This window comes from Taudactylus pleione, unplaced genomic scaffold (assembly GCF_031769625.1).
Source record: "Taudactylus pleione unplaced genomic scaffold, aTauple2 ptg000018l, whole genome shotgun sequence".
In the NCBI taxonomy this organism is placed as follows: domain Eukaryota; kingdom Metazoa; phylum Chordata; class Amphibia; order Anura; family Myobatrachidae; genus Taudactylus; species Taudactylus pleione.
This window is the reverse complement of record NW_028284420.1, coordinates 3,433,008-3,498,934: the sequence shown is the minus strand read 5'-3', so window position 1 is coordinate 3,498,934 and position 65,927 is coordinate 3,433,008. Positions and strand designations below refer to the sequence as shown.

Below are 65,927 nucleotides of genomic sequence, written 5' to 3'. Positions count from 1 at the left end.
TCTTCACTTTTCACTTCTCCTAACACTGCTTAGTAAATAGACCCCCAAATCCTATAAATACCTATTCAGCTGCAGGCTGGTGTTTCATCTTATCTTATTCCGTTCTGAGCGGTCTAAAACTTTATAGTTTAACATCATAGTGACAATAACTCTTAAGTGAAAATATTACCAGAAAAGAAAATTATCCTCGGCACATAACAGAATTTGTCTAAAGATAGTGACAAAATAGCACTTTCTGACATCAGCCTGTATTTATACACAGAAGGTAATGTAACTACCAGGCTGCTCTTCCACTACCATGTATATGCTTTATTTATACAGTATAAAATGTGAAATATATTGAGATCTGCATGGGTATCTAAAAGTATACATGCTTTTTTAGTTTTGCCCATCATGGGATAATTTGCTAAGCTACGTTATCCAAAGCTGAAATGTCTTTGACAGTTTTGGTCGCTAGATTTTAAGGGTAAATAATACTAAATCCAAAATCAGGCATATTTGCTACTTCACTTATCGAGTCTTCTGAAATATAAATTAAAACTACTGTAGGTCTCACATATGTAGTACCCCGCTATGCAAGGGATTACTCCCGACACTGAATAATATCACACTAAAGTGTGTGCGCATTGCAGTTATAATGACAGACCATGAACTATAATTCCCAGCAGCCTCTGCAGCTGCTCAAGAAGTCAGGAGGACGTCAAATGAGTGGTGTCAGGTGGTGAGGGCAAGTGGCAGTTGGTAGAGAGAGAGGAAGCGTTAGAAGCAGTAAGAGACAGCAGCAGGATTAAACAGCAGGGAGGAGACAAGTGCCATGAGGGGAGCAGCAGAATCACTGTGTCTGACACAGAGAGCAGAGCAGTGAAGGTGAGAGAAAGAAGAGACTTTTCAAAGTTACCTGCATTGCAATTAGCATTTTTAAAGGGGCCTCTATTACACTATTCACCGGATGTGAATCAGCAGGAATCAGGCCTAATTCTTACCCACTGGCTAGGAGGTCTTGTTTGCATGAAGGACTGTTTACGCTACAGGGACAATGTTTGTCCACAGAATACAATGACCAGCCGCCAGTGCCAGATTAATGTCCACATGGGCCTGGAGCTGAAATTTGTGAAGGGCCTATTGTGTGCTGCTGCAGGGGGTTGTGACAAGTGCTGCGGGCCGGGGCGTATCTATAATGGGTGCAGGGTGTGGGGTGCACGGGCCCCCATATTACTTAAAACTTACCTCTCCGTGGTCCCGTGCCGGGTGTCAGCGCTGTACAAAAAGCCGGAAAAATTGCGCCCGTGGAGATTTTTCCGATATTTTGTGCATGCGCAGTAGACTCTGGGCACACTCTAGTGCCCAGAGTCTACTAATGCTCCGGTGGCTGGCCAGCCGTGTTAGTCGGCTGCTGAAAAGAGAGGAAGGGGCCCTGGATGAATAATGCACACGAGCCCCTTCCTCTCTAAAGACGCCCCTGGTTGCGGCTGTGTGACTAGTGATGCGGGGGAGGGGGTGGGGGTGGAACTCCAATGACCATTACACAGTACATGGGGCATCTCTGCCACACACTATGGCCCATGGAATTGGATAAATCAGAGAGCAAGCTGCTGGCAGATCTTTGACAACTATAATATATATCAGGAATAGTTGGCTGGCACTCTGTACATCTAAGGCCCGATTCAGAGAGCTACGCTAAGCTATGCTAATGGTTCCAAAGATCACCCAAGCATGAGAACGCCCAGCGCTGCATTCTCATATGCGTACGGCGTCGCTCACCTGCATAAACATCAGTAATATTGACGCACATCCAGCGGCCATCTTGCCCTTCCGGCATGTCTGACCAGCCGCAGACTCAGCAGCTCTCCTGACTTGCAGAGGGCTCTCATGCTACGTAGGAGGTCCCAGGGGCTAATGTATGCACGCCCATGTAACGGTGTTTATACAATCAGACACGCCCACAGTTTTCTGACCACCCCCCATTACTGCCTCCAAATGCTGACTGCCCGTCACTCACTGTGCAATGGATTCCACTGTGCGTCTGTAATCGCAGTGCAGTCTCTGTGCACGCTCAGTACGGCTTATATGCATGCGCAATGGCAAACAATCACTCGATCTGCGCCTGTAATTACCATTGCATTCGTCTCTGAAATAAGATCCCTAGTACACAAACACAGGAGATCAACAGTAGTCTTTAGTGATTCAGTACTCTTTATCAATGTTCTTTCATCCCAGCGCAGGAGGTAGCTACACACAAACACATACACAGTTACACACACACACAGTCACACACACACACACATTTTGCACACTGTCCCATACACGCACACATACACACACACACACACACACACACTTTTTGCACACTGTCACACACACACACATTTTGCACACACACATTTTGCACACCTGAACACAGGTACACACACAGAAGCATTAAAGTATTTTTTTTGTTTATTTTGGTCTGTTTCATTGTCACAGGCTACAGCTCATACCTCCCCCATCTCTTACCTCTCTTGTTGTTCTGCTCCCCTCTAACAGTACAGTAACACATTGTTTCCACCAGGTACCCCTGGACGAGAGCACCCAATGAGAGGCAGCTTAGCACTTCGCTCGGTCACCACTGTGGGACATATAAATCTCTGGGGGGGTGAATGAGCGGGGCATCAAACGACCGGAACTTTGCTCCCATCCACAGAGACACAATTGCGGATGGACCAGGAGGTGGGGCTTAGCGCAGCTGGGGAAGGAGCTTTGAGTGGCATTGGGTGGAGCTTTGGACAGACCCGTTGGTGGGGGTGTGGGGAGGGGGGGCAGAGTAACAGGGCTTTGGAACTCTGATTGGCCAGCCAGGAGGTGAATGGACGGGCCACAGAGCATTGGAGTCCTGTAGGTGGTTACAGGAGAAAAGTTTTTTCTCCCATCTGCGCTGGAGTGGATCCTAAATGGCCTATTTTCATATGGGGCCTGGAGCTGAAGCTCCACCCGCCCCATTATTAATCCAGCCCTGCCAGCCGCAGCATAATAAAGACAATATGTGCACCACCCCAAGTACGCTACTGAACTGATTACACGTGCAAATGTACTGTACATGTGTTTTGTTTTCTAACTAGATTCTTGAAGAGAACCATTTCTTATTTATGAGTGAGATATTAACTTATGTTTACACATACATAACCCTACTAAACCTTAGTGGGGTTGCTAATTTTCTCTAATTACAATTTTGTGCCTCCCCCTAAGCTTTTAATAAAAGGGCTGCTTAGGACAACCTTGTAACTTACTTTGATTAGTTTAGTAAACTGTAGTGTAATGCTATGCAAGTGTATTTGTAATACTCGTATATAACAATATGCATGCAATAGCTAACTAACTGATACTTTTCTCCACAGGTCTCCCGCGATGATGCTCTTTCAGTTCCTAAAAGTAAGTGCTGCACACCACTAGAGATAGGCTAACACTTTATATTTGTTAACTCATAAATACATAGAACAAATAAAGAAACTTGCATTACAGGAATGACACTATATATGTTCCATATGCAAATGGAATGTCCAATAGCAACATGAGTACAGTATATCACTTAATATCTATTGCTCAGAACTTAGGACCTCATTCAGAGTCGGTCGTTGCGGCCGCACGGTCGTACGCCACCGATGTTTGCTAAACTGTGCATGCGTAAGGTTCGCAATGCGCGTGCGCAAACTAGCTGCTACGATCAGAAATTTCTCTCTCCTTGAACACAGCCAGATCGGTAGTTTGAGTGACAGAATGAGGCTTTTGTGGGTGGTAACAGGGGAAGGTGCTTGAAAACGGGGGAGTGGAGATCCGAACGCAGGCGTGCCTAATTATGCGAACGGCGTTTTATGGGAGTGCATAATTAACAAAGTAGTGTCATGGCACACGTGACATGGGTGGTTTGTACACTGACCTGATCGTAGTGCTTAAGAGAGGGTATGGTCAACCTTAAGCTCTACGACCAGTTCCGATGGTCTCGATTAATCTTTATATGGCTGGAGATGACGTGTAATGCGTACGAGAAGGGGGCGCATTTTTTGTCTTACGGCCGCATCCTCCCCTTGGTCGGCCAGCTAACGATCCGATCTTAAGGACGCAACTTGCGAGTGCATCATTTGCATATCCGGCCCCTTTTCCCTTACGACCATGCGGCCGCAACGGCCGACTCTGAATGAGGTCCTTAGTCTCTGCTTTGAAGTCTATTAACCTAGCAGAATATGTGTCCTTAAATGTCCAGCACACTTGAGCACAGATCCAGTAGCACTTGGCAGAATACTACGGAAGATTATATACTGTTAAAGTTCATAGATATCTTCCCTACTGATGCTATTGTGTTTATATAAATATGTAATTACAATATTAATATACTTTACATGTAGGTCTTAGGAGATGAAGCCAGTGCTGCTTTACTATAGCCAATAAATGCTGTCTTATAGTAATACAATGTATTGGATCTGATTTCCAATATCCCTTGACCATGCTGTATTCAAGCAATTATGAGTTCAATTGCTGTTACTAAATGTATCCTTTCCTGGGTGCTCTTACTCCAGTTGGCTATATTCCTTAAAGAGGATATTAATGCCTCACTGAGGGCTATCTGTATTCCATATGTATTCCTCCCTTATGATTTCTCTCCTTCCCTAGATCTAATTGATGCTTACTGAAAAGTCTGATTATGAAATGATGTCTTCATACTAAAACAACCTTAATCCCTTTTCTTGCTGCACTTAGGAGTTGTAAGGTAGTATCCCCTTAATGGGAGCCTGATCCTGTGATAAATAATGTTATAATGTTGGGTAGAATATTGCAGTAAAGTCAGTGCTGCTTGCAGGGCAGTGTATTTCACTTTCACTACTCACTCATACTGTCCGGTGCTATATTTCTGCAGGTCGATTAGAGGTGGGCGGGAGGTTTAGCAGCCCGTGACTGCTTCTGCACCCCAGTTAAACCACTGTACAGGGTTGCCGATAACAGGCCACGATCCCTTCTTCCTCAGTGGCTGCCTGTCAAGCTCAAGAGCTGTCACTATCAGTGAAGCAAGCCATCATTAGGCTGCAAAATCAAAACAAACCCATCAGAGAGATAGCAAAAACATTAGGTGTGGCCAAATCAACTGTTTGGAGCATTCTTAAAAAGAAAGAACGCACCGGAGAGCTCAGCAACACCAAAAGACCCGGAAGACCACGGAAAACAACTGTGGTGACTGACAGAAGAATTATTTCCCTGGTAAAGAAAAACCCCTTCACAACAGTTGGTCAAATCAAGAACACTCTCCAGGAGGTAGGTGTATTTGTGTCAAAGTCAACAATCAAGAGAACACTTCACAAGAGTGAATATAGAGGGTTCACCACAAGATGTAAACCATTGGTGAGCCACAAAAACAGGAAGACCAGATTAGAGTTTGCCAAACAACATCTAAAAAAGCCATTAAAGTTCTGGAACAACATCCTATGGACAGATGAGACAAAGATCAACTTGTACCAGAGTGATGGGAAGAGAAGAGTATGGAGAAGGAAAGGAACTACTCATGATCCAAAACATACCACCTCATCAGTGAAGCATGGTGGTGGTAGTGTCATGGTGTGGGCATGTATGGCTGCCAATGGAACTGGTTCCCTTGTATTTATTGATGATGTGACTGCGGACAAAAGCAGCAGAATGAATTCTGAAGTGTTTCGGGCAATATTATATGCTCATATTCAGTCAAATGCTTCAGAACTCATTGGACGGTGCTTCACAGTGCAGATGGACAATGACCCGAAGCATACTGCAAAAGCAACCAAAGAGTTTCTTAAGGCTAAAAAGTGGAATGTTATGCAATGGCCAAGTCAATCCCCTGACCTGAATCCAATTGCACATGCATTTCACTTGATGAAGACAAAACTGAAGGGAAAATGCCACAAGAACAAGCAGGAACTGAAGACATTTGCAGTAGAGGCCTGGCAGAGCATCACCAGGGATGAAACCCAGCGTCTGGTGATGTCTATGCGTTCCAGACTTCAGGCTGTAATTGCCTGCAAAGGATTTGCAACAGAGTATTAAAAAGTGAAAGTTAGATTTAGGATTGTTTAGTTTGTCCCATTACTTTTGGCACACATAGAATCAACTCCAGACCTTTTACCTGCTTAATTGATAATGAAATAACGACGGAATAGCTCACACCTGTCCAAGAAATAGCTTTTGAGTTGATAGTCCCATTACTTTTGGTCCCTTAAAAAGTGGGAGGCACATATTGAAACTGTTGTAATTCCTACACCGTTCACCCGATTTGGATGTAATTACCCTCAAATTTAATCTGAAAGTCTGCAGTTAAAGCACATCTTGTTTGTTTAATTTCAAAGCCATTGTGGTGGTGAATAGATGCCAAAATATGAAAATTCTGTCAATGTCCCAATATTTATGCACCTGACTGTATATGTATCTCAGAAATAACCATAAATTAATAAAGTGTATGTACTTTAAACATGTAGCCAATAATAAATATGGCTACACTCTCCCCCTGGTGATCTAATGGTCATAGAGATCACCAATCTATAATGTGGCTAAAATATACAAGTTGGCCTATATATCATTTCTCTGTCATTACATCCAAAATAAGGCCAGGTAAATATAACATTGGGGTTTATCACTCTAGGGATATTCTTAGGATTCCCCAATTGATCATATGTAAACACAAGTGGGGGCCTTATCTGTCTTTTAGGCCTGCTGGCAATCTCTTCCCTGTCACTACAGGAAACATCCTCATCCAGGCCCTCCACATCATTTCTACCAGAAGTATCAGTAGTAGTAATACATCTCTCATCTTGGTGAACAGGATGATTAAAGCAATCTATACCAGTTACTTTGGTTTCTGGAAAGTTTAGGTTCTCACCCACACCATCTTTGTAGAAATGACCAGACTCCTCACTATCTTCCTCAATTCCATCACTATCCTCTTCTAGTACTGTATTGGTTAATTTGTTTACCCCTGATCTCTTTTTTGTAAGTATTGGATTATCACTGCAGGTTTTATTCCCCTTAACGACTTCATCCATGCGTACATCTCGTCCTATGAGGAGTATGTGCTGTTTGTGGTAGGTAAGTATGATATCAGATCCATCTTAAGGCTTTAGCCGGTAAACTGGTAATCCTGAGAATTTCTCCACAATCACATATGGATTCTCTCTCCATCGATTAGCTATTTTGAATTTTTTAGGTGATCCCAGACATTTTATGAGCACTCTATCTCCAGGAACTAATTCTTGATCTCTGACCTTCCTATCATAATAAGTTTTGTTTTTCTTTTCAAGCTTCCTGGCAGTATTAGCTAGGTCATAAGCTTTATTTAACTCATCTCTTAACTCTCGGACATATTGAGTGTAGGAAGTAGAAGTCCTTCCACCAGGAGAGATCCCCAAACAGATGTCTTTTGGCAACTTGGCCTCCGTCCCTAACATCAAAAAGTAAGGCGTCATTCCAGTAGCTTCATTATTGGTACAGTTATACGCATTCACCAATCTACTTATAAACTGCTTCCATCGATACTTATCCAAGAGGATTTAGAGTCCCCAACATGTTTAACAAAGTACGGTTAAATCGCTCCTGCTGAGGGTCTCCCTGAGGGGGGTACGGAGTAGTTCTAGATTTGGAAATGCCACAAACATAACACAGCTTCCTTATCAGATGGCTCTCAAAGTCCCTGCCTTGATCCGAATGTAATCTGTTAGGCAGCCCGTAGTGTAGAAAGAATTTATCCCAGAGGGTCCTTGCTACTGTGGAAGCTTTCTGATTAGGAGTTATGTATGCCTGTGCATATCTGGTAAAGTGGTCAGTAATGATTAATACATTACATTTTTTTCTCTCTTCCACTTCTAAGGTCAGGTAATCAATGCACACAAGATCCATTGGTCCATTACTTTGAATAGTGACCAAAGGGCCTGCTCAAGTAGGCAAGGATTTACAGACAACACAATTTCCACAGGTCTTACAGTATTCTTCAATCTCACTCCTCATCCCAGGCCAGTAAAACCTATCCGAGATTAGTCCTAAGGTTTTTTCAAATCCAAGGTGTCCATGATTATCATGCAATGCCTGTAGGACAACTGGGCATGGTTTCTTTGGTAATACTATCTGGGGATGTTTTCCCTCCTTTGTGGTTTTAGCATTTCTGCACAACAACCTATTTCTAAAAACTAAATTTTTCCATTGCCGCAGCAGTAATTGTATCTCCTCTGTCCATGGTTGGTAAAGTGGAAGGTGAGTATTCTGAGTCATCTGTGCTATGACACAGCTAATACTGGGATTGTGTTGTTGCTCTACAATTAATTCCTGATGCTTCATTCTTGGGATTCCTTCTAACTCTACCAGGCTGAGCCAGCAATAAGAAAGTGGTATAGCTCTTCCTGTTGCACCTAGACTACTTATTAGTTCTTGCCCTCCATTTTCTACTTTCATTATCCAACACATCCCCTTTATCTCCCCAGCGGGAACCTCTATCCACTCCTCCTCACTGACACTCATTTACTGATCAGGGATCCTGGATAGTGAGTCTGCATCTATTTTGTTTATGCCAGGCCTATATTTTAGTTTTAAATTGTACAAGGCCAGTGCAGATAACCACCTGTGTCCAGTTGCATCCAGTCGAGCGATGGTTTGGATATATGTCAGTGGATTGTTAACAGTATGCACTTCAAAAAATACTCAATGTAGATAGTCATGAAACTTTTCTATTACACACCACTTTAAAGTAAGAAACTCCAATTTATGGGTTGGATATCTTTTTTCACTCTTCGAAAGTCCCTGGCTCACAAATGAAATAGGCCTTAATTCTTCTTGTTGTGTCTGATAGAGTACCCCACCAATTCCTCCTAAAGAGGCATCAGTATGAAGGGTATATGGTAAGTTGGGGTCAGCATAGGCTAAGACAGGGGCGTGAGCGAGACAGTGTTTTAGTTTCAAAAATGCCTCTTCACATTCAGATGTCCAACGATCTTCAAAAGGTTCATTAGGTCGGTAATATAATTCAGAGTTAACCTTTCCTGTTCCCGACTCTGTCATCTTTTTGCTTTTTTCAGGAGGGTAGCCTTTTATCAAGTCAGTGAAAGGTTTTGCAATAGTTGAGTATAGTGGCACAAATCTGCAGTGAGATCCTATATGCACTTTTGTAGCACATTATAAATCATAAAGTGTAAAAGAAATAAAATAGGCTGGTGCCAAAGGGCATGTCATTTTACAGTGCAGGAAACAAGATGAAGTGTCTCCAAAATCCACCCCAGGTAGAAAAAGGAACAAATTGGTGGCTCTCCAGCGCTGATTAAGATAACCTCACATAAACCCCTGGAGTAATCCACTTCTTGTGCCAAGTGACACTTTCACAAACCAATGCTGAATGGAAGGTGACCGCTGAATGTCTTTTGATGGCCTAATTTCTTAGTCGCTAGTATCGGCTTTGCAAAGTAAGGACATGTCCATCCAATATATTCAATAAGTATTTGTTTTTTTTTTATTGATGAAATACAAATTGGGGCATCATAGGGTATGACCCTAAAACAATGAAACATACTGATAAATAGTGTTATGATGAGTACGTAATTGTTATTGTGTAGGGGAGCCTCCTGTGGCCCACTTCCTGTAGAGAAGTGGACGGTCTGGAAGAGTGATGACGCTATTTGAGCCAAATCCTGTCATTCTATCTCACTATATATAAACAATTGTTCTGCAAGCACCTGTAACGTTGTTTTTTGATTAAGGAAACCTCCATTCTAGGGGTATATTTAATAACTGTTGGTTTGGTGCTTTGTTCGATAGTCTTAAAATGGCAATAGGAATCAATGTTAGTTTATCATGAATGTTCTTTATTTATTATGAGTCCAAGCTGCCAAAGATCAGTGGTTTAGAAAAACTGGCAGTTGGTAAATATCCCTGTAAGTATCAGAACTGGAGCAATCTGCTGCCGTTACTGTAATTACAGAGGTACAGGACCCGACCCTTACATCTTTTATTGTGTAATTCTGCTGTGTCTGATGGAGAATTTTGAAACAAAGTGCTTTTTTCTAGAGATGAGCGGATTCGGTTCTCAGAGAACCGAGGCCACCTGAATTTAGCATAGCCGAGTTGAATCCAAGCAGACTCGGAGGTTCCCGCCTTACTCGGTTCTCGAAAACGAGGCAAAATCATAGAGACAGAAATCTCGCGGTTTGTGAGCTTTCGTCTCTATGATCAATGTAGTATATAAGGGACCACGCAACAGGTGCCATTTCCACTCCGGCTGTGCAAAGTGAACAGGGATGGTGGGTAATGTAGGGCTGGGAGAGTACTGGTGCTTTCTGTGTGTGCATGCGTGTTAGACAGGCTTAACCACAGTAGCGCACAAGAGCCAGCCAGCAACGCACATTGCACTTGCAACCTTGTGCTGCCCGACTCCAGTCGATCTTAAAAAAAAACACAATACAAGCGTCACTGTCTTATATATTTTTTTCTTCTGTGTGCGCATGGGTGTTAGGCTTAACCACAATAGCGCATAAGATCCAGCGACTGCTGTCGTGTTCAATTAAAAAAAATCATTACAAGTGCCACTGTCTTATATATTATTTTCTTCTGTGTGTGCGTGGGTGTTAGGCTTAACCACATTAGCGAACAAGATCCAGCAACTACAGTACAGTTGTGTTCAATAATAAAAAAAACAATACAAGTGTCACTGTCTTATATATTTTTTCCTTGTGTGCGTGCGTGGGTGTTAGGCTTAACCACATTAGCGCACAAGAAGATCCAGCGACTACAGTACAGTTGTGTTCAATAATAATAAAAAAAAACAATACAAGTGTCACTGTCTTATATATTTTTTTCTTCTGTGTGTGCGTGGGTGTTAGGCTTAACCACATTAGCGCACAAGATCCAACGACTACAGTCATGTTAAATAAAAAAAAAACAATTAAAGTGTCATATTTTTTTCTTGTTTGTGTGGGTGGGTTTTCGGCTTAACTGTAGTAGTGGACAAGATCCAGAAAGTAATGCAAGTTGCAACCTTGTGCTGACAGACTCCAATTGTTCTTAAAAAAAATACAATTAAAGTGTCATATTTTTTTCTTGTTTGTGTGGGTGGGTTTTCGGCTTAACCGTAGTAGTGGACAAGATCCAGGATGTAATGCAAGTTGCAACCTTGTGCTGACAGACTCCAGTCGTGATCAATCGTTACTCTGGGGCCAAGTTCTTCTGGAGCTGACAAAAAATATAAATCATTTGTCGTTTTTTCTAATATTTTTGTGTGTGCGCACAACTGAATGTGTGTTAATTTTGTAACAGCACCTTGGCTACACTATTGGTGATTGTGACACTGCTTCTAGACTGCAGAAAAAATATGGAGGGCTGTCACATGACAGGAGAGCAAGGCCAAGAACCACATATTGTAGCTGCCGGCAGCAGTGCAAGGCCGTCAACTTCCTCGACCTCTAGGAAGGCCCATGCCCCAGGGCTTAAGTCATGCCATCGATATGGTAAAGCAGGTTTTACTGAAATTAAGAAAAAAAATTTGAAAGGATATTTGACTTTAGATAAACAAAAAATTGGCAATATGCCATTCACTACACGAAGTGGCAAGGAAAGGATAAGGCCTTGGCCTTCTTACTTTATGAAGAAGACTGCTGATTCTGATAGCCCTGCTGCTTGTAACAGTAGTGGTGGTGGTCCAATTAAAAATGTGAAAGTTGTTAAGACAGCTCCGGAAAAACCAACAGTGTGCCCTGAGAAATCGAAATCACAAATCCCAGAGGAGAGGCCAAGTGTGTCCGCGGTTGCCATATGTGAGCCCGACCTAAATATTAGTGTACAGGAGGATCCTCCAAGTTCCAACATTTGTGTGCCCTCTGTAAATGTGGGGAAGGACAGTCAACATCTTGCACACATAGGGCCTGATTCAGACCCACTCGCGAGCGGCTGTCCGCTCGCAAGTGGGTCGATGTTATGGACTGAGCATGCGCACGACGGAGGGAGCTCCGTCGTGCGCATGCGCCAGACGCGACGAGCGAAGGAAAGTCCTTCGCTCGTTGTGTCCGATCAAAGGGGGCGTGCTGTCAATGTTGATTGACAGCATGCCCCCTTTGGTAGGCGTTCCGGGGGCGTGCCTCCCTGACGGGGGCGTTCCCACGGGAACGCCTCCCGTCAAAAGCCGGCCCACTGACATCACTAGTGATGTCAGTGGGAGTGATTTTGGCTCTGATAGAGCCAAAATCACTCCGGAGCTTGCGGTTGAAAACCTCAACCGCAGGCTCCGGCTCGCAATTTCGATGGTCGCGATGGTCACGACCATCGCGGCCATCAAAATGCACGCTCGTATAGCCTGTGGGTGGTGACCCACAGCTATACGAGCGTCCTGGAGGACGCTCCATTTTCATGGAGCCCGGCCCTCATTCAGAGCGTGCGCTCTGCTCAGAGCGTACGGCTCTGAATGAGGGCCATAGTCATTGAGGATGCTTCTTTGGAATTGCACATGGAGGAGGAGGATATTTTGGTGGATGAAGGCGCTAAGGATGATGAGGATGTTGATGATGAAGATGTTGGTGTTGGTGATGAGGATGTTGATGCTGAGGATGTTCTTTGTGTAAGTAAGGCAAAAGCTGTTGCCCATGGTTTGAAAAAGCCAAAGCCCATTGTTGCTTTGCCAGGACAAAACACAAAAAAAATCTTCTTCTCACATGTGGAATTATTTCCATCCTTATCCGGACAACAGTTGTCAAGCCATATGTGCCCGTTGCCATGCAAAAGTGAATAGAGGGAGGGACCTAAACCACCTACAAACCTCCTCCTTGTTACATCACTTGGAGCGCATTCATCAAATATCAAAGTGTATGTTGCCAAGTTCCAAAACTCAAAACGTAACAAGTCCAGTGTCACCTACCTGCTCCCTCTCTTTGAGATCCAAGCGCCTTTGATCTCCAACACCAACACCTGCATCATCAACATCCTCATTCGTCATCGGGAGTAGTCCTGCTGCATCCAATGTTGGTATTCCAAACATGACTGACTCCTCTCCTATCCGTGATTCCTCAGAAGGATCCTTGATGACTACGCCTGTTGCTGCTGCTGTCAGTGGATCTTCATCCCAGAAGGGGACCAGGAGGAAGACTACTTGTAGTGTATCCTCCAAAAAGCAATTAACTGTTAAACAATTGTTTGCAAGGGCAAACAAGTATGACAGCAATCACGCAGTTGCACAGCGGATTACTGACGCCATAACAGCTATGCTGGTATTAGTTGTACATCCAGTATCCGTCATTACTGCAGTGGGTTTTCAACAGTTAATTCAGGTCCTGTGTCCTCGCTACCAGAAGTGACAGGGGTATGCAGGAGATGCTCTCGGTGGCACACAAAATATCCACACATTTTAGACATTCGGCGACCGCTTGTCGAAGATTGCATGACCAGCAGGTACAGTTAAATTTGCCCTTCCATCAGCTGAAGCAAGAGGTAGTAACTCGGTGGAATTCTACCCTCTATATGCTTCAGCGGATGGCAGAACAGCAAAAGGCCATCCAGGCCTATACAGCAGACTATGACATAGGCCGTGGAGGGGGAATGCACCTTACTCAAGCGCAGTGGAGAATAATTTCCATGTTGTGCAAGGTTCTCAAACCCTTTGAACTTGCTACATGTGAAGTTAGTTCAGACAACTCCATCTTGAGTCAGGTCATTCCCCTCATCAGACTTTTGCAAAAACAGTTGGAGAAACTGAAGGAGGAGCTGAAACGGAGCGATTGCGCAAAGTATGTCGGACTGGTGGATCAAGCCCTTGATTCACTTCACCAGGATCCAAGAGTCGTCAATCTATTGAAATCTGAAAAATATATTTTGGCCACCATTCTGGATCCTAGGTTTAAGTCCTACCTTTTAAGTTTTTTTTCCAAAAGACCAAAATCTAAAACTATGCAAAGAGCTGTTGGTCAAAAAATTGTCAGCTGCAGCCGCATGTGAAACGCCTTCATCTCCTCCTTCAGTTTCAACAGCTGCTAGGAAAAAACTACATTTTCCTTACAGAATGCCTGCTGGTCATGCAGATCAGTCACCAAAAAATGACATCTGGTCGGGCCTGAGAGAACTGCCTACGAGTGACATGTCTTCTACCGTGACTATGTGTGATACGGTCTCCATTCACAGAATGGTGGAGGACTATTTCAGAGATAACATCCTAATAGATATGTCAGACAGTCCCTTTCAGTACTGGATGGAAAAAGAAGCAATTTGGAGTCCCATACACAAACTGGCTTTGCATTACTTAAGTTGCCCACCCTCCAGTGTGTACTCTGAAAGAGTTTTCAGTGCAGCTGGCAACCTTGTCAATGATTGGCATAGGAGGTTACATCCTCAAAATGTGGAAAAGATGATGTTCATTAAAATGAATTACAAATTCCATGAGGAAAACCTTGACCAACAATTACATCAAAAAATTACAGAGGCGCCTACGGTGGAATCCAGCGGGGATGAATTGATATTGTGTGAAGAAGAGGATGCACACACAGATGGGGAGACGTGGTTGAGGATGATGACAACTTGTAATGTAAAGCCAGTTTGTGTATGGGATTATTTTCTTTTCCATGTCCAAAGCACATTGGCAACTTGTTTTATGGGGGTCCAAACAAACCAATAATTTCAGCCACAATTGGCAGTCCTTGTCGCTGAAATGATTGGTTTGTTAAACTGTCATGTTGTGTATACAACATAAGGGTGGATGGGAGGGCCCATGGACTATTCCATCTTGCACCTTTTTCCATTCCATTACGTACTGATTAGGGCATTGCTTCCTGACATTTTAAATTAATGTTATGGTTGGTTTAGGAACCAATGATTTTTAAAAATTAATTTATGATCAATTTAACATCCAGGGGCTGCAACCAATGAATTGTTTTTTAATTAATTTATTATCAATTTAACAGCCAGGGGCTGCAAACAATGAATAGTTTTTTACTTAATTTATGATCAATTTTACACCTGGCTGTCACTGTCATCAGTGTAGCTGCGCAGGGGTGCTGTGCTCCTGTCTGTCGAGGGGCTCTTGCCCAAAATAATAAATAAACAATTTTTATATGTGCGTGTCAGCCACACCTGTCATCGGCATAGCTGTGCAGGGGTGCTGTGCTGCTATCTGGCAAGGGGCTGCATGAATATTGCAGTGAAAACTTTTTTTTTAAGTTATTGGGTTACAAAAAGTTTATTTTGTATTAATCTTAAACATAGCAGAAATGTTATCCTAACAGCTTATAAAGTTATATGCTCTAAAAAAACTAAAGCCTATATTTATAATATTTGTAAAAAACTAAAGCCTAATTCAGCCAAAAGAGAGACTGACACTGCGGCTAAACATAAGAGTCACCTTCTGGATGTGAATGGTCTCATTTGCATGGGGAAAACACAACCTCAACCCTCAGATGAGATGGATCTCAGCCAGTGGACAACATTGAAATCACCATTAAAAAGTTACAATGGAAGACTACAGTGTGGAAAATCTTTCTTCACAGTCAGGAGAGGCCTCAGAGAACATGAAAAAAGATGCTCTAGGTGCTGAGCTTCAAGGGATTTCTCCATCATGTTCTGCAGTATGGAAAGGTTTCATTCACATGTTTTCTATAAAGCAGTTCAAAGTTACAGCCTTCAAAGTGTCTGGTAATTCCTGGCAAAGATAGGTGTTATAGATAGCCAAAGATTATTACAAGCAAAGGATTCATCTGTCCGGAATCTGTCTGGGAATTCATGGATCATATTTGGCCTGAATACATTAAAGGTGCGTACACACTGTGCGATCAGGAAAGACAGTACGATTACGACATTGTAATCATACCGTCGTTCCTGATCCCCTGCAGTGCCTATACTGAACGATCAGTCATTCAGTGGAGGCACACTCCATCATTCCTGAACATGGGCAATATGTCGTTATCAGCAGATTGGCCTGCATGTTCAGGCGTTGGACAATGTCGGAAATGACCAGCAGGCACCCACATTGCTGGTCGTTTCCTACATTTTAGTGCACGATTTGTACACAATTACTGAGCAATTGCACGATTACATGTCGTAATCGTGCAGTCGCTCAGTAATATCACCCAGTGTGTACGCACCTTTAGACATCCAGTGATTCTGTCACTGTGTTCTGTAGCCCACTAGTTTATTCCTACCTGAATGGCAAACTGAACTATGGAATAGTAAGCACAGACAACATGAAGGCCTTTGTTATTCCGCTGCCTGCATGCCAACCAATACCTCCCAGACTACACCCACTTGGGGGACCAGGTCTTGATAATGACCATCCCCATCTGTTGCTAGGCCTTCTTATTCCAAACCATCCATGCTGGACTTACTGTCCAAAAAGTGTAAGCAGGGTACAGAGAGAGGAGATAAATGTCCCCAATTACATTTTTTTTTCTTCTGTCATAGATAATGTTGAGAGAATAAGAGCTTCAAATGTTGGACTTGGAACAGGGGCTCCCACTTATTTGGCTTCCATCCAGAGAACAGAGCTCTGTTCCTCAGGAACTGTCTATGCCTGAGCTGATAGGTAGGTAGTCTCTGTCTATTGGTAAACACCCTTCAGGAGATGGAAAACCAGAATAACAAAAACTATAATTGATGTGTCCACTGATATAACCCTTAACAACAACATACCCCATATGGCCAACTCATAACATGACACCCAGTTTGCAGCCTCCTCAAGTTATGACACTAATTCAGTCACCATGGTTGCTCTAGTCCAAGAATAAGTGGACAGTGGGAACAATGGCAATTTGAAGGCCTCTAACTAACTCTGTTTTTTTTAATGTCCCTTTACAGGTTGGAAAAATTCCGTTACAGAACAGAAGATTTATTTTTGGAAAGCACGCTTCCTGGTCCCCTTCTTGGATGAAAAAAAAAATGCCAGCAATAGGCATGGCATAGCCGCACAACGTATTACTTAAACCTTAGGTCAGAAATGTTGCATTTGCTGCTCAGTTCCACTTGTTCACAATATATCTCATATGGTTAAGTGGACAGTGGGAACAACGGCAGTTTGAACTAACTATGTTTTTTTTTTATGTCCCTCTACAGGTTGGGAAATGCCAGTTTATAGAAGATTCGCAAAGCATTATTTAAGTCATCTGTTTATTTATTTTTGGAAAGCACACTTCCTGGTCCCCTTGTGAGCTGTGAGATGGTCAAAATTGACTGGAAACAAGTGGAAATAAATGTTATTGAGGTTATTAATACTGTAGGAACAAAAAAAATGCCCATTTTATGGGATTTTAGCTGTTTTTTTTATTTTTTAAGAAAAAATCCAGATCCAAAACCAAAACCAATACACGAAAACAAAACACGGAGGTGAGGTTTTGGCAAACCCAATCCAGATCCAAAACCAGGGGAGATCCAGATCCAAAACCAAAACCAAAACACGGGGGTCGGTGCACATCTCTACTTTCTACACATTGCAAATTCGGTTGGGGGGGAGATTCTGTTGTTCTTGCACACACGATCATCCATCTAAACTGACAGAGTGATATTCAATACGTTTTTTGCCTGTTTTGAAACCTGTCTAAAGTCCTGCTTAGCACGCTCAAATGAGGGACATATCGCCGATTTCTGCTCACCCCCTCAGGAGGCTATGAGCAGAAATAATGCATTCGCACCCATCATAAGAGACCATTGATTTTCTCAACGGGCATGCATAAAAAAACAATTGAATTCCCCCATTTGTCACATGCATAAGCTACAGATGGTATTTACTACTGTACATCTCCCTTGTTATTCTATTACTATTACTATATCACAGTGGGACCTGTATAAGTGGGAAACCTCTATTACAGGGAAGTCCTGGAATTGTTACACCAAGAAAACTGTTATACCTATTATTACACTGAAGTCCCAGATCTGAACTGGGATTTGAAACATGATTCCAACCCAGATCAGACCTGGGATAGAGACTTACTGACTGCGGCGCCAACCCGGAGTTTGGCCAGGTCACCACCATTCACACTGGAGCCGTTTCTGTGGTGACCTGACTCTTCCGGCGTTGCAGCAGACACTTGGAGATGATGTAATCTCCAAGTGCCACTTAAGCCGGCTAATAGTGTAGCATGTGACCCGGATCGCGCAGTTTACACTGCAGGGTAACACGGGAACGACCCGTGGCCATCCCTGCAAACTACCTGAGTTGGGTCCTGGACCCGAGTGGATACATTTACACTGAGAAAAATCCTGGATTGATGCCCGTTCATGTGCAAAAACACGGGACTTTGAAGTCGGTGTAAAAGGGGTATTAGTGACACTGTCACATCTCCTTTAACTGAGACTGATTTTTCTCGATTATTAGGAATAATCACCTCTATAACTGAGATGATTGCTGTTAGGACCTCTTTAAGTGAGATTAGTGCAGTTTATTAACATCTATAAATGAGACGACAGCCTTTGGGCTGGGTACACGCTAGACTATTTTTTGCACGATTTGGCCAATTCCGATGCATCGGAACAACAAATCATGCAGTATGTACGAGCGATAATTATGCCGATGCGCAGTCCCGCTGGTTGTTGGTCGTATCCTCAGATCTTCCCTACATGCAGAAAGATCTGGCAATCTCATTAACGACACATTGTGCCTCTTACTAAAGTACAGTCAAAATGCCAGATCCCTGTTTAAAACCAATAAGGAACAGGTGGGAAGGGGTGCTAGCCTAGATTGAAGGCGTCTCATACCTTCAGGAGTGCATAGGAGCACACTAAATAAACTATGTAGAAAGTGGCCCTAGACTGCACACCAGTGGATATATATATATATATATATATATATATATATATATAATGGGAGGTGCTACCTATGGAGACCAATGTTGCAAACACAAGAAGAAGAGTTACAGGTGCACAACTCCAACCTTACTATTATATATAATACAATACATTTTGCAATAGAATTTTGCAATAAATAGATAGAGGTTTTGGTATAATCATGGCCATGGTTATGGGCCTACCCACCGCGCCCAAGTAACCTCTGAGGGTAGGTCCCTAACATACTGGGGTTGAAATCCAGAGCACAGGACACCCCCAAACAAGCCCAGCTGAGCCACCCCAGGGCATCACTTCAATGCAGACCCAACACCGGTGTGAGGCCGCTCTAAAAATTAAGAAGGACGGCCCTGATTCAGAGCGAGCGCTCTGTCAGAGCGTCCGGCTCTGAATCAGAGCCACAGAGCACAAAGGATTTATTTAATTTACATTTTATATATATATATATATATATATATATATATATAATTATGGATGGATTACCCCGCAGCTAATTGACTGCGCTACAGATTCAATTAATTGCGGGAGCCCCTCACCCTAATTACCAGTGGCAGGAGTTTTCCTCGCAGCCTAAGCCGCTGCGAGGAAAAAAAAAATCTACATTGAAGTGCAGATTTTGCGCAGAATCAGTGGGTTAACGCATGTTAACCCAGTGTTTACCACACTGGGAAAAGGCTAATAAATGAAATAGCTATTCCCATGCGATCATTCATCTGTGGGGTACATACCATGGGATAATTGAATTCCCCCCTAGGGGCTGGATCAACCCTCTGGTTACACTTGATGTGAGGTAAGAATAAAATGCTTTATTAGTAAATAAAAAGCACTTTTTACATCTTCTCAAAAAAGAGGATTTTTTTTTTTTTACATTTTATACAAATGAATCTGCACCTGGAAGCCCCAGACCCAGCTTCCAGTGCAGTATGTCTGTATGACCTAGCAATTCCTGACCATGCATGTGCAGAATGGCCCCAACTGAGCAGCAATGTGGTCAGTGCTGCCTGCCGCTGTGTCCTAACATTTAGTCTCCCTTAGTGCTGCCTGCCGCTTTGTCCTAGTGCTGCCTGTCACTTTGTCCTAACATTTAGTCTCCCCTCCAGCCCATCTAGGAGCCATGCAGCATCAGCAGTGGAGTTTTGAAAGCGTTTTGCATCAGACATCAGTGTATCTCTACCGCAGCCTCAAAAGTCATTTGTGAGAAGCTAGTAAGTGGGGGGTGGCAGGCTAATGTTTTTCTTAGGGTGCCGTGGCACCTTGCATGATGATAGGTATGCGCAATACGCACCATTAACGGATCTGCATACGCGGTTGCATTTGCAATCCATGCTGAATCAGGTCCAATATACAGTTGCTTGATATAAGTAAACCACATATTCCAGTAGGTGCAATTAGAATATTCAAAAATACATGAGGACTATGTGATTGTGTAGGGATGACATTGTGAGCGCCAGCGTATCTTACACCCCAGTAACCTGTCACTCACACTTTGGGCCTCATTTATCAATAAGTTTTATCATTCACAATGAGTGATAAAACTCATTGTGTATGATGAATGGTGCTCCAGCCAATCAGCTCCCAACTGTCATCTGTTTGAAAAATGACAGATAGGAGCTGATTGGCTGGAGCACCATTTATCATACTCAACGAGTTTTATCACTCCTTTTGAGTGATAAACCTGGTTGATAAATGAGGCCCTTTATCTTTCCATAAAATAGCAGACAATGTAATCACAGAGATCCAGGTCACTACTACTAAAACACTTCTTTGGAACATAGTATAATTGTGCCTATAGCAGAATTTGTAGATAGTATTCACTTATAGCCCCCTTTCTCCCCACATACCAATTGGGAAAATCACTGGGAATGCATTTGGACCCATTGCTCTACTCTTTTAGCATTACCTGGGCCTCTCACTTCAGGGCCCCATAGCCATTTGCTGTTGTGTCAGTGGCCTAAAGGGGCCTATCCATTTGCAGACTTTCTGCACGATGCGATCAAAACCAGGAGGTTTTGGTCGGAACGTGCAGAAAGTCTGCTAGTGGATAGCCAGCAAGGACAAGCGATGCGCGTGAACACTGGGTCCTTGCCGACCCTGACTATCTCTCCAACATGCCAGTCAACCTGACGACAGTCATCAGGTTTGGCATGTTAGGAGATAGGAAGCCGGACATGCAGCAATGGCAGCACTGAAAAGACGTTCAGTGAACGTCTTTCAGTGACGCTCAGCACCCGGCGACTTGAAGGTCTGAACACTTGTTGTTCAAACCTTCAAAGTCTATAAATGGATAGGCCCCTTTAGATATGCTAACTGCAAGTTTTCTCAGTAAACCTAAACACAGGAAAACTGGTATGCATATGACAAAATCTTCCACCACAATTACTGCCTAAAGTCACATATATTAATTGGTGACAGGTTACTAAGATAGATGTGATATGTAATTGTAAATATTACTATTAGTTCATTTATGTAATGCAGCATTTTAACTTCAGTAGCCTATTAAGTCATGTTGTATCCATGACAACAGCACTAAAACATTAGTCATCAAGGGTTGTCATTGTGACATCACTTGTGATTGTTCAACCTGGCTAAGAGCTCTGGAGTTTTATGACATAACAGCCAGACCACTGAAGAGCATCAGACTTTAGCTTCATTTATTTCTTTATTGATTTATTTAGTTATATATTTAGTTTATTATTCATATATTTCATTTATTTTATTATATTTTACTTAGAATTAGGTATAGGCAGTAGGATAAGTTTTTTTATATTTATATTTTATTATATTTTTTAATTTATTTATATATATTTCATTTATTATATTATACTTAGAATTAGATATAGGCAGTAGGATAAGTTTTTTTTATATTTATATTTATTTATATATATTTCCTTTATTACATTGTACTTATAATTAGGCAGTAGGATAGGATTTATTTATATTTTATTATATTTTCATATTTAATTTATATTATTATTTTCTACTTAGAATTAGTCAGTGTTAGTTAGTATTTTATTATATTTTATATATTTATTTAATTTTTAGGTAGATTTTAGTTTTATTTAGTTTAATTAGGATTCCAGTCCTAATTAGGACTCTTCAGTCTTTGCTGGTTGTGAGTCACAAGCAGAGTTATGGACAGTGGGTAAGTAAAATAAGCGAGTCACTACAATAGTAAGCAATAGGGGGAGTAGTAAGGGGGGGTCATGCTGGTAAGAGGCTATAAATAGTGTATAGGTGACTGTGCACATAGTAGAGTCAGATATTATGCAGACATACAATACCACTGATTTCTGCAGGCCAGTATAGAGGGTACAGATTTGTCTGTTTACTAAGCCTTGGGTGGAGATAGTGTATGAAGATAAAGTACCAGCCAAATAGCTCCTAACTGTCATTTTTCAAAAACAGTCTCTGACATGGCAGTTTGGAGTTGATTGCTGGTACCTTATCTCCGTCCACTTTATATCCATCCAAGGCTTAGTAAATATACGCCTAACGTTGTTATAGTTTTAAATCTAATATTCTCTTTGCAAAAATTAAATATAACAAAATGTACTCAGTCAAGGAGTCAATATGACTCTCAAAATGATTCCACATGCAAATGAGTCTTCATTTTGTGGGACAAAGTATTTAAATAAGATTATAGCACATTTACAGAGGAATTACCTGATTTGTGGGTGGCTGCAGAGTTTCTTTCCACCCGCAAAATAATTTGGATTACTATTGGCACTTGCTGTTATACTCTCAGTAGGATGACATTATAACCTCACATTATAAGTATAACAGTTATCACTATGCACATATTAGCCAGAACTACAATCCTGCAAAAGTAGCTGCATCCCATTTTATGATGGCATTTCCCAAAAGCGGTATGTTACCCTCATGTGCTGGGCGAACACAAAATACAGTAAACAATGAATTGCAGAGGTGCATTTAAGGATGCTACATAGTATTCATTATCTTTCATTTGAAAATACTGCAAATGTTCATTATTATCATATATTATTATTATCATATATAATAGAGAAAACTTTCTAATCACAGGACACCAGCCGAGTTACACCCTGCAAAGAGAAAGAGAGTAGACAGCAGCCAAGATTCTCTGTCTACTTTCATTGGACAGGAGGAGAGAGAGGCTTTCTGTGAATTGCTGGGTAAGGCTTATTCTCTTCTTATTTATTAACACTTACACATAATGTCCCAGGGTGCACTTCACTATTGATGCTTAATAAGTAATCACTGATAAATTCTACTATGAAGAACCAATAGTTTGTAAGATCCTCTCTTTCCATTTTCTGGTGATAGATGAATTTTACCAACTATTGGTTCTTCCAAGTGGAGTTTATCAGTGACTACTGGGCCTGATAGAGGGAAGGACAGATGTGCAGAGCGGCACACAAGCGGCTGTGCAAATACTGTTAAAAATTAGTTACTAAACACCATTGTAGTGTTGTTATAATCCAAACCCCCCCATATCTGGACCTAGGGGTGTAACTAGGTATTTGAAGGTCCCATAGCAAAAGTTTGTAAGGTCCCCTATGTACCACCCATTGAGCACTGGGAATCATTCATCTGCCTACTTCGCTGGCCCAGGCCCACAGACAGGGCCTCAGACAAGCCTGGGTAATAAGTAAACACCCTGCCACCACTATCTTGGTGCCCATTGGTGAGCAGTTAACATTCAAAGCTCTAGAGTTGCTGGTTTGCCCAATGGGTGTAAAGCATTCAGCAAAACCCCTATAAAGCATGGTGGCAGAGTAAGCTCCTCCCAGTACAATGGGTGCAAATCATTCAGCAAACCCCTATAAAGCATGGTGGCAGAGTAAGCTCCTCCCAGCGTAATGGGTGCAAAGCATTTAGCAAACCCTTATAAAGCATGGTGGCAGAGTAATCTCATCCCAGCACAATGGGTGCAAAGCATTCAGCAAACCTCTATAAAGCATGGTGGCAGAGTAAGCTCCTCCCAGCATAATGGGTGCAAAGCATTCAGCAAACCCCTATAAAGCATGGTGGCAGAGTAAGCTCCTCCCAGCATAATGGGTGCAAAGCATTCAGCAAACCCCTATAAAGCATGGTGTTAGAGTAAGCTCCTCCCAGCATAATGGGTGCAAAGAATTCAGCAAACCCCTATAAAGCATGGTGGAAGAGTAAGCTCATCCCAGCACAATGGGTGCAAAGCATTCAGCAAACCCTTATAAAGCATGGTGGCAAAGTAAGCTCCTCCCAGCATAATGGGTACAAAGCATTCATCAAACCCCTATAAAGCATGGTGGCAGAGTAAGCTCATCCCAGCACAATGGGTACAAAGCATTCAGCAAATCCCTATAAAGCATGGTGGCAGAGTAAGCTCCTCCCAGCACAATGGGTACAAAGCATTCTGCAAACCCCTATAAAGCATGGTGGCAAAGTAAGCTCATCCCAGCTCAGGAAGATTTAAACTTTAATAAGAGAAGATTCAGTTGTAAAGTTTTGTTTAGTATGCTACATTACTTTATGTATTATATTTATAGCATAATGAATACTATTAGATGAGTAGCTATGTAGAAAGTCAATTACCTATCAACCAATTAAATTCTGTCATTGTCCCCACTATATCCTGCAACATTTTTACATTTCATGCTTTTCATTTCAGAATTACCTACAATCCAGCGTTTCCTGCAGAGGGATAAAAAAATGTGGATGTCCGACAAGGTATTTCCTTATTATTATGAGCCAGTACTTCTCTCACTATACAAATAGTTTATAGGGGATTCCAACTTCATACGTTTTTTCTTTCATATGGAAGTACCCCATATCGCTTCCGGTAATGTACATATACCAATGACTGTCTATTCCGACAAAAGGATATTTGTGTCTAAGGTTATATCAGAGGCATGCTAAGAGGTAAGGGGGCTCTCATAGTAAAGCACCCCCCATACCAGTGCTGGATGTGCTTGTTCCCATGTAGTGTCCCTCCCCATGCTTGCTCCCGGCTGTACGGCCATCTTTCCAGCAATGTACCTTGCATAGTGGCCGATTCTTTGCTATCTGTTGTGAGGGCTCCATCTTTCCCAATATGTTGCCGGATAGATACTTCTATTGGATGACCTGTACCCATTATAGACCCGCCACTGATGTTTCTGCATCGTGCTCATACACTTACCTACCTACATTACTTCATTTGAAAGTTGTGAGCATTAATAAATGCAGATTGTGATAAAAATGCTCTATATTATGAATTGCTGAGGGCACTATTGTGTGGCATATTATGAATTGGTGAGGGCACTATTGTGTGGCATATTATAATTTAGTGAGGGCACTATTGTGTGGCATATTATGAATTGGTGAGGGCATTATTGTGTGGCATATTATGAATTGGTGGGGGCACTATTGTGTGGTATATTATGAATTACTGAATTGAATTCAAAAGGGTATAAATAATAAGCAGTGGTTCTATGTGCCTATTTAAATGCATATCCATAACTATATGTTTCAGATTTAGCAATGCATTGCGTCCAAAATGTTGCCCATTGGTGGTCAGCACCCTGCCAAACAAATCCTAGAGTGGGCACTACTAGATCACATTTAGATCCTCCAAAACTACTCTCCCAAATCCCATAGCCAATGTTATTCCCAACAGAGGACAATAGTACTGTTGGTGTGTGTATACACTCTTTTCTCCATCTAATCATGTATCTGGTTATTCTATTCTAGTACTTACTGGTGATGGCCCTCATTTACTTCAAGAGGGCTGGTCTCACCGTGGATGAATACACCATCGGCCACTTTTACTGTGCACTGTAAGTATTTTAACTTATTGATTCATCAGATGAGACTGGAATGCAAAATGCAAGTCAGGGGTTAATTATTATTTCTTGTGTTCCAACTTAAATTGACAGACTATATCGTAGCTATCAGTGTAACATCAGGACACAGCAATGTACTGGCCAGTCTAATCTTTTTTTCACTGATTATCAAGACAATATAAGTGTACATATCACAGTGATTCAACAGTGATTTAGCACCATGGCAAGTGAGCAACAATACCCAGCTGCCATGGAGAAAACAATCCAGAGCTGTAAAAGTTAGTCATCACTCTAGAGACCTCCATTCTCCTCTGAGTATGTACATGGCCAGGCCATCAGTATAACTGAAAGCACAATGTAAAAATACAACATTATCCCCCAAAAATACTATTTATTTCTGGGGGAGGAACGATATGCCCATTCTTTTAAAAAGATCAAGTCGATTCTTTCTGTTACTGTCATCCTGAGATGGCGCTAACAAAATAGGAATCATTTTGGATAGCTGATAAATGATACAATAGCTGGAGAGGAAATGATCTATGTAAATCTCATTACTAAATTATGTTCAGTAAAGAGAGTCCCTTTACAGCATTATGTCCAGATAAGGGCTCTATCCTTCCACACCATAGTATATACTTAGCCTTGTTCTTGGTATACAAGGAGCTGTGGAAAAAATAGTAGGTCCTCTGTAATACTGGTAATTTAGACATGTTTTCAAATTTCATGGTTATTATGTTGCAAAAACTTACTGTGGTCTTCTGTTTCTGAAGTTTTCTGGCCAATCAAACAGAGGAAGACAAACTTTTTTACAAAAGAATGTACGATGACATTGCTAAAGTGTATCCACTAAGGTTCTTCGAGAAGAAAAAAAAAGAATTTTGGGCCAGGATCCAGCGCCGCACATACGTGGCTCCAGAACAGATGGAAGAGGTGATTAATGTAGTAGATTAAGTTCATGGGTGAGAATATCATGGACCACACTAGGAGTAAAGTTACCTACACACTATACAATTATTGGGGCGATTTGTCAATAATCGGGTGATCGGCCTGATTTATGTTACAGTATGTATGAACGATCATTTTATCGATTTACTGATAAAACAGTTAGAATACATCCAGAAATGCATTCCTTCCACTGACCGATCTGTTGGCTAAGAATGAAAATCTCGGCCTCAATTTGAGCAGTATGTGTGCATTCTCCATAATCTGCACGTATTCCCTGTGTTTTCCTGTCACTATGTCATCCTCCATAATCTGCCCGTATCCCCTGTGTTCTCCTGTCTCTATGTCATCCTCCATAATCTGCCCAGTCCCCTATGTTCTCCTGTCACTATGTCATCCTCCATAATCTGCCTGTATCCCCTGTGTTCTCCTGTCACTATGTCATCCTCCATAATCTGCCTGTATCCTCTGTGTTCTCCTGTCACTATGTCATCCTCCATAATCTGCCCATATTCCCTGTGTTCTCCTGTCACTATGTCATCCTCCACAATCTGCCTGTATCCCCTGTGGTCTCCTGTCACTATGTCATCGTCCATAATCTGCCATATCCCCTGTGTTCTCCTGTCACTATGTCATCCTAAATAATCTACCTGTATTCCCTGTGTTCTCCTATCACTATTTCATCCTCCATAATCTGTCCGTATCCCCTGTGTTCTCCTGTCACTATGTCATCCTCCATAATCTGCCCGTATTCCGTGTTCTCCTGTCACTATGTCATCCTCCATAATCTGCCCGTATCCCCTGTGTTTTCCTGTCACTATATCCTCCATAGTCTGTCCGTATCCCCTGTGTTCTCTTGTCACTATGTCATCCTCCATAATCTGCCCATATTCCCTGTGTTCTCCTGTCACTATGTCATCCTCCATAATCTGCCTGTATCCCCTGTGTTCTCCTGTCACTATGTCATTCTCCATAATCTGCCCGTATTCCCTGTGTTCTCCTGTCACTATGTTATCCTCCATAATCTGCCCGTATTCCCTGTGTTCTCCTGTCACTATGTCATCCTCCATAATCTGCCGTATCCCCTGTGTTCTCCTGTCACTATGACATTCTCCATAATCTGCCCGTATCCCCTGTGTTCTCCTGTCCCTATGTCATCCTCCATAATCTGCCTGTATCCCCTGTGTTCTCCTGTCACTATGTCATCCTCCATAATCTGCCCGTATCCCCTGTGTTCTCCTGTCACTATGTCATCCTCCATAATCTGCCCATATTCCCTGTGTTCTCCTGTCACTATGTCATCCTCCACAATCTGCCTGTATCCCCTGTGGTCTCCTGTCACTATGTCATCCTCAATAATCTGTCACTATGTCATCCTCCATAATCTGCCCGTATTCCCTGTGTTCTCCTGTCACTATGTCATCCTCCATAATCTGCCCGTATTCCCTGTGTTCTCCTGTCACTATGTCATCCTCCATAATCTGCCCGTATTCCCTGTGTTCTCCTGTCACTATGTCATCCTACATAATCTGCCCATATTCCCTGTTTTCATCTGTCACTATGTCATCCTCCATAATCTGCCCGTATCCCCTGTGTTCTCCTGTCACAATGTCATCCTCCATAATCTGCCCATATCCCGTGTTCTCCTGTCACTGTCATCCTCCATAATCTGCCCGTATCCCCTGTGTTCTCCTGTCACTATGTCATCCTCCATAATCTGCCCGTATCTCCTGTGTTCTCCTGTCACTATGTCATCCTCCATAATCTGCCCGTATTCCCTGTGTTCTCCTGTCACTATATCCTCCATAATCTGCCCGTTTCCCCAGTGTTCTAATGTCCCTATGTCATCCTCCATAATCTGCCCATATCCCCTGTGTTCTCCTGTTCCTATGTCATCCTCCATAATCTGCCTGTATTCTCTGTGTTCTCCTGTCACTATGTCATCCTCCATAATCTGCCTGTATCCCCTGTGTTCTCCTGTCACTATGTCATCCTCCATAATCTGCCCGTATTCCCTGTGTTCATCTGTCACTATGTCATCCTCCATAATCTGCCCGTATCCCCTGTGTTCTCCTGTCAATATGTCATCCTCCATAATCTGCCCGTATTCCCTGTGTTCTCCTGTCACTATATCCTCCATAATCTGCCCGTATCCCCTGTGTTCTCCTGTCACTATATCCTCCATAATCTGCCTGTATTGCCTCTGTTCTCCTGTCACTATGTCATCCTCCATAATCTGCCTGTATCCCGTGTGCTCCTGTCACTATGTCATTCTCCATAATCTGCCCATATTCCCTGTGTTCTCCTGTCACTATGTCATCCTCCATAATCTGCCCGTATTCCCTGTGTTCTCCTGTCACTATGTCATCCTCCATAATCTGCCTGTATTCCCTGTGTTCTCCTATCACTATGTCATCCTCCATGATCTGCCGTATCCCCTGTGTTTTCCTGTCACTATGTCGTTCTCCATAATCTGCCTGTATTCCCTGTGTTCTCCTGTCACTATGTCATTCTCCATAATCTGCCCGTATCCCCTGTGTTCTCCTGTCCCTATGTCATCCTCCATAATCTGCCCATTTTCCCTGTGTTCTCCTGTCACTATGTCATCCTCCATAATCTGCCTGTATTCCCTGTGTTCTCCTGTCACTATGTCATCCTTCATAATCTACCATATCCCCTGTGTTCTCCTGTCACTATGTCATCCTCCATAATCTGCCCGTATCCCCTGTGTTCTCCTGTCACTATGTCATCCTCCATAATCTGCCCGTATTCCCTGTGTTCTCCTGTCACTATGTCATCCTCCATAATCTTCCCGTATCCCCTGTGTTTTCCTGTCACTACATCCTCCATAATCTGCCCGTATTCCCTGTGTTCTCCTGTCACTATGTCATCCTCCATAATCTGCCCGTATCCCCTGTGTTTTCCTGTCACTACATCCTCCATAATCTGCCCGTATCCCCTGTGTTCTCCTGTCACTATATTCTCCATAATCTGCCCGGATTTCCTGTGTTCTCCTGTCACGATGTCATTCTCCTTGTGGAGAACATATGCAAAATGAGTGTAGTGTGGTGGAAAATCGGGAGCTTCTATTAAAAATTGGATAATGTTTAGCACAGATATTGGTTCTTTCAATTTGCCGAAAAATCGCCCCGTTCCTCGTCCCCATCAAAACAATCTGACAGTGTGTAGCCAGCTTTAGCGGGGAAACTCCTTTAGTGGGAATTTTATTGTGTGATATCAATGGGGAAAAGCATCACTCCATTTGAGCAAAATAAAGTTCTAGGGCAATTGGGAAGGATAATATGTATAGTGATTTTGCACAGGGATGCTGTTTTAGTATATTCAGCCTGAGTTGTGCGGTGTCTAGGTTTATCTAAGGTGTGTTACTTACATTCCAAGATTTAAAATTGTGGATATTCTACGCCTTGGCCCTGATCTGCCAGGAGTCACACTTAGATCACCTAAAACTATTCCCCCAAATGCCATACTCATGCACCCATAGTTCCAGGCTCATTGCCCCAACTCTAACTTCTGCTGCAAGTTTTATATTCCTATCACTGCTTGGTGAGTGCACTATTGTCAGCACTGGACCTTCAAAGACAGGGTACAACTATGTCATCCTCCATAATCTGCCGTATCCCCTGTGTTCTCCTGTCACTATGTCATCCTCCATAATCTGCCTGTATTCCCTGTGTTCTTCTGTCACTATGTCATCCTCCATAATCTGCCTTTATTCCCTGTGTTCTCCTGTCACTATGTCATCGTCCATAATCTGCCATATCCCCTGTGTTCTCCTGTCACTATGTCATCCTAAATAATCTACCTGTATTCCCTGTGTTCTCCTATCACTATTTCATCCTCCATAATCTGTCCGTATCCCCTGTGTTCTCCTGTCACTATGTCATCCTCCATAATCTGCCCGTATTCCGTGTTCTCCTGTCACTATGTCATCCTCCATAATCTGCCCGTATCCCCTGTGTTTTCCTGTCACTATATCCTCCATAGTCTGTCCGTATCCCCTGTGTTCTCCTGTCACTATGTCATCCTCCATAATCTGCCCATATTCCCTGTGTTCTCCTGTCACTATGTCATCCTCCATAATCTGCCTGTATCCCCTGTGTTCTCCTGTCACTATGTCATTCTCCATAATCTGCCCGTATTCCCTGTGTTCTCCTGTCACTATGTTATCCTCCATAATCTGCCCGTATTCCCTGTGTTCTCCTGTCACTATGTCATCCTCCATAATCTGCCCGTATCCCCTGTGTTCTCCTGTCCCTATGTCATCCTCCATAATCTGCCTGTATCCCCTGTGTTCTCCTGTCACTATGTCATCCTCCATAATCTGCCCGTATCCCCTGTGTTCTCCTGTCACTATGTCATCCTCCATAATCTGTCCGTTTTCCCTGTGTTCTCCTGTCACTATGTCATCCTCCATAATCTGCCTGTATTCCCTGTGTTTTCCTTTCACTATATCCTCCATAATCTGCCCGTATCCCCTGTGTTCTCCTGTCACTATGTCATTCTCCATAATCTGCCCGTATTCCCTGTGTTCTCCTGTCACTATGTCATCCTCCTTGTGGAGAACATATGCAAAATGAGTGTTGTGTGGTGGAAAATCGGGAGCTTCTAATAAAAATTGGATAATGTTTAGCGCAGATATTGGGGCTTTCAATTTGCCGAAAAATCGCCCCGTTCCTCGTCCCCATCAAAACAATCTGACAGTGTGTAGCCAGCTTTAGCGGGGAAACTCCTTTTTTGGGAATTTTATTGTGTGATATCAATGGGGAAAAGCATCACTCCATTTGAGCACAATAAAGTTCTAGCGCAATTGGGAAGGATAATATGTATAGTGATTTTGCACAGGGATGCTGTTTTAGTATATTCAGCTAGAGTTGTACTGTGTCTAGGTTTATCTGTAATGTGTGTTACTTACATTCCAAGATTTAAAATTGTGGATATTCTACTCCTTGGCCCTGATCTGCCAGGAGTCACACTTAGATCACCTAAAACTATTCCCCCAAGTGCCATACTCATGCACCCATAGTTCCAGGCTCATTGCCTCAACTCTAACTTCTGCTGCAAGTTTTATATTCCTATCACTGCTTGGTGAGTGCACTATTGTCAGCACTGGACCTTCAAAGACAGGGTACAACTGAGCACATGTAACTGTCCAGCCCCAGATATAAGCCAGCAGAATGGGACGTGTGTCCTAGTGACTTTATGTCACATTCTCCAAGCCAGCATCACATCCCATGTCAGTGGAGTCAGTCTATTAATCTCTACATGGGCATGGGAGATTAAAGTAGCACTAAATGCAAATAAGTGCTGCAACTAAGAGCAGCACAATGTCCACCCCTAGCCTCTGCCATATATTACCTTCTCTATACACAAAGCCAGCATCAGCGAGTCTCCTGGGGACACAGGGCTTAGTAATGGCACTTCATGAGTTTCATTACAGAAAGGTTTCATATGGGGAGGGAATACCATGCACAGCAATGTCACTTTGGGTGCTTCTGACACAGTGATAGCATATGGGGGCATCTGGCACAATGTTACATTCATTGTAATACTTCCCTGGTAGAGCTTAATGTTACATACATGATGCATCAGATTGTCTATTATTCCGCTGACACTGATTGGTGCTCTCTGTGTTGCTCAGATATAGCAGAAGCTTCTCATACACGTCACTGATTGGTGCTCTCTATATTGCTCAGGCATAGCAGATGCTTATCATAAACATCACTGATTGGTGCTCTCTGTATTGCTCAGGCATTGCAGATGCTTCTCACACACATCACTGATTGGTGCTCTCTGTATTGCTCAGACATAGCAGATGCTTCTCATATGCATCACTAATTAAAACTTTTCATACACAAAACTGGGAATTGTTTCTGCTGTAATAGGGAGTTTTCAGCAGTGTTATTTATGCCTAATAACTGTGTATTTGTTATACATAAAATAAATTGTTTAAAACATGGACACAAATGGGACATACAGATGTGTCCTCATACGTCTAACCTCCTTGCGCATTAAACAGCCCTTCTAGTCACGCCGTATCTGCATGCGGCTGTGACACTATAGCGTAGCATTTTGCATGCAGATACACTAGCGGTCATACACAGTATAGGCGTGCTGCTGCATATCATTTTATTCTAGAGCATTGACAACCAACTATCTTATTATGTAGTGTTCCCTCTAGCTCCGGCGGCAGGCTAGAGAGGGCAATCTTGTGCGCGCGCGCCTGAAAAGGGGGCGTGGTTATGAAAAGGGGGTGTGTCTATAAGACGCGTCCCCTTTTCGTCATGCCGGGCAGCCCCCAAGTGCTGCAGAAAGGGAGAATAGATGCCGGGCGCATGCGCCCGGCGTCTATTCTCCGGCGGTGACCGGATCACCGCATGTTTGTCCACCCGCGGGACACTGCGTCCCGCGGGTGAGAACGGCTCCCGCAGGCTGTTAGGGCAGGGTGCTTTTTGCCCTCCTCCTGGAGGGCAGGGTGCTTTTTGCCCTCCAGAAGGAGGGCAGGGCGCCGCGCCCCGCTAAAACAGCCTAGCGGGAACACTAATTATGTGAATATGGGGCCTTTTCATCATCACTGAATTTATACAAAGGCAAGATTTTCACCTACTTTTGTATAAATGAAGTGTCAGGCCCATTCATCATTCCTGTAATGCAGGAAATATCACTGATATCTAATGGTTACAATTCTCCCCCGATACTTTCTACACTCCCCATACATTAGTATGGGGATGTAGAAATTGTGTCATTCACCGAAAAAGCATTTTTCTTTTAAGTTGAGTGTGTAACTGTATACCACCTTAAGATGGTATACAGGCCCCCGACAGCCTTCATAAGTGTAGGGAGGGATCTTTTCAGATTGCTCCCTGCTCTATCAACACCATCTTCAGCAGCTGTCTGCTACCGCTCCCTTCCTCCTCCTCTCGACAGCACATGCTGGCTATCTTACAAGCTCTCCCGGTGCAGGGAGAAGAGGGGGCTCCACACAGGAAACACAGGGGAGAGGAGACACAAGGAGGTGGTGTAGGCAGGGAGCGGAAACATGGGCAGAGGAGGTGTGGGCATGGAGTGGAGACATGGGTAGAGAGGTATAGGCAGGGAGCAGGGACATGGGCAGAGCAGGTGCAGGCAGGGAGTGGAGACATGGGCAGAGGAGTTGTAGGCAGGGTGTGGAGACATGGGCAGAGGAAGTGTGGGCAGGGACATAGACAGAGGAGATGCAGGTAGGGAGTGGAGACATGGGCAGAGGAGGTGTGGGCAGGGAGAGGGGAGACATGGGGTGGAGGTGCCGGCTGGGAGTGGAGACATGAGGTGCGGACAGGCAGTGCGGAGACATGAGGAGGAGTTGTTTGGTGGGAGCGGAGACAGAATATATTAAAGGGAAAAGTATCACGATTTCAAAAAGCTGCCTCTGCAGAAAGAGCAGTTTTTCGGAAGTGATACTTTAGTTAATAAGACATGATGAATGAGGCATGATGAATGAGGCATTATGAATGCCTCAGAACAGTTCTTTGAACTCGCAGAGTGTTCAAAACATAATTTTCACCATTGATAATTATGTAATGATGAATAGACCCCTATGTCCCTGAAAAGTTGAATTAAAGTTTTCTTTTGTTTGTATGTTTTTTAACTAGGTGATGAGAGGTGACGATCACTGGGCATGGAGAAGAGAGAGGAATGTCCTCCTAGGAGGGGCCATAAGGCATTATATGCCCCGGAACACCATACCTGCTGGCCAAATGGGAACTGAGGTCACCAGGATCAGAGCAGAGGGAAGCCCAGCTGCCAGCGTCTGCCTTGCCGAGGTGCCACAGAGGAGCTGGAGTGGAGGCTGCCGCTGTGCATAAATCATACCATCAACCCACATCCCAGACATAGCAAAGAAAAAGATCAATTTTTGCATATTTTTAATAAAATGAATTAATGTATACTTTTTGGGCTGGTATTTATTAATGTACATATAAGTAATGTAAAAATACATACATGCTTGTTTCTAACAATTGATTTGATAAAGTGTTACCATTTGTCATCTGCAAACTCATACAGGGGTATTCAACATGGGAGCGAAAACATCGTTTTTGCGTTAATATCGGAGGTATGACATCATTATCGCAGGTTTTACTTTTACACCGTTTTCAATTTCAAAGACTTATCGCAGTTTTGAAAAGTCTTTGATAAAAAACGGGGATAACTTTTCACCATTGAATAGGTGGCAAATAAAAGTGCAGAATTGGGGTTTAGGGGTGCAGGCTTAAAAAAAATAGCCTGCACGCCTGGGAATGACATTTAAAAAAGAACTGTGTCAAAAAAAGTTTTTAAAAAAATAGGGAGACCCCAAAAAATGAATTTAAAAATTGGGGTGAAAAAAAAAAAATTGGGGAAAAAATTGTATAACAATAGGGAAAATAGGTTCAGGGCTATTCTGCAAGTATGCGGCAGATGTTTTCTAGAATAGATTTATAGCGGCAGGTGAACAAATGCAGAATTTTAAAAAATTTACTTTAGGGACTTAAAAATATGCTAGTACCCATTTTCATGTACCCCAAATTTGATGGAACCACTTAAAAAAACGAAAAAGATAACCTAAGTGCTCTTCTGCAACACTTCTTTAATGTCGGGAAAAAAACACCTGTTGCGGCTATTTAAATCCCCGACTTTCATTTAAAGGCTAAAATGGGGGTACCCATAGTGTTCCCCCATGTTTTTAGAACTTTAGGGGGGTCTTACAATTTTTTAAAGGAAAAATTCGTAACTTTATGCAAATCCAACTTCGGAGTTTCCCGTTTACGTTAATTTTATATTGAATACGAGGATAAGCGGGAGCGCGCCCGATACTTTAACGCAGGTAAAAACTCCGATATGAAACGTTAACTTCGACAGTGAAGTTAACGTTTCATATTGAATACCCCTCTTTGTCTCCTCATTGCCTCCTATCTGACTCTGCGATGTCTTTATATGATCATTTTCTTTGCATTACCCTTCAATGGTAGCATACAATATGCTTTACACCAGGCTTGTCCAACCCACGGCCCGCGGGCCGCATGCGGCGCAGGTCAGCTCGTAATGCGGCCCGCATACCTCTCAAATGTCCCGGATTCAGCGGGACATTCACGATATGTCCCGCTGTTCCGGGATTGCTCACTGTAGTTTCGGCGACCCCAGACCACGCCCCCACGCTCTCCTTCACTCACTGTGCCGCCAGCGTAATTGCGCATGCTGGGCGGTCACAGTGGCGTAGCAGTACTCTGTGGTGGCCGCGGCTCCGTCGGATGATTTCTGCGCTCTGCTTACAAGCGATACTGCCTGGTAAGCAGAGCTTGGAACAGTAGCTGTGTGGGGGTGTTTGACTGGGGGTACTCAGCTTGATGCAGGGGATTTGTGGGGTGTTGGGGTAGCTTGGTACAGGAGCCGGGGGGGTGGGGGACTCAGCTTGATGCAGGGGGTGGGGGATGGGTGAGAGCTTGGTACAGGAGCCGGGGCACTGGCATGGCATATATACTGGAGGGGGCACAAAATTTCACTATGATGAAATATCACTGCATAGTACACCAATAAAATTTATGTGCAAAAGCTTTAAAGATGGCTAACGTCATGCAGATTGTCATCAAGGCTGTAAATTTCATAAGGTCCAAGGGATTGAATCATCGCCAATTCCAGGAATTCCTTAAATTTATGGATGCTGAGTATGGGGACATAATTTACTTTTCTGAAGTAAGATGGTTAAGTCGAGGGAAAATGCTGGCAAGATTTTATGATCTGAGAAATGAAATCAAGTCATTTATGGAATCTAAAACAAAATGTGTGCCAGAACTTGACGATGAAAAGTGGCTCACAGATTTGGCATTTTTAGTCGATTTGACCACTCATTTAAATGAGTTAAACATGCGTCTTCAAGGTGAAAACCAATTGATCAGCACAATGTTTCAAACTATAACAGCGTTCGAAATGAAACTGAAACTATGGCATTCTCAAATGAAGGCAAAAAATTTGATACATTTTAGCACATTGGCTAAACATGCCTCTGTGAACACGGAAAAATATGCAGCCTTGCTTTTCAATTTGGTACAGGAATTTGAGAACAGGTTTCAAGATTTTAGAAAAAATCAGCCATCTTTTCTGATATTTGCAACTCCATAAACCTTCTATCGGATGAGGTGTTGTCATGTGTGCAAACCACTTATCATACCAAGATAAAATAAAGACACAGACGTGGATTTGGCAGATAACTTGATGGCGATTTATTGGAGCAATAATAATTATTATTTATTTATTATTTATTTAAGGATGTATGGTGGCAAAGAAAGGACGGCCAGAAATCAGCCAGATCTGCTATGCCCACACACAAACAACAAAAGGCATAGCAGGCGTAGATCGCCCAGAGTGCATACACATAACCATGTAAATCATGTCAACAACAAAAGGTAACGCTCACCCCCATCTTGACTTCCCACCCGTTTAGGTGGTGATACTGCCCCCCGTTAGGTTGGTACAGCCAACTACCAGTCAACGAAGGGAGCGCCCTTAAATCATAATTGCACCCGGACTGGCGACCTGCTGTTCTTTCCCGCCACAGCAAGGTTCTGCTTATAGAACCGCCGCACCGCCACCATACCAAGTACTACCCCAATAACGCCAACTCCTCAAAAAGATCCCCAATAAACAATGACAAACCCTCCTCTGTTAAATGAACTCCATCAGGTCAATACATATAACTAAATCGAAATTGAATGTTCTTATGGTAAATGACACGGCCATAATTGGCCATCACAAATTTGGCAACTGCGAAATTAAGTTTCTTCCTAACTTCATCATTAGCAGGAAAACTTCCAACCCCACACCAGACCTGTCGAGGTACAATGCAAGACCAAATTAATTTACACAAGGGCCAGGCCGATAGCACCCTCGCCAAATCATTGACAATATCAACTCGTAATTCTACAGTGGACCTCTGCCCTAAGTCGTTGCCTCTTAAATAAGCCACCAAAATACGTGGCCTACCAAAAAGCCTTGCATACTCTAACAGTTTAGGACAAAAGGAATGCCATCTCATACCTCTGGAAACTATCCAATGGACCCTAGCTGAATATTCAAAAATTTGAGCTTGATCTGAACTCATAAACCTAGCAGCCCAGAAAATATATGAGTGGCCTATCACCCAAATGTCCTGCGTGTCAAAGCAATCCTAAAGGTGGAGGAAAGCAGAAAATAAAAAATTAGTAATTGTCATAAAACAATAAAATTTTATGGTGTATTAGTGGGATCTGATAGAACATAAGTGAGTATCTGCCAAAAAGAAAAATTTTCTATTGGTCGCCGACTTTACTATTTAAAGTGGCTAAGACAAACAGAAGACACAAAGGGGAAGAATGGGTGGGGGGGAATTGGGAAAAAACAGGTGAACTCGGCAAGAGGTAAAATAAAAACCTGCTGAGGGATGGACTATGGCCTAATTAAATGATTGAGAATAGCCGAATTGAATCCGTCAGTTCAGGTAAAAATTGTAAAATCCCTCAAGGATCCCATTGCCAGCAATGGCGAGTAGCTAATCCAGAGTAGGATGGACAGGGGTAACAGACAAGACAGGACAGTACATGAGATATGACAAAAAAGCAGGCAAGCATAAAATATAAACGTCACCAGAACACACTGTGACATGATTTTAAACAGAGGACCTTAACGCCTAGGTCTAATGTAACTTTATAAAACTATCCGATTTCCAACATCCCAGGGCCTTAAGTGCTGATGCCGAGAAACCCGCAGCTGCCGCCGAAATTGCGGCTCCGATCCGAAACGGGTGTGTACCAAAATCCTGAGGCAGGAGGACTAAACCTGATACACACCTCTTCCAAACCAACCAAACTGGTATTTGGTAAGCGGAGTCCTGTCCAAATGCATGAGCCATGAACCAGGGACATCCGGCCGTAATAATGCGTAGCACATCGCTAGTGCCACAAGGCAGATCCGTTCATCCTTAGACGCACTCAACGAGATCCACCAACCTTACCAGCCTGGTCGGTCTTTGACCGCCGTATCCTAACACAGCACGGACCTTACATTGACCGAGATATCCGAGAGGAGCATGGTGTCATCAACCCATTTGGAAGATGCCACCGGCTCTGAATACCCGCAAGGCGCCGTGAAAAGCCATTGAAAACGCCAACTGGATCAGGACCGCCTCGTACTCGGTAAGAGCAACTCCGTGAACTGCCCCCAATACTGCTGGAAGCAAATGAGCGTCCACAGGTTTCCTACGGTCAGCTACTGGCCGGGAGACCCGTGCCCAACCCTTTAAAGCCTTCATGATCAGAACGCTTTTTGTAAAAAGTCAGGCTGTCCCTTCAACTTACAATAAAAAGCAATGCCTGCCAAAGAGCGCGTAACCGAAGCCCTGGATCTGCCAGCCAAATGGAGACTCCAAATAAAAAAGCATCGAACGATACTGACTCTTATCTACCTGCCTGCTGCTACGGGAATAATTTTCCCGTTCATTCCATGCCTGATGGTATGCTCGCAATGTGGAGAAGGCTAGAGACTGTTCTGCTAAGCCCCCCATGCCGGCTTGATCACCTGTCAAAAATAAGAGGGGCAAAGTGCCGCGTCAGAACCAGGGGCCAAACATTGGAATTTAGGCCACTGACAACGTGACAACGCATCAGCTATCTCATTCTCCACCCCAGGAATGTGTCGTGCCTTAAACATGATGTTACAGCGCAAACATGTGAGCACCAGCTGCTCTAGCAAACGCAAAACCAGCAGGGAAGCCGCGCGTTTCTGACTGGTCGCATTGACCACGCCCAGGTTGTCGCACCTGATAATGATGCTGCGATTGCGTAACCGTTTCCCCCAGATTTCAAAGGAAACCATTATGGGAAAAGTTCGAGAAGGAGCAAGTCCTTAGTCAAACCCTTTCCCACCCATTCCTCCAGCCAACGACCAACACACCAGGAACCATCGAGGTAGCATCCGAACCCCGTGGCGCCTGCTGCGTCGGTGAACAGCTGCAGCCGCAAATTGTCAGCGGCTGGAGACATCCAACCGAACGCCATTAAAATCCTGAAGAAACGCAACCCAGACAGAGAGGTCCCGCTTAATCTCTGAGGATAAATGTAGCAAATGTCTCGGTTTAGCGACCCCAGCCGTGGCCCTTCTCAGCTTACGCGGAAAAAACTCTGCCATTGGTATGACCTTACAGGCGAAGTTTAACAGGCCCAGGAGGGATGACAAGCAAGAAGGGCCGTCAATTTTGTCCGCAGCAACGCGAACTCCAAAAATGAAAAAACAGCGCTTGCAAAGAAAACAACACATCACTACATCTATCTGAACCGGAAGGGCCGACGCACAGAAAGACATCGAGATAGTGGGCTATCCCATGACCACCGCAAGAAAACTCCACGCATCAGTGTAGAAAAGTGCTAAATCGCTCAAAAAAAGCACATGACACAGAACATCCCATAGGCAAGCACTTGTCTATGTAATATCCGTCGTCCAAGCAAAAACCCATAAATCTGAATGACTCTGGGTGTAATGGAAGTAGGCGAAAAGCTGACTCAACATCTATCCTAGCCAACAGTGTGCCCAGATCATAACACCTAACCATGTCCAAAGCTTCGTCAAATGACTGGTACACCACCGAGGAAACCTCAATGGTATGGCATCATTACTGACGAGCCTGGTGGATAAGAGAGATGCCGAATGAGCCTGTATTTTCCTGGAATCTTCTTGATAACCACACCCACCGGGGAAACAACAAGATACCTAATGGGGGTTTCTGCAAAAGGACCCGCCATGCGCCCTAAGCTAACTTCACCATCGACCCTCTCCCTAAGCATGTGGGGCAACTCAAACGCAGACTTCAAATTCCTAGGGGAGACTGTGTCAACATCCCTGCAAATATGCAAATGAAAACCCTTCTAATAAAATTCTGCGTCCTGCAGGACCGGGTACCAAATCAACCATTTCGCAATCGCTGTGACACGGACAGGGGATGGAGCTTTACTTAGCCCTAGCGCCTTTTGCTGGCTGAGCAGGTTGCTGCTGGGCAACCACTTTGAAACACTTGGCAGCTGGCTGGTTGCCACCACATCGCAAGCAGAGGTGATGAAAACTACATTTTCGTCCCTGCGTACAGGTATAATTATTAAAAACGAAGCATATGCCCCCAAACGCCTGCTATTGGCCCTGACGAACCAAACTATCAGTTTTGTTCGCGTTGTACCCCTCATACGCAGGACGCAAAGGCTGTGTGACCTCCAGCCACACCTCCACCTCCTTCCAGCCTAGATCCATCACCTGTCTGCCATCTTGCTTGCGATTAAATTCTTCGTCATAAGCGCGCCAAGCCATGACCCTTGCGAATAACTGCATGCTGTGAATTAAATGCAGGTACCTAATGACGTTCAAGTGCTCCTCTGGACGCGTCTCCAAATATCAAGCCAAGAAAATGCAAAAACCGGCCAACCCATTATTGTAAGACTTGAACGCTTCCAAACCTATTCCACCCTTTGCCCTAGCTGCTTTAAACGCCTTCTTAGTTTTCTCCGTAAGAGCAAAAATATCCACATAGACTCCCTTGCGTATCTTACTGCGGCAAGTTGCCCTTAAACCTTGCAATACAGCGGTGTTGTCACAGTGAACCCCTGCAGAACCTTCCAAACCCTTCTCTATCAGCTTACGCTTAGGGATGCGATGCCTACGCCTCGAGCGCCGCCTTGCCTCCAATTTTGCATATTTTGCTGCTCTCTTGCGCACTCTGCCAGCGCTGTCCGCGTTAGAGATAGAGGAAGCAAAAGAAGATGTCAAAGAACTAGAGTCTGAGAAAGACCCACCTGAACCCTCCGATGTCACGGTATCAGAGGAAAATCCAGACGGCCTTTCTCCGACATCCTCATCCACAAGCTCCCCTTCGTTGACGACGTCATCTAAAAAAGGGGAAAGGACACCTGCTGCCGCCTCTGCGGCAGGCCACCTAACATCTGCACCGCCCTGACCAGCACCCTGACTCATCGGAAGGGAGGGTGCTGTAGTGACTACACTTTGCTGGACCAAGCTAGGGGCAATAGCTCTCAATGCTTGCGCCAACTGCTCTACCTCCGACCCCCCTTGCACCCTATAGGGGCTGACTGAGCTGGCGTCATCCCACTAGCACTAGGGCCCTGAGCCGCAGACTCGGTAACAGGAGCTGGGGACAAACTGGCTGTAAAATGGCTGCCCTGTCAACTAAGCCCCGCCCCCCGCTCACTAACATGGCGGTCGCCCCGCTGTGAGCGGGGAACGGGGAGGCCCCTAGGTAAGGATGACCCTCTATGAACACTGGGCTCTGCCCTACCTCCCTGCCTGGACCTCCTCCTTTTACCGGAAATTATGTCCCGGGTGTCGGATGTGAGAGCGCACCCGCATGCCGCTGACGCGGTGCGCTCCCGCCCGTGACTATCTGCTCCTGCAGCAGGATCCACGGCCGGGCCCGGGCTCAGCAGAGGCGGGCGCTGGCGCGTACTCCGCCGCCTATCAGCAATGGCGCCGGGGGCACCTAACTGCTCCTGCAGCAGGATCCACGGCCGGGCCCGGGCTCAGCAGAGCCGGGCGCCGGCGCGTACTCCGCCGCCTATCAGCAATGGCGCCGGGGGCACCACTCGCCGCAAACGCGGCAGGGGCCACCCCGCAACGCCGATCCCTGGCAAGAGCCGCGATAGGAACGGAATCTGCCGCGTTCGCGGCAGAGGCCGTTCCCCTACGCTGGTGTGTGCCCCGCGTCCTATCAACTGCGGCGCCGGGAGCAGCATCCGCCTGCAGAGGCCGCTCCACGGCGCCAGCGTGAGCTCTGCTCACATTATGGCCAAACAGAGCGGGCAGGAGGGGGTACGCAGCGGCGGGGATGGGGCATGCATCAAGAGGGACAGGGCCAGAAACAGGGGCAGGCTTTAATCAGTGAAAAAAGAGAGATGAAAAATAAACTGTGAAGAAAGAAATGACAGCAGAATAGGGAGAGAGAATACAGCAGGGATAGAGATATACAATAAGAAATAAAGCAAAACAAAAGAAAACAATCACCAATGTAATCAAACTTAAACACTGCTAATCTCTGTCACTGACCAGAATCTGGAACAAAGAGGCTTTGGCCCACACTTTTAGCCAACTATATAATGTTCCTGTTACAAACCCGCCCCTGCTTGCCATAGGCTAACTCCCACAAGTAATTTGCATACATGCCTGCCCCATCCTAGAGGTTTAAAACACCTCTTTTCTTATGCAATCTTTCGGTTTCTCTTTTCAGTGGACATTAATATATTACCTGCCAATTTGCAAATGGAATGCATAGAGCTCTAATCTGACATTCAACTGAAAGAAAAATTTGACCATGTCTCTTTAATGGACTTCTATAAGATATATGTTCCCAGAGAAAAATATCCTTCACTTCACAATCATGCCTTATTCATGTCATCGCTATTTGGAAGCACCTATATTTGTGAGCAGCTATTTTCAAGGATGAAGCACACAAAGAATAAAACTAGAACCAAAATATCTGATGAGCACCTTGAGCACTCACTGAGAATTGCAACAAGTTCCATCGAAGCAAATATAGATGCATTGGTGGCTGAGAAACAATGTCAAACATCTCACTAACTTCATTTCTAAGTAAGTTTAATATGTTAAATATGTTTTCTATGGTTTTTTTGGATGATCAGGTATCGTTACTGTTATTTTATTTTATGTGCGGCCCAAACCAAATTTTCATCTTCTAATGTGGCCCAGGGAAGGTGAAAGGCTGGACAAGCCCCCTGTTCCCCTGAGCAAAACTGGGCAGCCTGTCATGAAGCACAAAATAATAAGCGCCACATGGACAATAGGTGTTCCTCACTTACGGGCGGATTCAATTAGCCACAAAAAGCCACGGTTTGGCGATAGATTTACACTTGCACAAAGTTTTTGTCAAAAGGCGTATCATGGGGAAGCAATCGGGAAGCCGACTGCCTAAATACCGGCAGCCGGCTTCCGGACTGTCTTATCCTGGCATGGGTGAAATGCCGGGCGTCTAGATGTAGACGCCCGCATTTCCCCGACGCCCGGCATCACGATCGTAGTGATGCCGGGCGCCGTGAGCGGACAGCCGCGGGGGGGGAGGGTTAGGTTTAGGGCTCCCGGGGGGTACTTAGGGTTAGGCACCCCCCGGGAGGGTTAGGGTTAGGCTAGGGGGAGGGAGGGTTAGGGTTAGGCACCCCCGGGGGGGACTTAGGGTTAGGCACCCCCCCCCGGGGGACTTAGGTTTAGGCAGCGGGGAAGGGGGTGGTTAGGGTTAGGCACTTAGTGGGGAGATTAGGGTTAGGCACCTGGGGGGGTAGTTAGGGTTAGGCACCCCTAAGGAGGGTTAGGGGGGATAGGTTACGTTAGTCTATACTTACCTATCCATGATCGGCCAGCGGTATATCATACCCATTCCGTATCATGCTATCCTATTAGCCGCGGCTTCCACACTTGCCAATTTCTTGCAGCTAAAAGAGGCAAACAGTTTTCACCATCTCAGAGCAGGTGAAAAATGTGCAAAACCCCTATTTTGGGCTAAAAATGTGGGGACTTGGGGCCTGATTCTGACCCGCTCGCAAGCGGGTCGTTGGTGGCCCAGTGCGCATGCGCATGATGGAGCCGGCTCCGTCGTGCGCATGCGCGATACCCGGATAGCAATGGGCAAACCGTCGCTCCAGGTCTCGTACCAAAGGGGTCATGCTGTCGATGTTGAGTGACAGCACGCCCCCTTTGGTGGGCGTGCCGGGGGCGTGGCTGCCCAGAAGGAGGCGCTCCCATGGGAATGCCTACCGTCTGGGCCCGGCCCCACTGACACTGACATCATGGCAACGAGACCCTACCACCTGACCATCTTCCTGGCCGCTCGCTATAGCTGTGGGAGTTCACCCACAGCTATACAAGCGGCCAGTAGGCCGCTCTAAAAATCAAAGTGAGTGCTCTGTCAGAGCGTCCGGCTCTGAATCAGGGCCTTGGTTCAGAACCCTTTGCCCCCCCCCTTCCCCTAATAACTAATTAGGCAAAAATATTTTTTTTTATTAACTTAATTCCCCCTGATAATGACATGTAATTTTTGGGGTCAAAACTTCAAAAGTGTTGGTAAATGGGTGTAAAGTAGTGTGGTAGGTATAACTTTGGGGGGGCTTTATGGACAAAAGAAGTGTGTTTGGGATTGCTGGTGGCTGTAGCAGGTGCATTTTTTTTTAAAGTACCCTAAAATGCCACAAAAGTATAGTTGCTCCCATTTTTATGTACTCCTAAATTGCATTTATTTACAAGCAAAGATCAGCAATCATGGCCAGGATCAGACAGTGACAGTGTGTGGAGAGCCCCCCTCCCCTGTTTGCAGCAATCACGGCCATAATCAGACAGTGACAGTGTGCACGTTGCCCCCCGTTTGTAGATATCAGGGCCAGGATCAGGCAGTGACAGAGTGTACAGTGCCCCCCATTTGTAGCAATCAGGGAGTGCCAGGATAAGACAGTGACAGTGCGTGCAGTGCCCCCCCCCCATTTGTAGCAATCACGGCCAGGATCATACAGTGACAGTGTGTACAGTGCCCCACGTTTGTAGCAATCAGGGCCAGGATCAGACAGTGACAGTGTGTGTAGTGGCCCCCATTTGTAGCAATTAGGGCCAGGATCAGACAGTGACAGTGTGTGTAGTGCCCCCCCCCCCGTTTGTAGCAATCAGGGTCAGGATCAGACAGTGTGTGCAGTGCCCCCCCCCCATTTGTATTGTAGCAATCACGGCCAGGATCAGACAGTGACAGTGTGTGCAGTGCCCACATTTGTAGCAATCAGGTCCAGGATCAGACAGGGAGTGTGTGTGTGCAGTGCCCCCCGTTTGTAGCAATCAGGGCCTGGATCAGACAGTGACCGTGTGTGCAGTGCCCCCCCCATTTGTATTGTAGCAATCACGGACAGGATCAGACAGTGACAGTGTGTGCAGTGCCCCACGTTTGTAGCAATCAGGGCCAGGATCAGACAGGGATAGTGTGTGCAGTGCCCCATGTTTGTAGCAATCAGGGCCAGGGTCAGACAGTGACAGTGTGTGTTGTGCCCCCCCCGTTTGTAGCAATCAGAGTCAGGATCATACAGTGACAGTGTGTGCAGTGCCCTCCATTTGTAGATATCAGGGCCAGGATCAGGCAGTGACAGGGCATACAGTGCCCACCATTTGTAGCAATCAGGGAGGGCCAGGATCAGGCAGTGACAGTGCGTGCAGTGCCCCCCCCATTTGTAGCAATCACGGCCAGGATCATACAGTGACAGTGTGTACAGTGACCCCCGTTTGTAGCAATCAGGGCCAGGATCAGACAGTGACAGTGTGTGTAGTGCCCCCCATTTTTAGCAATCAGGGCCAGGATCAGACAGTGACAGTGTGTGTAGTGCCCCGCCCCATTTGCAGCAATCAAGGCCAGGATCAGACAGGGACAGTGTGTGCAGTGCCCCCCCCCCCCCATTTGTAGCAATCAAGGCCAGGATCAGACAGTGTGTGCAGTGCCGCCCCCATTTGTAGCTATCAGGGCAAGGATCAGACAGTGACAGTGTGTGCAGTGCCCCCCGTTTGTAGCAATCAGGACCAGGATTAAAGAGTGACAGTTTGTGCAGTGCCCCCCGTTTGCAGAAATCATGACCAGGATCCGACAGTGACAGTGTGTGCAGTGCCCTCCATATGTAGCAATCAGGGCCAGTATCAGACAATGACAGTGTGTGCAATACCCCCCATTTGTAGCAATCACGGCCAGGATCAGACAGTGACAGTGTGTGCCATACCCTTCGTTTGTAGCAGTCAGGGCCAGGATCAGACAGTGACAGTGTGTACAGTGCCCCCCATTTGTAGCAATCAGGGCCAGGATCATACAGTGACAGTGTGTAGTGCCCCTCACCCCCCCTGTTCATAGCAATCACGGCCAGGATCAGACAGTGACAGTGTGTGCCATACCCCTCGTTTGTAGCAGTCAGGGCCAGGATCAGACAGTGACAGTGGGTGCAGTGCCCCCCATTTGTAGCAATCAGGGCCAGGATCATACAGTGACAGTGTGTACAGTGCCACCCATTTGTAGCAATCAGGTCCAGGATTAAACAGTGACAGTGTGTGCAGTGCCCCCCCCCATTTGTAGCAATCACGGCCAGGATCAGACAGTGACAGTGTGTGCAGTGCCCCACATTTGCAGCAATCAGGGCCAGGATAAGACAGGGACAGTGTGTGCAGTGCCCCACGTTTGTAGAAATCAGGGCATGGGTCAGACATTGACAGTGTGTGTAGTGCCCCCCCCCCCGGTTGTAGCAAACATGGCCAGGATCAGACAGTAACAGTGTGTGCAATACCCCTCTTTGTAGCAGTCAGGGCCAGGATCAGACAGTGACAGTGTGTGCAGTGCCCCCCATTTGTAGCAATCAGGGCCAGGATCAGACAGTGACAGTGTGTGCAGTGCCCCCCCCCATTTGTAGCAATCAAGGCCAGGATCAGACAGTGACAGTGTGTGCAGTGCCCCCCCCCATTTGTAGCAATCAAGGCCAGGATCAGACAGTGTGTTCAGTGCCGCCCCCCATTTGTAGCTATCAGGGCAAGGATCAGACAGTGACAGTGTGTGCAGTGCCCCCCGTTTGTAGCAATCAGGACCAGGATTAAAGAGTGACAGTTTGTGCAGTGCCCCCCATTTGCAGAAATCATGGCCAGGATCCGACAGTGACAGTGTGTGCAATACCCCCCATTTGTAGCAATCATGGCCAGGATCAGACTGTGACAGTGTGTGCAGTGCCCCCCATTTGTAGCAATCATGGCCAGGATCAGACAGTGACAGTGTGTGCAGTGCCCCCTCGCATTTGCAGCAATCAGGGCCAGGATCAGACAGTGACAGTGTGTGTATTGCCCCCCCCCACCGTCTGTAGCAATCACAGCCAGGCTCAGACAGTGACAGTGTGTACAGTGCCCTCTGTTTGTAGCAATCAGGGCCAGGATCAGACAGTGACAGTGTGTACAGTGCCCCCCATTTGTAGCAATCAGGGCCAGGATTAAACAGTGACAGTGTGTGTAGTGCCCCTCGCCCCCCCTGTTTATAGCAATCACGGCCAGGATCAGACAGTGACAGTGTGTGCCATACCCCTTGTTTGTAGCAGTCAGGGCCAGGATCAGACAGTGACAGTGGGTGCAGTGCCCCCCATTTGTAGCAATCATGGCCACAATCAGACAGTGACATTGTGTACAGTGCCCTCTATTTGTAGCAATCAGGGCCAGGATCAGACAGTGACAGTGTGTACAGTGCCCCCCATTTGTAGCAATCAGGGCCAGGATTAAACAGTGACTGTGTGTGCAGTGGCCCCCCCCCATTTGTCGCAATCAAGGCCAGGATCAGACAGTGACATTGTGTGCATTCCCCCACGTTTGTAGCAATCAGGGCCAGGGTCAGACGGTGACAATGTGTGTAGTGCCCCCCCATTTTTAGCAGTCAGGGCCAGGATTAAACAGTGACATTGTGTGCAGTGCCCCCCCAGTTTGTAGCAACGAGGGCCGGGATGAGACAGTGACATTGTGTACAGTGCCCCCCATTTGTAGCAATCATGGCCAGGATCAGACAGTGACAGTGTGTGCAGTGCCCCACGTTTGTAGCTATCAGGGCCAGGATCAGACAGTGACAGTGTGTGCAGTGCCCCGCGTTTCTAGCAATCAGGGCCAGGATCAGACAGGTACAGTGTGTGCAGTGCCCCACATTTGTAGCTATCAGGGCCAGGGTCAGACAGTGACAGTGTGTTTAGTGCCAACCCCCCACCCCCATTTGTAGCAGTCAGGGCCCGGATCAGATAGTGACCGTGTGTGCAACACCCCTCGTTTGTAGCAGTCAGGGCCAGGATCAGACAGTGACAGTGTGTGCAGTGCCCCCTGTTTGAAGCAATCAGGGCCAGGATCAGACAGTGAGTGTGTGTGTAGTGCCTTTTTCCCCCCGTTTGTAGCAATCAGGGTCAGGATCAGACAGTGACAGTGTGTGCAGTGCCGCCCACCATTTGCAGCTATCAGGGCCAGGATCAGACAGTGACAGTGTGTGCAGTGCCCCAAATTTGTAGCAATCAGGGCCAGGATCAGACAGTGACAGTGCGTGCAGTGCCACCCCCCCGTTTGTAGCAATCACGGCCAGGATCATACAGTGACAGTGTGTACAGTGCCCCCCGTTTGTAGCAATCAGGGCCAGGATCAGACAGTGACAGTGTGTGTAGTGCCCCCCATTTGTAGCAATCAGGGCCAGGATTAAACAGTGACTGTGTGTGCAGTGGCCCCCTTCCCATTTGTCGCAATCAAGGCCAGGATCAGACAGTGACATTGTGTGCATTCCCCCACGTTTGTAGCAATCAGGGCCAGGGTCAGACGGTGACAATGTGTGTAGTGCCCCCCCATTTTTAGCAGTCAGGGCCAGGATTAAACAGTGACATTGTGTGCAGTGCCCCCCCAGTTTGTAGCAATGAGGGCCGGGATGAGACAGTGACATTGTGTACAGTGCCCCCCATTTGTAGCAATCATGGCCAGGATCAGACAGTGACAGTGTGTGCAGTGCCCCACATTTGTAGCTATCAGGGCCAGGATCAGACAGTGACAGTGTGTGCAGTGCCCCGCGTTTCTAGCAATCAGGGCCAGGATCAGACAGGTACAGTGTGTGCAGTGCCCCACATTTGTAGCTATCAGGGCCAGGGTCAGACAGTGACAGTGTGTTTAGTGCCAACCCCCCACCCCCATTTGTAGCAGTCAGGGCCCGGATCAGATAGTGACCGTGTGTGCAACACCCCTCGTTTGTAGCAGTCAGGGCCAGGATCAGACAGTGACAGTGTGTGCAGTGCCCCCTGTTTGAAGCAATCAGGGCCAGGATCAGACAGTGAGTGTGTGTGTAGTGCCTTTCTCCCCCCGTTTGTAGCAATCAGGGTCAGGATCAGACAGTGACAGTGTGTGCAGTGCCGCCCACCATTTGCAGCTATCAGGGCCAGGATCAGACAGTGACAGTGTGTGCAGTGCCCCAAATTTGTAGCAATCAGGGCCAGGATCAGACAGTGACAGTGCGTGCAGTGCCACCCCCCCGTTTGTAGCAATCACGGCCAGGATCATACAGTGACAGTGTGTACAGTGCCCCCCGTTTGTAGCAATCAGGGCCAGGATCAGACAGTGACAGTGTGTGTAGTGCCCCCCATTTATAGCAATCAGGGCCAGGATCAGACAGTGAGTGTGTGTAGTGCCCCCCCCCCTGTTTGTAGCATTCACGGCCAGGATCAGACAGTGAGAGTGTGTGCCATACCCATCGTCTGAAGAAGTCAGGGCCAGGATCAGACAGTGACAGTGTGTACAGTGCCCCCCATTTGTAGCAATCAGGGCCAGGATCAGACAGTGACAGTGTGTGCAGTGCCCCCCATTTGTACCAATCAGGGCCAGGATCAGACATTGACAGTGTGTGTAGTTCCCCCCCCCCCATTTGTAGCAATCAGGGTCAGGATCTGACAGTGACAGTGTGTGCAGTGCCCCCCGTTTGTAGCAATCAGGGCCAGGATCAGATAGTGACAGTGTGTGCAGTGCCCCCCGTTTGCAGCAATCAGGGCCAGGATTAAACAGTGACAGTGTTTGCCCCCCGATTGCAACAATCAGGGCCAGGATCAGACAGTGACAGTGTGTGCAGTGCCCCCCATTTGTAAGTATCAGGGCCAGGATCAGACTGTGACAGTGTGTGCAGTGCCCCCCATTTGTAGCAATCATGGCCAGGATCAGACAGTGACAGTGTATGCAGTGCCCCCCCACATTTGCAGCAATCAGGGCCAGGATCAGACAGTGACAGTGTGTGCAGTGCCCCCCATTTGTAGCTATCAGGGCCAGGATCAGACAGTGACAGTGTGTGCATTGCCTCCCCCGTCTATAGCAATCAGGGCCAGGATCAGACAGTGACAGTGTGTACAGTGCCCCCCATTTGTAGCAATCAGGCCCAGGATTAAACAGTGACAGTGTGTGTAGTGCCCCCCCCCATTTGTAGCAATCAACGCCAGGATCAGACAGTGGCAGTGTGTGCAGTGCCCCAAGTTTGTAGCAATCAAGGCCAGGATCAGATAGGGACAGTTTGTGCAGTGCCCCACGTTTGCAGCAATCTGGGCCAGGGTTAGACATTGACAATGTGTGTAGGGCCCCCCCCCATTTTTAGCAATTAGGGCCAGGATTAAACAGTGACATTGTGTACAGTGCCCCCCGTTTGTAGCAATCATGGCCAGGATCAGACAGTGACAGTGTGTGCAGTGCCCCCCGTTTGTAGCAATCAGGGCCAGGATCAGACAGTGACAGCGTGTGTAGTGCCCCCCCATTTGTAGCAATCACGGCCAGGATCAGACAGTGACAGTGTGTGCAGTGCCGCCCCCCATTTGTAGCTATCAGGGCCAGGATCAGGCAGTGACAGTGTGTGCAGTGCCCCGCGTTTGTAGCAATCAGGGCCAGTATCAGACAGGGACAGTGTGTGCAGTGCCCCACATTTGTAGCAATCAGGGCCAGGGTCAGACAGTGATAGTGTGTGTAGTGCCACCCCCCCCGTTTGTAGCAGTCAGGGCCCGGATCAGATAGTGACCGTGTGTGCAACACCCCTCGTTTGTAGCAGTCAGGGCCAGGATCAGACCGTGACAGTGTGTGCAGTGCCCCCCGTTTGTAGCAGTCAGGGCCAGGATCAGACATTGACAGTGTGTACAGTGACCCCCATTTGTAACAATCAGAGCCAGGATTAAAGAGTGACAGTTTGTGCAGTGCCCCCCATTTGTAGAAATCAGGGCCAGGATCCGACTGTGACAGTGTGTGCAGTGCCCTCTATTTGTAGCAATCAGGGCCAGGATCAGACAGTGACAGTGTGTGCAGTGCCCCCCGTTTGTAGCAATCAGTGCCAGGATCAGACAGGGACAGTATGTGTCTCCCATTTGTAGCAATCAGGGCCAGGGTCAGACAGTGACTGTGTGTAGTGCCGCCCCCCCCGTTTGTTGCAATCACGGCCAGGATCAGACAGTGACAGTGTGTGCAGTGCACCCCATTTGTAGCAATCATGGCCAGGATCAGACAGTGACATTGTGTACAGTGCCCCCCATTTGTAGCAATCAGGACCAGGATCAGACAGTGACAGTGTGTGTAGTGCCCCCTCCCCCCCATTTGTAGCAATCATGGTCACAATCAGTCAGTGACATTGTGTACAGTGCCCCCCGTTTGTAGCAATCATTGCCAGGATCACACAGTGGCAGTGTGTACAGTGCCCCCCGTTTGTAGCAATCATTGCCAGGATCACACAGTGACAGTGTGTGCAATACCACTCGTTTGTAGCAGTCAGGGCCAGGATCAGGGCCAGGGTTTACTCTGAACACAGAAAAAAAAAAGAGATTTGCCCCCCAGCACACTGCAGCAAAAACAATACTTAAATCCTACATGATAATAGCGATTCAGAGGTATTAGTTACATACATTTGCAAATATATGAATAAGCGCCAGGCCAATCGTCAAGGCTCCTCTATACTGGCATCCCTAGCATTAAGGGGTTCTCGTCCGAGAAGCAAGGCACCCCAAAAAAATTCCAACCAAGGGCCATCCCCAGGGCATCACACGAAAAAGGGAAAAAGGTGATAGTGAAGTATGAAGAAAAGATGTGTAAGTATAAATCAATAAGTGTTAATGAAATGAGAAAGAATTAAAATAACAAATAATATACAAACAAATAGAAAAGTGATAAAAGTATTCTATGTGAATTAAGTGGTGATGCCATGAGAACGGCCCAGTCAGAACCCCCCCGGGGGCCCCACTCCCAAACGCTCACCCCAAAATAATTATTGCTACATAATAGTAGCACCCACTCTGGGTCATATAATTACAATTGATGTACTGCATGATAACAGTACATATAAAAGCTGAGAGCTAACTTACCTTGGAGGTACCCCAAAAAACCTCCACATGGCACTATAAGCATCAGCACATCCTCCTAATGCTGACTGCATTCATGCCTCTCCAAACTTGCAAAAGAAATGGTAGTTGCTCAGATCAGCTTAATTGCATAACACAGGTGCTTGTAAAGGGCGGGGTTTACTCTGAACACAGAAAAAAAAGAGATTTGCCCCCTAGCACACTGCAGCAAAAACAATACTTAAATCCTACATGATAATAGCGATTCAGAGGTATTAGTTACATACATTTGCAAATATATGAATAAGCGCCAGGCCAATCGTCAAGGCTCCTCTATACTGGCGTCCCTAGCATTAAGGGGTTCACGTCCGAGAAGCAAGGCACCCCAAAAAAATTCCAACCAAGGGCCATCCCCAGGGCATCACATGAAAAAGGGAAAAAGGTGATAGTGAAGTATGAAGAAAAGATGTGTGAGTATAAATCAATAACTGTTAACGAAAAGAGAAAGAATTAAAATAACAAATAATATACAAACAAATAGAAAAGTGTTAAAAGTATTCTATGTGAATTAAGTGGTGATGCCATGAGAAAGGCCCAGTCAGAACTCCCCCGGGGGCCCCACTCCCAAATGCTCACCCCAAAATAATTATTGCTACATAATAGTAGCACCCACTCTGGGTCATATAATTACAATTGATGTACTGCATGATAACAGTACATATAAAAGGATCAGGATCAGACAGTGACAGTGTGTGCAGTGCCGCCCCCCATTTGTAGCTATCAGGGCCAGGATCAGACAGTGACAGTGTGTGCAGTGCCCCAAGTTTGTAGCAATCAGGGCCAGGATCAGACAGTGACAGTGTGTGCAGTGCCTCCCCCCCCCGTTTGTAGCAATCACGGCCAGGATTAGACAGTGACAGTGTGTACAGTGCCCCCCATTTGTAGCAATCAGGGCCAGGATTAAAGAGAGACAGTTTGTGCAGTGCCCCCCATTTGTAGCAATCACGGCCAGGATCAGACAGTGACAGTGTGTGCAGTTCCGCCCCCCATTTGTAGCAATCAGGGCCAGGATCAGACAGTGACAGTGTGTGCAGTACCCTGCGTTTCTAGCAATCAGGGCCAGGATCAGACAGGGACAGTGTGTGCAATGCCCAACATTTGTAGCAATCAGGGCCAGGGTCAGACAGTGACCGTGTGTGCAACACCCCTCGTTTGTAGCAGTCAGGGCCAGGATCAGACAGTGACAGTGTGTGCAGTGCCGCCCCCCATTTGAAGCTATCAGGGCCAGGATCAGACAGTGAGTGTGTGCAGTGCCCCAAGTTTGTAGCAATCAGGGCCATGAGCAGACAGTGACAGTGTGTGCAGTGCCCCCCCCCCCCTGTTTGTAGCAATCACGGCCAGGATTAGACAGTGACAGTGTGTACAGTGCCCCCCATTTGTAGCAATCAGGGCCAGGATTAAAGAGTAACAGTTTGTGCAGTGCCCCCCATTTGTAGAAATCAGGGCCAGGATCCAACAGTGACAGTGTGTGCAGTGCCCTTTATTTGTAGCAATCAGGGCCAGGATCAGACAGTGACAGTGTGTGCAGTGCTCCCTGTTTGTAGCAATCAGGGCCAGGATCAGACAGTGACAGTGTGTGCAGTGCCACCCGTTTGTAGCAATCAGGGCCAGGATTAGACAGTGACAGTGTGTGCAGTGCCAACCGTTTGTAGCAATCAGTGCCTGGATCTGACAGGGACAGTGTGTGCCCCCCATTTGTAGCAATCAGGGCCAGGGTCAGACAGTGACAGTGTGTAGTGCCCCCCTCCGTTTGTAGCAATCACGGCCAGGATCAGACAGTGACAGTGTGTGCGATACCCCCCATTTGTAGCAATCAAGGCCAGGATCAGACAGTGACAGTGTGTGTGTAGTGCCTTTCTCCCCCAGTTTGTAGCAATCAGAGTCAGGATCAGACAGTGACAGTGTGTGCAGAGCCGCCCCCCATTTGTAGCTATCAGGGCCAGGGTCAGACAGTGATAGTGTGTGCAGTGCCTCAAGTTTGTAGCAATCAGGGCCAGGATCAGACAGTGACAGCTTGTGCAGTGCCCCCCCCCCCATTTGTAGCAATCACAGCCAGGATCAGACAGTGACAGTGTGTGCGATACCCCCCATTTGTTGCAATTAAGGCCAGGATCAGACAGTGACAGTGTGTGCAGTGCCCCCCGTTTGTAGCAATCATGGCCAGGATCAGACACTGACAGTGTGTGCAGTGCCCCCCGTTTGTAGCAGTCAGGGTCAGGATCAGACAGTGACAGCGTATGTAGTGTCCCCCCCATTTGTTGCAATCACGGCCAGGATCAGACAGTGATAGTGTGTACATGCCTGCCCCCCATTTGTAGAAATCAGGGCCAGGATTAAACAGTGACAATGTGTGCAGTGACCCCCGTTTGTAGCAATGAGTGCCAGGATTAAACAGTGACAGTGTGTGCAGTGCCCCCCCCATTTGTAGCAATCACGGCCAGGATCAGAAAGTGACAGTGTGCGCAGTGCCCCACGTTTGTAGCAATCAGGGCCAGGATCTGACAGGGACAGTGTGTGCAGTGCCCCACATTTGTAGCAATCAGGGCCAGGGTCAGACAGTGATAGTGTGTGTAGTGTCACCACCCCCCCCCCCCCGTTTGTAGCAATCAGGGCCAGGATCAGATAGTGACCGTGTGTGCAATTCCCCTCGTTTGTAGCAGTCAGGGCCAGGATCAGACAGAGACAGTGTGTGCAGTGCCCCCCATTTGTAACAATCAGGGCCAGGACCAGACAGTGATAGTGTGTGTAGTGCCCCCCCCCCGTTTGTAGGAATCATGGCCAGGATCAGACAGTGACAGTGTGTGCAATACGCCTCATTTATAGCAGTCAGGGCCAGGATCAGACAGTGACAGTGTGTGCAGTGCCCCCCGCTTGTAGCAATCAGGTCCAGGATCAGACTGTGACAGTGTGTGCAGTGCCCCACATTTGTAGCAATCAGGGCCAGGGTCAGACAGTGACAGTATGTGTAGTGCCACCCCCCCCGTTTGTAGCAATCAGGGCCCGGATCAGATTGTGACCGTGTGTGCAACACCCCTCATGTTTGTAGCAGTCAGGGCCAGGATCAGACAGTGACAGTGTGTGCAATACACCTCATTTGTAGCAGTCAGGGCCAGGATCAGACAGTGACAGTGTGTGTGTAGTGCCTTTCTCCCCTCATTTGTAGCAATCAGGGTCAGGATCAGACAGTGACAGTGTGTGCAGTGCCGCCCCCCATTTGTAGCTATCAAGGCCAGGATCAGACAGTGACAGTGTGTGCAGTGCCCCAAGTTTGTAGCAATCAGGGCGAGGATCAGACAGTGACTGTGTGTGCAGTGCCGCCCCCCATTTGTAGCTATCAAGGCCAGGATCAGACAGGGACAGTGTGTGCAGTGCCCCACGTTTGTAGCAATCAGGGCCAGGGTCATACAGTGACAGTGTGTGTAGTGCCACACCCCCCCCCGTTTGTAGAAATCAGGGCCAGGATAAGATAGTGACCGTGTGTGCAATTCCCCTCGTTTGTAGCAGTCAGGGCCAGGATCAGACAGAGACAGTGTGTGCAGTGCCCCCGATTTGTACCAATCAGGGCCAGGAAAAGACAGTGACAGTGTGTGTAGTGCCCCCCCCCCCCCGATTGTAGCAATCTCAGCCAGGACCAGACAGTGACAGTGTGTGTAGTGCCCCCCCCCCCGTTTGTAGCAATCACGGCCAGGATCAGACAGTGACAGTGTGTGCAATACGCCTCATTTATAGCAGTCAGGGCCAGGATCAGACAGTGACAGTATGTGCAGTGCCCCCCGCTTGTAGCAATCAGGGCCAGGGTCAGATAGTGACAGTGTGTGTAGTGCCACCCCCCCCGTTTGTAGCAATCATGGCCCGGATAAGATAGTGACCGTGTGTGCAACACCCCTCCTGTTTGTAGCAGTCAGGGCAAGGATCAGACAGTGACAGTGTGTGCAATACCCCTCCTTTGTAGCAGTCAGGGCCAGGATCAGACAGTGACAGTGTGTGCTGTGCCCCCTGTTTGTAGCAATCAGGGCCAGGATCAGACAGTGACAGTGTGTGTGTAGTGCCTTTCTCCCCCCATTTGTAGCAATCAGGGTGCGGATCAGACAGTGACAGTGTGTGCAGTGTCGCCCCCCATTTGTAGCTATCAGGGCCATGATCAGACAGTGACAGTGTGTGCAGTGCCCCAAGTTTGTAGCAATCAGGGCTAGGATCAGACAGTGACAGTGTGCGCAGTCCCCCCCCCCCCCCGTTTGTAGCAATCACGGCCAGGATCAGACAGTGACAGTGTGTGCAGTGCCCCCCATTTATAGAAATCGGGGCCAGGATCAGACATTGACAGTGTGTGCCCCCCGTTTGTAACAATCAGGGTCAGGATCAGACAGTGGCAGTGTGTGCAGTGCCCCACCCCCATTTGTAGCAATCACGGCCAGGATCAGACAGTGACAGTGTGTACAGTGCCCCCCCCCGTTTGTGGCAATAAGGGCCAGGGTCAGACAGTGACAGTGTGTGTAGTGCCCCCCCTGTTTGAAGCAATCAGGGCCAGGATTAAACAGTGACAATGTGTGCAGTGACCCCCGTTTGTAGCAATCAGGGCCAGGATAAGACAGTGACAGTGTGCAGTGCCCCCCATTTGTAGCAATCAGGGCCAGGATCAGACAGTGACAGTGTGTGCAGTGCCCCCCATTTGTAGCAATGATGGCCAGGATTAAACAGTGACCGTGTGTGCAGTGCCCCCCCCATTTGTATCAATCACGTCCAGGATCAGAAAGTGACAGTGTGTGCAGTGCCCCACGTTTGTAGCAATCAGGGCCAGGATCAGACAGGGACAGTGTGTGCAGTGCCCCACGTTTGTAGCAATCAGGGCCAGGGTCAGACAGTGACAGTGTGTGTAGTGCCACCCCCCCCCCGTTTGTAGCAATCAGGGCCAGGATCAGATAGTGACCGTGTGTGCAATACCCCTCGTTTGTAGCAGTCACGGCCAGGATCAGACAGAGACAGTGTGTGCAGTGCCCCCCATTTGTAGCAATCAGGGCCAGGACCAGACAGTGACAGTGTGTGTAGTGCCCCCCCCCGTTTGTAGCAATCATGGCCAGGATCAGACAGTGACAGTGTGTGCAATACGCCTCGTTTATAGCAGTCAGGGCCAGGATCAGACAGTGACAGTGTGTGCAGTGCCCCCCGCTTGTAGCAATCAGGTCCAGGATCAGACAGGGACAGTGTGTGCAGTGCCCCACATTTGTAGCAATCAGGGCCAGGGTCAGACAGTGACAGTGTGTGTAGTGCCACCCCCCCCCGTTTGTAGCAATCAGGGCCCGGATCAGATAGTGACCGTGTGTGCAACACCCCTCATGTTTGTAGCAGTCAGGGCCAGGATCAGACAGTGACAGTGTGTGCAATACCCCTCGTTTGTAGCAATCAGGGCCAGGATCAGACTGTGACAGTGTGTGTGTAGTGCCTTTCGCCCCTCATTTGTAGCAATCAGGGTCAGGATCAGACAGTGACAGTGTGTGCAGTGCCGCCCCCCATTTGTAGCTATCAAGGCCAGGATCAGACAGTGACAGTGTGTGCAGTGCCCCAAGTTTGTAGCAATCAGGGCCAGGATCAGACAGTGACGGAGTGTGCAGTTCCGCCCCCCCTGTTTGTAGCAATCACGTCCAGGATCAGACAGTGAAAGTGTGTACAGTGCCCCCCATTTACAGCAATCAGGGCCAGGATTAAAGAGTGACAGTTTGTGCAGTGCCCCCCATTTGTAGAAATCAGGGCCAGGATCCGACAGTGACAGTGTGTGCAGTGCCCTCTATTTGTAGCAATCAGGGCCAGGATCAGACAGTGACAGTGTGTGCAGTGCCCCCTGTTTGTAGCAATCAGGGCCAGGATCAGACAGTGACAGAGTGTGCAGTGCCCCCCGTTTGTAGCAATCAGTGCCAGGATCAGACAGGGACAGTGTGTGCCCCCCATTTGTAGCAATCAGGGCCAGGGTCAGACAGTGACTGTGTGTAGTGCCCCCCCGTTTCTAGCAATCACGGCAAGGATCAGACAGTGACAGTGTGTGCGATACCCCCCATTTGTAGCAATCAAGGCCAGGATCAGACAGTGACAGTGTTTGCAGTGCCCCCTGTTTGTAGCAATCAGGGCCAGGATCACACAGTGCCAGTGTGTGTGTAGTGCCTTTCTCCCCCCGTTTGTAGCAATCAGGGTCAGGATCAGACAGTGACAGTGTGTGCAGTGCCCTAAGTTTGTAGCAATCAGGGCCAGGATCAGACAGTGACAGTGTGTGCAGTGCCCCCCCCCCATTTGTAGCAATCACGGCCATTATCAGACAGTGACAGTGTGTACAGTGCCCCCCATTTGTAGCAATCAAGGCCAGGATTAAAGAGTGACAGTTTGTGCAGTGCCCCCCATTTGTAGAAATCAGGGACAGGATCCGACAGTGACAGTGTGTGCAGTGCCCTCTATTTGTAGCAATCAGGGCCAGGATCCGACAGTGACAGTGTGTGCAGTGCCCTCTATTTGTAGGAATCAGGGCCAGGATCAGACAGTGACAGTGTGTGCAGTGCCCACTGTTTGTAGCAATCAGGGCCAGGATCAGACAGTGACATTGTGTGCAGTGCCAACCGTTAGTAGCAATCAGGGCCTGGATCCGACAGGGACAGTGTGTGCCCCCCATTTGTAGCAATCAGGGCCAGGAACAGACAGTGACAGTGTGTAGTGCCCCCCCCCCATTTGTAGCAATCACGGCCAGGATCAGACAGTGACAGTGTGTGCGATTCCCCCCATTTGTAGCAATCAAGGCCAGAATCAGACAGTGACAGTGTGTGCAGTGCCCCCAGTTTGTAGCAATCATGGCCAGGATCAGACACTGACATTGTGTGCAGTGCCCCCGTTTGTAGCAATCAGGGGCAGGATCAGACAGTGACAGCGTATGTACTGTCCCCCCCCGATTTGTAGCAATCATGGACAGGAGAAGACAGTGATAGTGTGTACGTGCCTGCCCCCCATTTGTAGCAATCAGGGCCAGGATCAGACAGTGACAGTGTGTGCCCCCCGATTGTAACAATCAGGGCCAGGATCAGACAGTGACAGTGTGTGCAGTGCCCCGCATTTGTAAGTATCAGGGCCAGGATCAGACAGTGACAGTGTTTGCAGTGCCCCCCATTTGTAGCAATCAGGGCCAGGATCTGACAGTGACAGTATGTGTAGTGCCCCCTCCCCATTTGTAGCTATCAGGGCCAGGATCAGACAGTGACAGTGTGTGCCCCCCGATTGTAACAATCAGGGTCAGGATCAGACAGTGACAGTGTGTGCAGTGCCCCCCCCCCTTTTTTAGCAATCATGGCCAAGATAAGACAGTGACAGTGTGTGCAGTGCCCCCCCCCATTTGGAGCAATCAGGGACAGGATCAGACAGTGACATTGTGTGCAGTGCCCCCATTTGTAAGTATCAGGGCAAGGATCAGACAGTGACAGTGTGTGCAGTGCCCCCCATTTATAGCAATCGGGGCCAGGATCAGACATTGACAGTGTGTGCCCCCCGTTTGTAACAATCAGGGCCAGGATCAGACAGTGACAATGTGTGCAGTGCCCACCCCCATTTGTAGCAATCACGGCCAGGATCAGACAGTGACAGTGTGGACAGTGCCCCCCCCCTGTTTGTGGCACTCAGGGCCAGGGTCAGACAGTGATGGTGTATGTAGTGCCCCCCCTTTTGTTGCAGTCAGGGCCAGGATTAAACAGTGACATTGTGTGCAGTGACCCCCGTTTGTAGCAATCAGGGCCAGGATAAGACAGTGACAGTGTGCAGTGCCCCCCATTTGTAGCAATCAGGGCCAGGATCATACAGTGACAGTGTGTGCAGTGCCCCCCATTTGTAGCAATCTGGGCCAGGATTAAACAGTGACAGTGTGTGCAGTGCCCCCCCCATTTGTAGCAATCACGGCGAGGATCAGAAACTGACAGTGTGTGCAGTGCCCGCGTTTGTAGCAATCAGGGCCAGGATCAGAGAGGGACAGTGTGTGCAGTGCCCCACGTTTGTAGCAATCAGGGCCAGGGTCAGACAGTGACAGTGTGTATTGCCACCCCCCCCGTTCGTAGCAATCAGGGCCAGGATCAGATAGTGACCGTGTGTGCAATACCCTTCGTTTGTAGCAGTCAGGGCCAGGATCAGACAGAGACAGTGTGTGCAGTGCCCCCCATTTGTAGCTATCAGGGCCAGGACCAGATCGTGACAATGTGTGTAGTGCCCCCTCCCCCGTTTGTAGCCATCACGGCCAGGATCAGACAGTGAAAGTGTGTGCAATACGCCTCGTTTGTAGCAGTCAGAGCCAGGATCAGACAGTGACAGTGTGTGCAGTGCCCCCCCCCATTTGTAGCAATCATGGCCAGGATCAGACAGTGACAGTGTGTGCAGTGCCCCCCCCCATTTGGAGCAATCAGGGACAGGATCATACAGTGACAGTGTGTGCAGTGCCCCCCATTTGTAAGTATCAGGGCCAGGATCAGACAATGACAGTGTGTGGAGTGCCCCCCATTTGTAGCAATCGGGGCCAAGATCAGACAGTGAAAGTGTGCGCCCCCCATTTGTAACAATCAGGGCCAGGATCAGACAGTGACAGTGTGTGCAGTTCCCCCCCCCCATTTGTAGCAATCACGGCCAGGAGCAGACAGTGACAGTGTGTGCAGTGCCCCCCGTTTGTAGCAATCAGGGCCAGGACCAGACAGTGACTGTGTGTGTGGTGCCCCCCCCCCCGTTAGTAGCAATGACGGCCAGGATCAGACAGTGACAGTGTGTGCAATACACCTCTCTTGTAGCAGTCATGGCCAGGATCAGACAGTGACAGTGTGTGCAGTGCCCCCCGTTTGTAGCAATCAGGGCCAGGATCAGACAGTGACAGTGTGTGTGTAGTGCCATTCTCCCCCCATTTGTAGCAATCAGGGTCAGGCTCCGACAGTGACAGTGTGTGCAGTGCACCCCGCTTGTAGCAATCAGGGCCAGGATCAGACAGTGACAGTGTGTGCAGTGCCCCCCCTCATTTGTAGCAATCACCGCCAGGATCAGACAGTGACAGTGTGTACAATGCCCCCCGTTTGTCGATATCAGGGCCAGGATCCGACAGTGACAGTGTGTGCAGTGCCCTCCATTTGTAGCATTCAGGGCCGGGATCTGACTGTGACAGTGTGTGCAGTGCCCCCTGTTTATAGCAATCAGGGCCAGGATCAGACAGTGACAGTGTGTGCAGTGCCCCCCGTTTGTAGCAATCATGGCCAGGATCAGACACTGACAGTGTGTGCAGTGCCCCCCGTTTGTAGCAATCAGGGTCAGGATCAGACAGTGACAGCGTATGTAGTGTCCCCCCCATTTGTAGCAATGACGGCCAGGATCAGACAGTGATAGTGTGTGCAGTGCCCAGCATTTGTAAGTATCAGGGCCAGGATCAGACAGTGACAGTGTGTGCAGTGCCCCCCGATTGTAGCAATCAGGGCCAGGATCAGACAGTGACAGCATGTGTATTGCCCTCCCCCATTTTTTAGCTATCAGGGCCAGTATCAGACAGTGACAGTGTGTGCCCCCCGATTGTAACAGTCAGGGCCAGGATCAGACAGTGACAGTGTGTGCAGTGCCCCTCCCCATTTTTAGCAATCATGGCTAGGATGAGACAGTGACAGTGTGTGCAGTGCCCCCCCCCCATTTGGAGCAATCAGGGACAGGATCAGACAGTGACATTGTGTTCAGTGCCCCCCATTGGTAAGTATCAGGGCGAGGATCAGACATTGACAGTGTGTGCCCCCCGTTTGTAACAATCAGGGCCAGGATCAGAAAGTTACAGAGTGTACAGTGCCCCCCCCCCCCGTTTGTGGCAATCAGGGCCAGGGTCAGACAGTGACAGTGTGTGTAGTGCCCCCCCTGTTTGAAGCAATCAGGGCCAGGATTAAACAGTGACATTGTGTGCAGTGCCCCCCATTTGTAGCAATCAGGGCCAGGATCAGACAGTGTCTGTGTTTGCAGTGCCCCCCATTTGTAGCAATGAGGGCCAGGATTAAACAGTGACAGTGTGCAGTGCCCCCCCCATTTGTAGCAATCACGGCCAGGATCAGAAAGTGACAGTGTGCGCAGTGCCTCGTGTTTGTAGCAATCAGGGCGAGGATCAGACAGGGACAGATTGTGCAGTGTCCCATGTTTGTAGCAATCAGGGTCAGGGTCAGACAGTGACAGTGTGTGTAGTGCCACCACACCCCGTTTGTAGCAATCAGGGCCAGGATCAGATAGTGACCGTGTGTGCAATACCCCTCGTTTGTAGCAGTCAGGGCCAGGATCAGACAGAGACAGTGTGTGCAGTGCCCCCCATTTGTAACAATCAGGGCCAGGACCAGACAGTGACAGTGTGTAGTGCCCCCCCCCGTTTGTAGCAATCATGGCCAGGATCAGACAGTGACAGTGTGTGCAAAACACCTAGTTTATAGCAGTCAGGGCCAGGATCAGACAGTGACAGTGTGTGCAGTGCCCCCCGCTTGTAGCAATCAGGTCCAGGATCAGACAGGGACAGTGTGTGCAGTGCCCCACATTTGTAGCAATCAGGGCCAGGGTCAGACAGTGATAGTGTGAGTAGTGCCACCCTCCCCGTTTGTAGCAATCAGGGCCCGGATCAGATAGTGACCATGTGTGCAACAGCCCTCGTGTTTGTTGCAGTCAGGGCCAGGATCAGACAGTGACAGTGTGTGCAATACCCCTCGTTTGTAGCAGTCAGGGCCAGGATCAGACAGTGACAGTGTGTGTGTAGTGCCTTTCTCCCCCCATTTGTAGCAATCAGGGTCAGGATCAGACAGTGACAGTGTGTGCAGTGCTGCCCCCCATTTGTAGGTATCAGGGCCAGGATCAGACAGTGACAGTGTGTGCAGTGCCCCTAGTTTGTAGCAATCAGGGCCAGGATCAGACAGTGACAGTGTGTGCAGTTCCCCCCCCCCCCGTTTGTAGCAATCACGTCCAGGATCAGACAGTGACAATGTGTACAGTGCCCCCCATTTATAGCAATCAGGGCCAGGATTAAAGAGTGACAGTTTGTGCAGTGCCCCCCATTTGTAGAAATCAGGGCCAGGATCCGACAGTGACAGTGTGTGCAGTGCCCCCCCATTTGTAGCAATCATGGCGAGGATCAGAAACGGACAGTGTGTGCAGTGCCCCGCGTTTGTAGCAATCAGGGCCAGGATCAGACAGGGACAGTGTGTGCAGTGCCCCACGTTTGCAGCAATCAGGGCCAGGGTCAGATAGTGACAGTGTGTGTAGTGCCACCCCCCCCCCCCCGTTTGTAGCAATCAGGGCCAGGATCAGATAGTGACCATGTGGGCTCTATTTATTAACATTATTTTTACTAAAATAAAGTGAAAAAGGGTGTTTTCACACCCTTTTCACATTATTTTCGTTTCACCTGTAGTTATTACAGGGCAATTGGAGTAGAATTAGTAAAATTCTACTCCAACCCCCAGTATCACTTATTTTTAGTAAAGGAGATCGCATTTCCCATAATTGTAATGGGAAATGTGATCTGTGTGCAAGTTACTAAAAATAAATTGTAAAAAAATACCGGGGGAAGCCCTGTGATAATAACGCCACCTGGAGGTGGCGTTATCCAGGGTCTCCCCTGGTTACCGGGCTCCCACTCTGCTCTAATGGAGAGAGCAGAGGCGGGAGCCGGTACCAGTAATCAGCTGTGTGGTCTAAGTAGACCGCAAGCTGATTACTGTAATAAAAAGAAAAAAAAATTAAACATTTTTTTTTTTCCTTACCTGAATCCAGGGACCGGTGATCGGGCCTCCGGTGATGGCTCCTCTCCGGTCAGCTGGTCTCCCACAGTGCACTGGGGCCCGGTCATCAGGTGATCGGGTCCCAGTGCAGTATGGGAGATCACCTGATCGGGAAGCCCGGAGAAGATCACCGGAGGCCAGGAGGATGCAGGTAAGTGTAATGAAGGGAGGGGGGGTCGTGTGGGGGGGAGGGGGAGTCGTGGGGGTCCACGATCACGGGGGGAAGGGCTTAGCGCCGGGGGCGGGGCTTAGCGTCGGTGGGGGGTAGTAGCGGTGGTCGGTCGGCGCATGCGCGGGCTCTTAGTCGCGGTATTTTTTCCGAAAATACCGCGACTAGAGTGCGGATGGGATCCGCAGGGACAGAGCTTTATCGCAAGCTCTGTCCCTGCAAGGGATTTATAGTAAATCCCTGTGATATTGCCTGAATTCGCAATGCGAATTCACTCGGTAATATCACACTACAATCCGCATTCAATATGCGGATTGTAGTAAATAGAGCCCCGTGTGTGCAATACCCCTCGTTTGTAGCAATCAGGGCCAGGATCAGACAGAGACAGTGTGTGTAGTGCCCCCCATTTGTAGCAATCAGGGCCAGGACCAGACAGTGACAATGTGTATAATGCCCCCTCCCCCATTTGTAGCAATCACGGCCAGGATCAGACAGTGACAGTGTGTGCAATACGCCTCATTTGTAGCAGTCAGGGCCAGGATCAGACAGTGACAGTGTGTGCAGTGCCCCCCCCCCATTTGTAGCAATTATGGCCAGGATCAGACAGTGACAGTGTGTGCAGTGCCCCCCCCCATTTGGAGCAATCAGGGCCAAGATCAGACAGTGACAGTGTGTGCCCCCCGTTTGTAACAATCAGGGCCAGGATCAGACAGTGACAGTGTATGCAGTGCACCCCCCATTTGTAGCAATCACGGCCAGGATCAGACAGTGACAGTGTGTGCAGTGCCCCCCGTTTGTAGCAATCAGGGCCAGGACCAGACAGTGACAGTGTGTGTGGTGCCCCCCCCGTTTGTAGCAATGACGGCCAGGATCAGACAGTGACAGTGTGTGCAATACGCCTCGCTTGTAGCAGTCATGGCCAGGATCAGACAGTGACAGTGTGTACAGTGCCCCCCGTTTGTAGCTATCAGGGCCAGTATCAGACAGTGACAGTGTGTGTGGTGCCCCCGTTTGTAGCAATGAAGGCCAGGATCAGACAGTGACAGTGTGTGCAGTGCCCTCCATTTGTAGCAATCAGGGCCAGGATCTGATAGTGACAGTGTGTGCAGTGCCCCCTGTTTATAGCAATCAGGGCCAGGATCAGACAGTGACAGTGTGTGTAGTGCCCTCCCCCATTTGTAGCTATCAGGGACAGTATCAGACAGTGACAGTGTGTGCCCCCCGATTGTAACAATCAGGGCCAGGATCAGACAGTGACAGTGTGTGCAGTGCCCTCCCCCCATTTTTAGCAATCATGGCCAGGATCAGACACTGACAGTGTGTGCAGTGCCCCCCATTTGTATCAATCAGGGTCAGGATCAGACAGTGACAGCGTATGTAGTGTCCTCCCCATTTGTAGCAATCACGGCCAGGATCAGAAAGTGATAGTGTGTACAGGACTGCCCCCCATTTGTAGCAATCAGGGCCAGGATCAGACAGTGACAGTGTGTGCCCCTCGATTGTAACAATCAGG

General features: G+C 47.1%; 1 protein-coding gene across 1 annotated transcript; it reads left to right on the top strand.

Moving 5' to 3' along the window:
• Positions 1–8,213: 8,213 nt before the first annotated feature.
• LOC148540607 (putative speedy protein-like protein 3) lies at positions 8,214–26,498 on the top strand. Its single transcript, XM_088442861.1, has 4 exons — positions 8,214–8,232; positions 24,395–24,453; positions 25,456–25,541; positions 26,318–26,498. Exons 1-4 carry the CDS (start codon positions 8,214–8,216, stop codon positions 26,496–26,498), a joined length of 345 nt encoding a protein of 114 aa, XP_088298987.1.
• The last annotated feature ends 39,429 nt before the right edge of the window (positions 26,499–65,927 follow it).

What these genes read in the sequence shown, in the direction of transcription:
- LOC148540607 (XM_088442861.1), top strand. An exon ending in AAATGTGGATGTCCGACAAG is followed by an intron (nt 24,454 to 25,455) that starts GTATTTCCTTAT and finishes ATTCTATTCTAG; the next exon opens with TACTTACTGGTGATGGCCCT. An exon ending in GGCCACTTTTACTGTGCACT is followed by an intron (nt 25,542 to 26,317) that starts GTAAGTATTTTA and finishes CTGTTTCTGAAG; the next exon opens with TTTTCTGGCCAATCAAACAG.